Raw genomic sequence first — 72,089 nt, forward strand, 5'->3', positions numbered from 1 at the left:
GTTTTTGCAAGGTTCTGGGACATTAAAATGATAATAAAATATTTTTGAAAATATGCTAAGATTTTTGTTCCACGAAATGAAACATTAGTTTTATTGCTCACTATAATTTAAGGGGGTACTAATCTGCTTTCTGATGTCTAATTAGAAAAGGTTTTTGTCCTTTTTCTCTCAGTTTCTCCCTCCCCCTCCTTCCTGCCTTTCCTTATTCCTTCTTTCCTACCTTTCTTCCTTCTTTCCTTCCTTTCTCCTTTCCTTTCTCTCCTATCCATGTAAATGTTGTGGACAGAAATTTAGTCCTATCCTTGAGAACATTGCCGTTCTGGGTGTTATCACTTTGTAATGTTCAACGTTTAACACTAAACATGGGCCAACCAGTCTTTAGAAATCACTTGAGTAAGAGATCACTATATTAATTATTAATATTTAATAAGTGTTTTTGTTTGGCAAATGAGGAATGGACTCTTTTGAATGAACTTTGAAGAGTGTTTGAAAGAAAGAAAAAGGAAAAAAGAAAACACTGTCCAAGGTGCTGTAGTACAATTATTTCTTACTACATTTGCTAATTGGAGCATTATAGCTAGAGATCCTGTTATAAATTAGAAATATTCACAGAATTTAGAGCTGTCTTTTGCCAAAAGGTATTACACTGAAAATGTGATTAATTTATCTTCCGGGTTTTTGCGACTCATTCTTAATCTTGTGTGGTGTCGGCCAGCAATGCGCGACGGGGGTGGCGACACATTTCGTAATCTCTAAACGCATCGTACTGTTGAGTGGGTTCTTTCTATAAGATAAAACGTGCCTGGGTTGTTTCAGAGCTATTTTCTGGAAGGTACGCGTGTGTTGGGGGGGTGATCGGGTGGACAGAACTGAGCCTCTCCTGGGTCACGTGCCGTGGAGCCTCGGAGCTCTGGGCTCCCTCGGAAGGGGGTGCTGTGACCTTGTGCCTGCTGCACGTGGGTCTGCAAAGGCTCGTCACTGTTTTAAGGGAAAAAGCATATCCTTCCGTGTACCCTTTTCCCCAGCGGCTACTTTGTCTTTTTGCTGGTCTGTAGCTTTTGATGTTGAAAGTAGGATGGACAATATTCGCAAGGCCTAAGAACAGCCTCTGCCTTCTCTTTCACAGATAGAGAATTTCAGTTTTTGAATTTTAAGGGTCTTTTGGCTAGGAAGAGCTTTCCAGGGTGCAGGAGAGCAAATAAAGCTTCCCAACAGCTGGAGTGTCGGCTGCAGCTGAAATGCCTCAGCACATCCTCACCATTCCCAAGCTTTTCTGCTCCAAGCAAGTCCCAAATATTTGATCCATTTTAAAAAAAAGAATCCAAGTATATGTCAAATAAAATCATATCCAGCTCTCCAGTACATTGACTTCATTTAGTTTCTGGTTTCATAAGTGCTTTTTGATATTTAGAAAGCTTGTAATCCCTATTTTATAAACCTCTAAAAATCAGGGCATTGAATTTTGCTGTCAATAGGAGGAAGTAAATGTTAAAAATCAAATGCATTTAAAAACATATTAAAACAAATTCTAAAGTTGGCACAATGAATTTTTTATACACTAGATAAAATAAACTGTTTCCTTTGTTTTTTGACTGGATATCCTGTATATGTGTGCTTTTAAAATGAAAAAAAAAAAATTTATACCATAACTGCTTTATTTTAGAATTGCTTACACAGAGAAGTCAAGTCAATGTGCTCAAATTTCAATTCAAAAATGAATACAGTTTTTTTATATCAAAGGTGATTACATAAAACTATTATATACAATTTTTCATGTGTCAAACATCAGAAAATATTAATTCTCTAGTCCAAAATGGAATTATTGTCAACAAAATTCATTGTGTTATTTACACAGAAATAAAAATAATGAAAACACCAAGATATCACTTCACCATTAAAAAAAAAAAGAAATGTACAAGTAGTTTTGTAGATCAGAAAACTGGAAAATAGAAAAAAGTAACTTATTAGGCCTCCTGGCCTTCAGATGACAAGAATCTGGGCCTGCTCTGGAGTTATCTACTCTCCAATTCGGATCCAGCCCGCCCCGCTGTTTCTCCTAGTTCCCACCCAACGCCTGCCTGTCCATCGGGCCGCAGTTCCTAGGGGGACAGGCTCAGTCTGCTAGGTGCAATTGCACGTAGACCTGTGCCCCTCCTCAGTGGGTTTTCCAGCAGCTTTGGGAACAGCCCCTTGCTGATTTTTGTCAATTCTTTTGTTAGGAAGACTTATTCAGCTATTGTTTTAAATTTAACAGTTCCAGGGTCTGGTCCAGGGAGGGTGTGGGACAGCTCTTCTGGTCTAGGAGGAACTTTGGGGATTATGTACAATAGAATTGGAATTTTAAATCCAGAGCATACCTGACAAATTATCCACCCCCTCATTTTACAAAGGAAAAAATTGAGGCTCAGTGGATTAGGAAGTGACACCCCCAAACCACATTGAATCAAATAATTGGCATGTGTATAGTTTTTCTCAGTGGTTAAAACACAGATACTTAGAATATATCTTTCTAATCATTATGCATATGTAATGTAGTGGTGGCTTTCTCCCTGAAAATCTGTTATTAAATGGATGCTGAATCTTGTAATTAATGATATCTTAGCCCATAAAAGCTGAGAGTATGGGGCCCACACCAGTGTTATTTGCAAAAGTGAATCCAGTTCTTCACCAAGCTCGTTCATGATCATCCATCTTGACCAAGCTGTATTTGACTTAGGAATTGGTGGGAGCTATCAACTTAGAAAATGTAAGGAAAGCATTTATAAACTTAAGAAAAAGTATACAAACTATTGCAATAGAGCAGGAAAAGTCTTTGACATTTGTCAATATTCAGTAATGCCAAACCTTTTAATAAACTAGGAGTAGAATCAATTTTCCTTAAACTAATTGGGGGTCTACATAGAAAGCCTTCAGGAACTATCATTCTTAGTAAAAAAACTGGAAACATTACCTTTAAAATCAGAGATAAAATAAGGACACTGGCTATCACCAGTTCTATGCAATGCCTTGCTTAAAGTCTTACCTAGTGTATTAAGTCAAGAAAAGAAATAAAAGATTTAAGGATTGATAAGGAAACCATCTTTAAAAAATACTGTCAGAATCTGCAAGCCAATAGGATTATTTGTATAAAAACCTAACAGAATGCAGAGACAAATATTTATGCTAATAAGAGAGCTCCGCGATATGGCATGATCACAATCAACATCACAAATCAATGGCATTTTTATTCACCAGCAAAGTATACCGAAAATGTCACTTTCAAAGAGACCATTTACAATAGCAACAACAGCAACAAACCAGTGAATTTGTGTAGCTGCACGTGCCTACCCCACTGAACTCGGGTGTGGCCATGTGAGCACAGCCATGTGTGTGAAGACACCGTGAGAGGCTCTCAACCACCACTGCCACGGCCCAGGTCCCAGCTGGAACAGTGTCACCTGCCGGCCTTTGTATCACTAACGAGAGTGAGAAGTGAACGTTTGTTGTTTTAGGCCACTGAGATTTGGGAGTCGCCTGTTACTGCGGTGAAATGGATTCAGCCTTATCCTCACTAGTCTAGAGACCGATAGCCAAAGAGAGATGTTACGGTAAAAAAGAAAATCCTAAAATATGTGGTATTGTCTCAGTTGGTGGGAAGAAAGGAAACTATCGCTGAAGAGATGTGATCCCTGTTATGCTGAATATAGCACTTGGTAGCAGAGCCATCTGGGTAGGCAGGGATCAGGCTGTGTGAGTCCTGAGTGTGTGGCTGGAGAGACATCGATCATAAGCAGGATGGGGGACCATGTGTTGGTTGGTGTATTGGTTTCCTTGGGTGGCTTAAACAAGAGAAATGTATTCTCTCATGGTTCTGGAGGCCAGGAGTCCAAAATCAAAGGCCATCCTGCTTCTGAAGGGTCTAGGGGGTCCCTCTTCATCTCTGCCTAGCTCCTGGTGGCTGCCATCACTCCAGTCTCCACAGCCCTGTACTGGGCCTCTTCCCTGTCTGTCTGTCACACAGCATTCTTCTCTCGTGTGTCTCTGCCTCTCTTCTTATACGAACTCCAGTGACTGGGCTCAGGCTCACTCTAACCCACTATGACTTCATTTTAACTTGACTACATGTGTGAAGGTGCTATTTCCAAAGGAGATCACGTTCACAGATACTGAGAATCAAGACTTCAGCCTATCTTTCTCGGGGATGCAGTCCAGCCCATAGCAGTTGGTGTTGTCTGCATCTTGCCAAGTATCACAGGAAAAGGGCAAGTTCAGAAAGAAGTGGCTGATTTGAAAGCAGGAATCAGAGAGGGTAGAGAGCTCATTAGAAAAGATCATTGCTTCTCCGCCCTAAATAGTAAAGACTAAACTTGGAAATGCTTTGAACCACTAAGACTGTTTGTATCTCAGCCTTTCAGCCAAGATCAGTCAAGGGCAGGGTCATTATATCCACTGTGTAAAACTCGTGGTAGACTGTTGTGTGAGGGAACCACCAAGGCTACTCCAGTTAGCAACTCCTTTAGTGAGGACACAATGGCTCATGGAAGAGACTGGGGGTTGGATCTCCCAGCAAAGTCCAAGATACCAGCAGATAGGGCAACGAGAAAGGCACAAGAGCAAGAAGGTTGAGGAGTACAGCAAATCTGCAAAGAAGATCTACACAAAAGTTGAGGGTACAGTTTTGGCTCATGTAGCTGAGTGAAGCCAAATGGAGAAAGAGCTCACTAAGCTTCTGAACATTTTACTGCCAAAAGAACTACCTACCTTGGCTCAAAGAGGCTGTAATTTTAAGGAATTGAGAGGACCATGGGTCCCACCACATATAAACAAGAAAGGGATGGGGGCCCACATCAAATGGAGCCACAGAGGATAGTGGAGAAGTGAGAACCACCTGGGAGGAGGGGCCAAGTGCTGTGGAGGACAGTGGACCAGCGGCCACACCCAGGAGCAGAACCCGGATTCAGTGAAGAGACACTCTCCGCTTGGGGCCAGGGATCCATGCAACATCTGCTGGGGGTTTCAGAGTTGTTTTAGACCAGTTACTGCAGCAGGGTCCCATCTTCCCCTTGTCTTGGGTGGGATGGTTCATGTGGCTGCCTCAATCTGCTCTTCCACGGCAAACTGAATGGGTGCAGAGCACACAATGTGCACGTTCTCCATCATAGGTCTCTGGGCTGTGAGCGGCCTGATCTGGGCCTCATGAAGAAACTCCTGGGCATTGCTCAAAGATCCTGGACTTTGAACTAGACACAGAGACAGAAACCACCTTGGGACATGGGTCTGTGCTGAGTATAGGAAGGAGAGTAGATTAAATACTTGAGGACCAGAAATGTGAATCATGACAGTGAGTAGTGCTGACCGTCAAAATATTTCCCAACTGCATACACACCCAGAGTTAAGTGTTGCCCATGACTGGTGTTAGTCCGGGAAATGCAGTGGAATTGCATGGGCCACTTCCAGACAGCCTGTGTGTGATGCACAAAGCTCCTTTCTTTCCTGGTTCCACTGCAGCTAGCAATGATTGAGCTGGGTCTTCACTATCACTCTGAGTCACTCTGAGAGTGAAGGAGGAGAGGCCACAGCTAAAGCAAGGGGTAAACTTTTATCACCTTAAGTCCTGAGCTGTGTGTACGTTGGTTACCGCAGCATGATTTAACCTGTATTAAATAGTATAGTTTCTAGGAATAAAACAACAAACAATGTGAAGCTATGGCAGAAAACTACAGAACTCTGTTAAATGATGTTAAAACCACCTAAATAACTACCCATGGTCACCAAGCCTCCGTATTCCAATGATGTCAATTATACTCAATTAGCTCTATGGATTTAGTGAATTTCCAATTAATATCTCAACACAGACAGCTGAGGAAATTGACAAGTCTCAAGAATAGCCTAGATATTAATATTCCTACATAAAAAATAGAAATGGCAAAGGGCTGGAATAGCCCTACCAGATCTCAAGACTGAAGTGCTAGTCACGTTTCAATCTGGGGGCCACTGTGAATATTGTAAGAGAAGGAATTTACTCAATGAGTTAGGCCTTGTGCAACTGTGGGAACAGCTGAGGGATGTGTGGTTCAGAGCAGGAGCTGGAGATTTGGAGGAAGCACCGGAGCAAGTGAACAAGTCAGAGCCGGAGGAGGTGGGAAGCCAGCCACGTGCAGCGAGTGTGCTCCATGGTTGCCAGTGGGGTTGTTCATGGAAGCTGCCGATACACCTCGAGATCACTCCTGGACGTCCTCGGCTGAGCTGCCGTCTGCAGGGCTGAGCTTCAGGAAGAGGACACTAGGCAGTGCCACCACCTGTGTGTCCATCCATCATCACACCTGAGCAGATGTCCTGCAGGGGAAGTGGCTGCCTCTTCTGCCTTCCAAATCCTGTCAGATCCCTCCTCCGACAGCTCTACCTAGATACCGTGCAGAGCAATGGTTCTGGGAAATGTGGTTCCAGTTTAACCAAACCAACAACCACAACATTTCATTAAGTTAAAATAATTAAGTTAGGGGGAGAGATAGAAAAAGTCAAAAGAGTAGAGAACCCAGAAAGAGACCAGTGTATTCACGGAAGGTCACAGAGAAAGAAGTCCTTCTTAATAAAACATCCATGCCTTCTATTAACTCTTCACTGGAAAAACAGTAGAAAGTGAATACTGCACACAATAAAGAAGAGTTTATTCCAGACAGATTAAGGTCTATATGTCAAAGGCAAAATTTTACTAAGTTTTGAAGAAAATATAGGAGAATCTTTTTATGACATTAGGGAAGGAAAAATTTTCCTAAACAAAACACTGGAAGTGCTAACCATAAAAGAAAAGATTAATAAAATCAACTTAATTTTACTAATTTAATTTAAGAAGTTTTTCCTGTCAAAAGTTACCAAGAGGAAGGTAAAAGTTCAAGCCAGAAATTGGCAAAAGGTATTTGTAACAAAAGCAACCAACAAAAGATTAGTTATCTAAAATATATAAAGACTCACAAATCAATAAAAAATAAACCAAATGACAATAAAATGAGCAAAATATAGAGATGGTCATTTCACAAACAAGGAAATCCAAATGGCATAAAAAATATGAAAAGACCCTTAACTTCACTGAGATCTGTGAAAAGCAAATTAAGGCAACAATGAGATACCACTTCACACGGGCAAAATTTAGACTCTGACAAATATCTAGTGTTGGCAAGGGCATGGGTGGGTGGGAATTCTCACACCGTGCTGCTGGGAGTGGAAATTGGTACAACCACTTTGGAGAACGTTTTAGAATTAAATATGTGTATTCCCTACATTCTGGCAATTTCTAACTACATGCCTAAGAGAAATTCTTACATGTGTGCATCAAGAAACTTTTGCAAGAGTGTTCATAGAATTGCTTGCAAGGGTGAGCAACTGGGAGCAACCTAGATGCCCACTGGGGATGAAATGCACGTGTCAGCACAGTCGCACATCGGAATTTCATGCGGCTGAAGAGGTGATAGTAATGACATGCAGCATAGTGAATGACTCTGGGAAACATTTCTGAGTAAAAAAAAAGTGACTTGTATTAGCATATGTGGAGTATGATTGCTATGTAAGGATAAAAGTGTGCAATCTAAATTATATACATGTATACCCGTAAGTATTAGCTATTTGTGAAGTCAGTGATTGGTGTTAAGATAGAAAGGATTTTAAAAAGCTTAAGAACAGCAGCTGTCTCTGGAGGCAGTGTTAGTGGGGCAGGTGTGCAGTGGCACAGGGAAGTGGCACACAGTCAATGATACTGGAAATGCCCCAGCACGTAGGTTACGTGGTAAATTATGCATACTTTAGGCATAATGCCTTATGCATTGGTACATACACTTTGGTCGATAACTTACTAGTAACAATATTTTTAGATGCACAGCCTGTTGAAGGCATCATCTCTGGGAAGCTCTTGCTCTTGTGTGCTCAGGTCGAGCTGAGATGCCGTGACTGTGACTTCACCCTCAGGCTCCTGCACCCCGCCGGGGCCATGAAGAACGATGTCAGCTCATCTTCTTCAAGACATCTCCCAGCTCTCGAAACTCACCAGGATGTGTCCTGCGTTGTCCACCCAGCTGTTCTCTTCGACTAGACAGTCCCAGTCTCCTCAGCGGCTCCTCACCTGATGCGATTTTGAGTTTTCTCCATAACTGATTGTTTTCTGAACTTGTTCCATTTTGTCTCCATGCCTTTCCAAGGACAGAGCATAACACTGCTGGTGAAATCTGACTCCTTTAGATTGGAACAGCACCTTCACCTCCTCCTAATAACAGGACGTTCCCAACAATACAGACTAAGATTATGTTAATAATGGATAAGCCATCCTTGTGGTTCGTCTTAAGTAGGTTGTCATAAAAACCTAAAGGCTTTTTTACAAGTGTTGGTGCTAAGGCCCTTCCAATCTGCATATATGCAGTTGCATTTTACATCCTATATTTTATATTCACACCCCAAAATTTTATCTTTAAAACCTGTATGCCATTCCTCCACTCCGCAGGAATTTTGGAGACACAATTCTGCTATTCACAATAGTTGCTACAGTCCCACCTTTAAGCCATTATCCAGTTTGGCCAATGTTCTGCACATGGGTGTGGTCTTTACATTGTGCAATAATCCCCATGTTGTCCTGGCACCCAGCATTTAAGTGATTGGCTGTCTTAATCCACCCTTTGTCCTTCTAAAATTAAGATGAAAACACTATCTTCTGGCCTCAGCCACTATAGTTAAATGTTAACCTGCTTATGAAGAGATATGTACTTTTGTGTCTATTCCAGCACTTCCAAGAGTATCTGAGGAACACCATGAGATACCATCAACAAAAGATTTTGTAGTCAAATTATTGGGGAATACCCAGACTATGTCTCTTTTAAACACTCTATATTAATTTGTAAAAGATCTCTGGGAACCTCTACATTTAAACAACAACAACAAAAATCCACACAAAGAAAATTATCTTCTTTAATATGTATGACCTGGGTCCCCAATCTTACTTGATTACATGTAGAAGACAGAACTGGTACTCTCTGCCCTTCAGAGAGTGTTCTTCTGCTGCCATGCCCGTCTTTTGTATCCTGTAATTCTGCAGGGAGTATCCCATATCTGGCTTTCCCGCTCTAAACAACTGAATCTTGATTCTGAGTGAGTAGAGCCTCTCGATCTAGGTTCTATTTTCTCACCGTGGAACATCAATTACCCAAGTCCTTGCAACCTCCAGGTGGCATAGGGAAGTGAATATTGCCACACATAAAATTACTCCTAAGGGACGACCACTCATTAAAGTACCATCCACTCCCATGTGCATCCCCACAGAACCTCTCCGCTCCTGTTATGACAACACGTGTTTTATCATCAGACACAATGCAAACACAAAGCATACTGATCAGAAAACAGTGGAAAATCCTGAAGAAGATGGGGAATTTTTTGAGGTCAGTGATGTTTCCAAAGTATCACTGGCCAATGGTGATCTGGGCAGAGGTGAACTGACCAGGAAGAAATCGGCATGCAGGGGTCAACCCGGTGAGTGCCTCCAAAGTGAGATGTGACCAGGACAAGAGGAGCCCTGGGGAAGCTGAGGAGGAACTTCTGTGCCACCGCAGGAGCAACGTCCTCTCCATCACAAGGCAAAATCCCACCTACTGGGTATCGTACCTGGCTGCTTTGTAATTTTGGCAGAAAATTGATACCAAAAGGTACATATTAATAATGGCTGGGTACTTTCTGGACAGACCTCGTATATAATTGACTTTGTTAGTCTAAGAATTAACCCATAGTTGCATTTATTACATATATTTTATCAAAATGCTATAAAATAAACCTTTTTTCTTAAAATAATGTTTCCTCTTATCAAGCTAAAAATTTCAAGTAAGGTGTTTTTGCAGGTTACTGTAAAGCTGTGGCCTCCATTTTATCAGGATCCAATGAGACTGTTCTGCAAGTGCTGCAGACCCACCGCTCACCTTCTGAGTAACAAAGCCGGGAGCTGGTTTTCAGTTGCCATGGACACCCAGGTCAAAGGTCACATAATCTGAGCATGCCCAGATGAACCAAGTCACCAACGTGGGCAGAACCTAAGCGCTCAGGCCAAGGAGCGGGGACTGAAATAAGAAGCAGAGACCACGTGGCAGGAGACAGGATCCAGGATCCAATCAGATGGAGCCCTGGTGTCACCCCATGCTGAGATCCAATCAGGGCATGCCTTCTGTATCACCCCACGGCAAGATCCAATCAGAGCTCGCCTCATCACCCTGTGTATATAAAACCCGACCCAGCCCCCAGCTGGGGAGATAGATCTGAGCGGCACCTCTTGGCTCTGTGCTTGTGCTGTGTGCATCGACCCCAGCACTAAGAGGCTCCTGTTCTCTGTCGGGGCTGGTTTCTCCCCAGAAAACACAGCCAGTAACCCTCAACCCGTGTGTGTACTTGAGCCTGACCCTCCGAGTCTTTCCTGGGTTGACTTGGGACCGTGCAGGTAGGTTTACACTTGTGGCTTCAGGACCTGTGGGAGGGAGGGGGTACAAATGGCCCTGCCCAAGTGGCTGCCGGACATCACGTTTCTTTGCCTCTCTCGGGGCACCTGGTCTGCAGGTCCCTGGTGGAGCGTTGCCTCTTGGGGGCAGCAGCCCGTTTTGTGGGAGAAGTCACTTCCTGCTTGGAGTAGAGCTGAAAAGGGCTCCCTGCTGGGGGAAATCTGGGCCTGACAGCACTTCCTCTGGGTTTGGATCATAATCCCAAAAGACAGTCCTGAACACCGTCATCCCGAATGTTGAAATCCCCAAAGGTCAAAGTCCCAAAAGTCTAAAAGCTCTAACATTTAAAATCCCCCAAAATCCAAATCATAATATAGTTGCATCATGCTAGGGAAGAAGTAACCTTGTTATTGTCTTTCTTCGGAAATTACATATAGTTTAAGGAGATGCATTTGGTGGGAAATTTGGATGAGTGGATTGACAGCATGATACAGCAACGACAAAAACTTTAGTTTAAAAATGTGTTGTTTGCTTGCATTGGCCTTCCTTCCGGCTGATGACATTCCAAGAGCTTAGAATGAACTAAAGCTGAGTTTGCCTGAAGAGGCTGGGGAAATTACTGACATGTTCAAAATAATTATGTGTCTGGTAGAAAAAGAAGACACTTAAGCAATGGTGTTGCTGTTTGATCACCAGTGTTGTTTCCACCAAATCTATGTATATGAGTGCATGTGAATGAATTTCCTGCTACTGAAAACAACATAGGCACATGGCACCGAAGATGGGAAAATGTGATAGGGAATGCTCATGTTAATGTCTAACAAATCATAGAAGAATTTCAAAAGAGCAGTGCCATGTGGAAAATAAATGTGAACATATTCTCTGAGGAGATTCATGTCCTAAGAGAAAAAAAGCAGCTATTCATCGTGATGCAAGACTTCAAAATACAGTTAGTGATCTTGAAAGTTGGCCCAGTTCCTAGGGACTGTCTCTGTGCAATTGCCCATAATCTATTTCTGTAATACACTTTTTCATATGTTGAATTTCTTTTTAGTTTTTTTCTTTTTCAGTTTTTTCACTATTTTGAATTGTCAGTATAATTTTTCTTTTTAAACCTCTTAGAATATGTAACAGACAGCATTATTTTTTTTTTACAGTTGACTATGCTATGTATTTCATCTTCACATTATTTCTAATACTGGAGGTATAAATTTTAGAGAGTTCTAATTCCTTTTATGCATTTTTTGCAAATTTGACTCCATGAAAATGCACTATCAGAATCTTGACTTTGTGTGTAAGCATTGTGTATGTATGTAAAAACATTGACACTTCCTCAATAAATGAAGAGATGTCCTTTTTGTACATCTGCATTTGTGAAAGATAAAATTTCTCAAGATCTTGGCTCTCTGGGTGACTGTATATGCAGTGGTGACCCATCGCAGTGTTTGATCAATCTCACCAAAAGGCTTAGGTTGTTCGCCACGGTATGTCAGATAACCGAGGTTATAAAGCTGGGTGCACACAATTACTAACCATTGTGATATGTGCTTATACATTTCTTTATTTGACCTACTTTTTTATGAATACAATTCGTCTGCTCATAACTGTTATGCCCATACAACTGCCGTTGTAAAAATGTAAATAAATATCTTTAAAGAACTTACATTTTTTTTCCAGAATTGTATTCTTCGGATTTTGGTCTTTTGGGATTTCAAATTTGGGATTTTAGTGTTTAAGATTATACCTTTAAGGATTATGATTGGCTCCCCATCCTGTGTAACACTTTTAAGATCCCCTCTGCAACAATAGCTTGGGATGTCACAGTTTAATGATTTCACTTCTGATAGAACATGGTGACAATTACATTGTTGATTGTATTCTTATAAGGACCCAGTTTGACCACAAGGAGCAGTATATGGTGTGTATAAATCAAGGCTGGCTTTGTTTTCAGCTATAGCTGCTGTTGTTAAACGCTGTAGATGCCATTGGTGCTTTCAGGTACTCTCGGTACTGGGAACTGTATGGACAGGGCGGGGCGAGATGCCGTGAGCATGTCTGGTCAGGCTGGACGGGCAGGAGGACTGAACGAGTGAAGATGGTTTGGGCAGATACCAGTGCCTGGCTTAATTCACAGCAGGTGAGTTTGGGTGGGTGGAGAAGGCAGGTGCCCTGACATAGACTCAGAAGTTACTACAGCTTCTTCCTTAACTTCTTTTCCCCTCAGTAATGCCCAACGATAGCACCTTCCCACAGCACATTCCACGTCTCCTCACTTCTTCCAGTTCCTATTTAAGGCAATTATTGCTTCAACAAAGGAGTCCAATCATGCTACAGGAAGGGTTTGTGTCCCTGTGTGTGGTAAGAGTGCCCCGCTTAGGATCACATGTGGTCTGCATCTCACTGACCCACTCACTGACTATGGGCACAGATGACTGACCACGTCCTGGCAGATGTTGCCAAGACGATGTGCATCATCCCACTGGCACATGATGGGGTTGGCTTGCATCCTCATCAACACACCCCAGAAACCCACCCTGATCTTTTCATGTGACATTTTGTTATTAATAGGTCTGCCAAGGGTCCATCTAGTCATAGCCGTTGATGGAGTTCCATTTCAGGTGATCATCTCAGGGACAAAAGTTGCTACCAAAAATGTACAAAATGGTTTTGGACCTGCCATTTAAAATCTGATCTCATTAGTCCCTAAGTCACTTAGGCATTGGTCATTAGTCACTTGAGTGCTGGCTGGTCTAAGCTGTTTCCTCAAGGACCTTATTTTGTACATTTCACTGGCATCCAGCACAGGGCCAAGCACATAGTAAGTTTTTAGTAAATGTTTGTTGATTGAACTTTTAGTTTTGAACTTTTTCCAGTGTAGGAGATTATTGATATAATACTGTGTTTCCAAATGCTGGTGAGCTTACTAATAAGAGGAGCACTAGCTAGCACTTGTGAGCAATTGCTGTGTACCAAGCATTGTGCTGACTACCTTGTGTACAATATCTCACTAAATTCTCACAACAATCATATGAGTTAGACTCTATTATTATCCTCGTTTTACAAAGGAAAAAATTGAGACCGTAAATAGCATAACTGGATCGCACAGTATGCAAACATATTTGGGTCTAGTTTCAAAGATCATGCTTTAATGTCACATTCTTCTGTCATATATATCCAAACATGATGTGGACACATTTTCAGTATCTCAAGCACTGGTTACAATAACGCCCTGACAGTGGGCAGCACTTGGCATTTGAGAAAGTGTTTTAGGCATGTTGTCTCTTTTATTAATAATTAGAACTTATCCTGTGAGATAGGAAATACTGTCCCCACTTTATAAAGGAGGAAACTGGAGGGCAGTGAATTACTCAAGGTCACATTGCCAGGTGATTGTGAGACCTGTTCCTTGTGTACCAAGTCTAGTATCTTTTTAAGATTCCATTGTTCAGTCAGAAGTGGAAGCAACAACCTAAAGTGTTAAGAGACTAAGTCATAGCCAGGTTTATAAATGCATGTGCATTATGAGTACAAGACAAACACACACACACACACACACACACACACACACACATACAGACACATACACACACACATAAACAACACATGCAAACATATACATACATACACACATGCAAACACATATACACATACACATGTATACATACACATAACACACATACAGATACACACAAACGTGCCTGCACATACACACATAAACACAACACATACACACAGAAACAAAGACATACACATAAGCACACCTATACACATATACATACACTTACATACACATACACACAACACACAGACATGCAAAAAGACACTTACACACATATAAACACAACACATACACACAAACATATATACACACAAACATATATACACACAAACATACACATAGAAACACATATAGATATACACACAAGCACACATATACACACAAACAGGTACAGATGCACACACACATACACATAAACTTATACACAAATACGTACATAAACTCATGTATACACACACACACACACACACACGTACAAACACCCTCCCCAGCAATGCTCCATGAAAGTGCAAATTGGGTGCTAATGAGCAGTTACCTGTCAAGACTGGTGTAAATTCTTTCAATTATGCAGGTAAAATAATTCATATTTTAAAAAAGGCAGAATTGTATAGTGCACTAAGTGTCTAAAAAGTTTTTTACATCAGTAAAATTTGATCATTGTTTTTAACACGATAGAGAGGTTTTATTTATTTTCCTTTAGAACAGTGGCCATGTGTTTGTGCTGTGGACCACTCATCAGAATGAGATTCCAACTTAACACAGACAAGAACAAAATCGCCTTTATGTTCACCAACAGAAGGAAGAACAAGGGTTTTAAAGTCACATTAAAAGTACTGTTTTGGGGTGTGAAACTTGTTAGCATTAGTGGGGCAGATTCAGATCTGCGCACTAAAGTTTCCACAATTTGAAGGTCCTCTTCAGGAAAAGAATAGAAAGTTAGACAGACACAAGTAGATACAAAAGTGAGTATTCATTTAGAATGAGAAAAGACATTGCAGCAATTTCCAAATTTTAAAACACTGATATTAATAAATACCTCTGACATCATGAGATCCGAGGAAAAAAATGCGTGACATGCCTGGTGCTCCTCTCTGTCACCTTTTCCTCCACTGTCGGGTGCCCACTCTAACATTTTCTGCAGGAAGAAAACAAATATAAACCAGTCTTTACCATTTCAGGTTGATCAGAACTTATTTTTAATGATTTATCATTTAGAAAACTTTCTTTGGGTTTTACCACTAGCTTTTGGAATTTCCCCTAATTTTCTTAAAGATTATTAGTAAATTCGGGGAGAACATCTACCAAGTTTCTTTCATGTAGGAGCTGTAAGATTTCAGGTAATTTTAAGTTTTCCTACCCTGGGAAGAATCCCAGCTATTCCTTGAATAGCTGACACACATCACACCATCTGTCATCAGTGCACCAAGGGATTTATTGTGGATCTCCCAGGAATATCCTGCCAATCTAAGTGATGTGGATCCCCGATGCAGCCTCACTGTGGCCCTGCCCCAGACGCGCCAGTGGTTCCCCATCCCCAGCTGGCACAGGGGAAGTGACATGGGGCAGGGGCCTGGGTGGGAAAAGACAGAATGCTATCGGTTGTGGCTGCTGCACCTTTCTTTTGTGAGTTGTAGATGCCCATGACTGTGTGCACACAGCCTTGGCCAGGACAAACACATGAGCTCAAGCTTCATCAGTGCAGCCTCGTGGTAAACCTGCCCCGGAGCTTTGGTGACGCCATGCCCACAACGTCCTCCGAGCAGTGTGGCTGCTGCACCCCACTCCTTAACACTTCCTGTTGTCTCAGACCTAATACCTGTAGTGTTTCCCACGATCTCCTTCAATGTGGAAGCACGAATTTGATTCACACACACGCTCCTACAGTGGTAAGAAGAATGACAGAGAAGTTAAAGAATGGAACGTAAAAAAGGGATTATTTTCCTCTGCTGTGAGCATATCAGAAATGGAGGACAAAGGAGAGAGGAAAGCACAGCAGGTTGTGCCCTGTGCTCTGTTCCTCTGCCTCTTGCCTGAGAATTTAGGGTACATAAAGTGCCTTAGATTTAGAGAGTGTTGACTCTAGAGGTGAAGTTCACCTGTTGCTTTTCTGCAAAATGCAAAGCAGTTCTTTTACACTATTAACAGGCAAATAGGTATAAATTCATAATCACTCACAACTGTAAATAAATCCAGAAGCGACTGCTTCATCAACATTAGAAAGCAAGGTAGAGTCTACAGAAAGTGCATCGAATGGCTGTCCCTTATGACAGCGCATTTTACAAATTCATAGAGCATATTCTACCTAGTCCCTGAGGAGTAGTAGACTAGGACATAAGACTAGTTTTGCAGGAACCGTGCGAAATTAAAAGACAACGAAAGGAAACACAATTCTGACGCAGGTCATCTGATGTGCACGCAGGTGCAGACACACACTCAGCAAGTCCTATTTAGAGCAGGGTTAGCTTTCATGGTCCTGGTGCAGTCTTCACTCTTTGTTCCAAGACAAACGAAGTAGGCCTGCCATACCCAATGATTTTACTTATGCTGGAGTCTCAGCAATAGATTACAAAATCTACCAGATGTTTTAGTGGAGCATAAACACTCAGGGACAATTGGAAATTTCACACTATAGAAAACAGGAGCTTGGGACGTCATAGGCCAAGGATCTGAAATTATAGAATTGTTGACCTTAAATGATTTGCCTAGCTTGCAGCTTCTCTGGCCTGGCAAGCTTGGAGAGTCGTGACAGCAGACCAGCCGAGTGGCTCCAAACCTTCCCCTGGTTTTCCCACTGACTTCCAGCGTGGAATCAGTGCACAGGTGCAGCGTTGAGAATGACAGCTTGTCGGCCCTGCATGCCTCTGAATAATGAGATTATATCTCATGACAGTGGTGAATTTGACTTTGACATTATGGAATATGAAGCAACCACGATAACAGGAATAGTGAAAAAAAAAAGAAAAGAAAGAGATGCAAAAAGTAATGGTCATTTATATTAATTTCACCATATAAATGGAGGCTTGGGGTAAGAAAAATTGCATCAGAAATGATCGTTCTAAGCATAAAACAATGATTAATACTGCAGTCATTGGAGAAGAAGGCATGCAGAAAAACACCATGCACATTTCAGGAGACTATTTTCCTCATATAAAGCTTATTCTTATAATATTACTGCATTTCAAAAAATACAATTTTAGAAAAAAAATGAACTATAGCTCTTTGCAGTGATAGGCGACAGGTCAGAAAAGCATTTCAGAATAATTTTACACCTTTTAACCTTAAAAAATACTTTGCTGACAATTGAGAAAGGGCCTTAAAAGAAGCTCTGATAGGCATTCGCACAGCGGGGTGGCCATGCCCCATCACAGCTGAGCTTCTGCATAATGTCTCTGTAACGGGAGTGCGCTGCGCTCACAAAGGCTGAGTAGCAGCTCTGAGAGAGTAATCCTTGGCAAGAGCCGCTATTAGTCATGACACTGAAAGTTTGTTACATAAAACTCTTGGGAAGACATAAAGGAGGTAAACTGTTTAAAATTTTGATTTGAGCTGGGAAGTAACGACTTTGTCATAGGATTTTGTCTGCATTTAAATATATATTTAGTATTCTCTGTTTTTCATTTCTGCTCATGCTTGGACAGTCTTGTTAAATGAAAACTCTACACTGTTTAGTTAAATGAATGGCACTTCCCCAGATTCTATTGCTGAAAGTGGTAATTGTTAGGAAACTGTGGTAACAATTACTGGTGATAATTATGAATGCTAATACGATGGCTGATAGGTACACGTTTCCCAGTTGCAAATCTTGTTCAAATTTAGGGAAAACTCAACAGTATTTCACTATAAAAAAATGAAAAACCATCCATCAGGAAAAGATACATTCCTTAAATCCTCTTTTAATGCCTGTTATGAAAAGGGCAGACTCAGAGTCAGGGAAACTCGCCTCCTTCCGGAGCTGTAGTAAGAATGGAAGGGAAAAGGGAGACAATAGAATTTCCTGTGATTTTCAACAAAAATATTACCAAAGGACAAGACAGGGAAGAGGAGGTGGGAAGGACATGTTCCTAAGCAAGCTTGCTGTTTTTCCTCTGCCGAGAGACCAAATTAGTGATGTTTTTAGTTGTCCTGGGGGTTGCTGCAAGCTGTGATTTCATTAAGAACAACCATGTTCCTGTCTTAGGTGAGGTCACTTCCATCAGGACAGAGCTGACCTCAGGGCTGGATTTGACCAGCTACACATGGGGCCCGTTTTTGTTTTAGAGATATTCAGAGATGCAGTAAGCAGGTGGCCATGGTGTCTGGAGCCCACTCCAGTGGCTCTCTAGAAGGATGCAGAGAGGTGGTACCTCAATTGTTGCCCCTTTGTCCCTCCTTCCTCCCTCCCAGCCTTCCTCCTTCCTTCCTTTCTCGCTTCCTCTCTCCTTTTCTGTCATCTTTTTCCTTATTATTTTTAACTTTTTTTTTCCAGTTTGGATGGTAGTTTTTCTTTTCAGTCACACAAAAGACATTCCAAATTTTCTTGTTCTGGCTCCATGAGGTCAGGATTCTGGCAGTTGCTTTTGAGAAAGGACTGTGTCCCACCCCCAGATGCCCTTGACGGTGATGAACCTGCCCGAAGCACCACGGCATGCAGCCTCTGCATGCGATTAGGCTCACGCTGGAGAACTAGCAGGGAGCTTTTCTTTGGCAACTAATTCAACTTACAGAGGGTTTTGTAAATTTTAAGCACAGAGAAATGGGGTCCTGGCCTGGGAAGGAATTCACTATAGAGGGGGAAGAAGGAGCTACCACAGGATAGCTCCCGACTGGTGAGGGCGTTTCTGCAAGTAGCTGTTGGGAGGAAGGGCTTCTAATTTTCGTATGGTTTTGCCGCTAAGAGAAGAAAACTGGTGGATAAGATCTGGAATTTTACAAAATGGTAGGCAATCATTCTTTGTTATTTGTGTTATAATTTAATAAGTTGTTTTAGATTCAGGCAGTTGTTTACTCCTAAAATAATGCCCACCTCCAAAATATATATTTTGCACCTTAAAATTGCATTTTAATATTCCCTAAAGCTCAAAGTCTACAGGTTTTGGTCCAACAGACTAGCCTGTGGGCTGGTCCCCTGGGCTCTAGTGTCCTGGGCTGTAGAGGGGGGTCCACACTCCTCCCAGGGCTGCTATGAGGAGGTGAAGCCCCTTGCGTGTGGCAGCCCAGCTGTCTGGGGCCCCAGGAGACCCCAGTGTCCGCTCCTCACATTTGGGATTGAGACACAGTCAACAAAGTAACTGGCAATTTTTAACCATGTTGGAGACTCTGTGTCAGATGAAGCTCTGACTGCCAGGATTAATGACAATAACAAAAAGTCATGCAAATCCAGATTTCCACAAACAGTGTGTTGTCCACATCTGTTACTGCGGCAATTACTGTTTTTCAAGAAAAACCCATCCATTTTACTCACACTGTCAGGGAGCCCCAGATACAGGTGCATGCACACAAAACACGTGCACACAAACACATGCACACACACGGGTGCTCACACATATGCACCCTCACACAAACACACATGCTCATGCACACACACATCCCTGATAGGAAACTCTTTTCTGTTCTGCCAGAAGTCTCCATCTCACCTTTTCTTCATGGTGCACGTCGAGTCAGGAAACAGCAGCTGCACCTGTCAGTTCTTTGCTAACACCTTTATTTTCTAAAGAAATGAAAATGATGCTTTGCACTTGGTACCTATTCTCCAAGAATTCTCAAATGCTGGAAAATGCCAATTTTCTCTCACAGTATTCTTGTCTCGTGAATATGAGCATTAGGTAGTCCCCAAGTTATTAATGAAGACACAAAAGGAAAATCTTCTGTGACCAATCCTCTCTCCAGGCTAAGCCCTGAATCCTGACCAGTGACCAGAGAAGGAAAGGAAAACTCCAGTTTGTCCCAGTCTTCTGCTCGTCCTTCACTTCCAATGAGTTATACAATCACCCATCTCTCTCTGACACCTCCCACCATGCCAGAAGTAATGAGAGAATTGGCTCGACTTGTTTCTTAGTATAAAATGGAAGACTTAGGGTGCCCATACATTTTCATGGATCATTTTTATTTGCTAGTCATACAATTTTGACAGAATCACTTGGCTAAACAATTAACTTTAGGAGGTGAAGGGCCCATACCAAGATAATTGATCAATGGTTAATTGTGCTTCCTCACTGAGGATATTTTCAGTGATTTCCCCACCTATGGGCCTTCCTCCTCAACCCTGCCCGGAAATGGCTGGTGAACTGTGGTACTTTGAAAGTGACGCCATCACTGATAAGTTTTTGGTGTATATTTTTCTGTATTTTTTCCAATATTTTTAAAGGGCACCTATTACTTTTTGCTCCCAGTATTTTTAATTAAAAAATCATATCATAATACAAAAAAAGCGCCAGATTTTTTTTCTAAAAATCATTCGTCTTTCAAATCACTGTTGATCAAAAACATCCAGTGGCCGCCCATGACCTCGCAAGTTAAGCATAAACTTCTTCACTTGACATTTTCTCTCATCAGAAACGTCCTGTGCCACACTGTGTATTTTCCGTCCCCGTTTCTCGGCATGTACCACGCTTTCCCACCTGGAGTTCTGTGTTCCACCTGACGACACCTGCAGGACACCAGCACCCCATCAAGGTCCCTCCAGGCCCCAGTGGTCTCCGCCCTGCAGGACGCAGTGCAGCTGGTGTCCGCCCCAAGACTGGGGCTTCCGTTTTGAAGGACTTGTGCCAGCCCCGCTCATGTCGGCTACATGGAGTGATTTTGCAGGCTAGGGCTCCTTTCCTTAAGTGGATCATCAGTTCCTTGGCGCCTAGAAAAGGGCCCCGGCTTCATCTCCCCTCAGTGGAACCTTAGATGCCGTCCTTGAAATAAGCAAATTCATTGCATTAGCCTTGACATGAGGCTCCATGCACACGCTGGGAAGAGAACCTTCTGGCACAACTCACTCAGGGACATCAATGACTTGGCCACAGTGTCTTGAAGAACCAAAGAGCTCCTTGGGTTTCTGGGCTGGAGGAAGAACGTCCGAAGACCTGTGCTTCTGATACTGGAAGAAGATCCACTGTCATTACAAGTGTCCCTTTAGCGTTTTGTTCTTTTTTTCCAGTAATGAACCTGGAAATTGGGAAATTTACGCGTGGTTTGTCTAGATTTGAGTGTTAAATTCAAGAGGCCCTACCTTTAAAGAAAAGTACTTCTACTTGAAAAAAAGAGTTAAAAAACAATGATACTGGAAGCAAGGATCCAGAAATTAACTGGGGAATGGACCTATTAATGGGTTCTAGTAGGGCTGAGATGAAAATATCCTTCTTTCTTAGAACACTGCAAGAGAAACAGCAGGTGAGGAGGCTCTTCTTGTCCCTCTCCTGAAGGGGGACAAGCCCCGCCTGACATCCGCTGTCCCTTGCATTTTCCCACGAGCAGAGACGGTACAGCAACATCAGCAACAGCAGGGAAGTGGGCTGCATTTGGGACACCCAGTGCAGACGCCTAGGAAGGTCTGGGGCAGGCAGCAGGGGGGCCACAGTGTGCGAGGCACTTGCTCTTTTATCCTCACCATCCTCCTCCTCTGCCTTCAGGGATTGGTGCAGAACCCTAGAAGGGCCAGTGTGCGGTGTCCAGTGGATAGACACCTGCGTCTCGCAGTTATTTGAAAATGTTGTCAACATGCAGGAGATTGCAAGGAGGGGCTCCCTGAGAACCAGCTCCCAGCTCTCAGCTCTGGAGTAACTGGGCTTTATCGTTCACCTGATTCAGGAGCAATGCGATTAAGTTAAACTCTGTGGATGTTCACAAATGTGTTGTGAGGAGGGAGTTAGGCAGAGTGCTGTTCAGGGTGCCGCTTTGGGCGAGGTGGGCACATATTTGGGTCAGGTCTGTATTTGAGGAAGGATCCCAGGACCACAGGTGGATGAGTCAGACCTGGACCTCAGCCCTGGCTCTGCCACTTAGGAGGGTGCCTGTGGGCCCGTCCCCTGGGCTCTAGTGTCCTGGGCTGTAGAGGGGGGTCCACACCCATCCCAGGGCCGCTATAAGGAGGCAAAGCCCCTGCGTGCGGCCCCAACGGACCCCAGCGCCCACTCCTCAGTCACAGGATTCCCTTCCACGTCACTTCATCTAGAATCTGGGAGGAAAACTCCAGCAGGAACCACGGACAGATCCTTTCTCAACCCTTTATATGTCCCCATGGAGCTAAGGAAGAAACATTTGTGACTATTTCCCCCTGGAGCACAGAAGTGCCACCCTGTGGGGCCATGCTTACCCCAATAGCTCAGCAGTGGGACAGTCTGGCCACGGACACAAGGAGAGCGTGAGGGTGGCCCACCTCACTCCTTGTCCTTGTGGGGGTGGGGCAAGGCCTTTGAGGAGGGCCCGATTGAGTCCAGCCCATGGCGGCATGTTCTGAAGTCCCCAGCCATGGCCCAGGTGGGGAAGACTGGCAGGGGCGCTGCCTGTGGTGTTGGGCAAGTGTGGGGTGCTGGGGTGGTCTGGTGTAGCACAGGAGGGGGCCAGGGGGTGAGAATCAGTCTGTGGAACATTCCATTCGCAGGCCCTGGTGGGGCAAAGGCCGTGAGAGGGTGACACGCCCACACTGGCAGGGGTGGTGGCTGACGCAGGCGTAAGAGCTCTGTGTCAGCTTTGATCCGGACATTCAGTCAAAATCCTATTCTAATCAGTGCTACCTGCACGTATCTTGTGCTGCTACTGAGGAATGTGTTGCCACCTTTCCTCGGCCTGCCTGGTGAGGGCTAATTATTGGTAGGAAAATGTCACCCCCTTTCAAGCAACAGGATAAAAGCATTCTCAGTTTTCCCTGCACCAAATCCGCAGGAGCCGTGTGCCGAGAGAGAGGGCGATGGCCAGTTTAGGAAAGCGCCTCCAAGCTGCGCACACTCAGAGCTGAGGGACGTTTACACCCAAAGACAACTCAGCTCACCAGCCATTTCCTGTGCAGTTCTCTGGCTAATGACACGATGGCCAGTGAGGTGATTCCCACCCTGGGGTGGGGCGAGCTAGATGGCTGGGTGACTAGGGAGGAAGCCAGATCACACAGCCGTAGTGAGAAAACGTTACAGTCCAATTTCCACCCTTCAAAACTGCTTCTGAGGGCCCAGATTGGTGGCTCACGCTGCTAATCCTAGCACTCTGGGAGGCCAAGGTGGGAGGTAGCTTGAGATCAAGAGTTCAAGACTAGGCTGAGCAGGAGCGAGATCCCATCTCTACTAAAAATAGAAAAATTAGCCGGGCGTCAAGTGCCTGTAGTCCCAGCTACTTGAAGACTGAAGCAGGAGGATCGCTTGAGCCCAGGGGTTTGAGGTTGCTGTGAGCTATGATGATGCCATTGTCTTCCAGGTTCACCATGTTGCTGCAAGTAAAGGATTTCATTCTCTTTATGGCTGAACAGTATCCCATCATGTTTATAGACCACGTTTTTTTATCCACTCATCTGTTGCACAGTAAGGTGACTATAATTAACAATATTGGAGTGTATATTTTAAAATAACTAGAAGAGAAAATTTTGAATGTTCTCACCAGAAGGAAACAATAAATGACATGATGATAGATAAGCTACTTACCCTGACTTGATCATTATACAATCTGTACGTGGATGGAAACATGCTGTACCCCATCAATATGTGCATTTATGTGTCAATTAAAAATAAAATAAAACTTAAAAAAAGGAGGGATGGCAGGGGCAGTGGAGCACATGGCTACCCTGATTGAGCTGGGACATTGGGGTGCAGCCCAGGTTCCTCTGCAGACTCTGAGAGTGAAAGCTGGCTCCGTGCATCTGTAGCCAACATGGTGCGACTCTTACTGATTTTAACTGCAACATCCATTTATTCACTCAAGTGTTTATTCATTCATTCATTCAAAGAATGTATTATGTACTAATACACCAAACTTCACTTTTTGTGCAAGAACAATTCATCTTCTTGCCTGCAGACAAGATTGCTGCTAACCAGGCTAGAGATCCCATTCTTTGGAAATGTTTAACACCCATTTGTTAAACAAATATTTGCTAAAACTATACCAAGATCTCATTTTTCCTCTATCAGATAAAAATCCAAACATCTAAAACATACTCTGTTGATAACGCTGTCAAATGAAAACACCTCACACACTGCTAGCAGATGACAAGACAGTGCAAACACTAGGAACAAATTAGTTACGATCTTGGAAATCATATGTCCGGTTTCTAAGAAAGATACATGGGTTATTTTTGTAGCACTATTTGCAATAGCAAAAAAGCAAAAACAAACAAACAAACAAACAAAAACCCACCAAACCTGTAAACAACCCTAATATCCGTCCCTAAGGGCCTTGTTGAATAGACAGTGTTTGTTCACACCTGGGACACAGTGGCTGCTATGCAGGGTGAGAACCGCTGGGGAGTGTGTACAGTCCTACCATTTTCATTAAGAGGCTGCGCAGGTTTATCTCCCATATATAGATATATTTATCGCATATTAAAAGTACAATGGAAGAATTGGACTATAAAATAGAATTTAAGAATGGTTACTTGTAGGGGGATGGAGGAGGTAGGATAGAGAGGTCAGGCATAGAACGCAGACTTTTCTCAAAGAGTCTTGCTCTGCAGGCAGGGCTAGGACCGTGCACAGCCTCAAGGGGCCCCACTCCAGGGTCCAGCAGGTGCATTGCAGGCACGGAGAGCCCAGCCACTCCTCCTTAAGTGGGGCTGGAGCCCTGCTTGCCAAACCCGTCATTGGCTCTATACATTTGACTTTGGAGCTATGGAAATATTGCACATAATTATAAAACAAAATTAAATTTAAAATTTTATAAAATCAAAACAAAATGACCAGGTGCAGTGGCTCACGCCTGTAATCCTAGCACTCTGGGAGGCTGAGGCGGGTGGATTGTTTGAGCTCAGGAGTTCGAGACCAGCCTGAGCAAGAGCGAGACCCCATCTCTACTAAAAATAGAAAGAAATTATATGGACAGCTAAAAATATATATATAGAAAAAATTAGCCAGGCATGGTGGTGCATGCCTGTAGTCCCAGCTACTTGGGAGGCTGAGGCAGGAGGATTTCTTGAGCCCAGGAGTTTGAGGTTGCTGTGAGCTAGGCTGACACCACAGCACTCACTCTAGCCCGGGTAACAGAGTGAGACTCTGTCTCAAAAAAAAAAAAAAAGAAAAAGAAACAAATGAACATGCTTAGGTATTGAGGTAGTAACATAATCACACAGAGAGGATCTCTTCCAAGTGACTTTAAAACTCAGCAATTTAACTGTGGCACCCATATTGGGATATGTTCTAAGGATGAAAAGAATCTTAAACTGTGTTTTTAATAATCATGTTGGTGGTGGTGGTGTTGGTACTACACTTCCGAGGCTGTGAGTGTGTGTGTTAATGAGTCCTTTCCCTTCAGAGAGATATACTATTAATAATCTACTATAATATTTATGGCTGAAATAATATGGTGTATGAGACTTTTTTCAAAACAATCCAGGAGGATTTGGAACAGAATTGGGTAGGAGAATAGTTGCAGTGAGTGGCTATAAGGTAATAATTATTGATGTGGTCATGTCTGATTTTTCCAAATAAAAAGGAAAGAAATTTGTTGAGGGGCTAGCTGCCTGAGTGCTGACCAAGATGAAAGGCTTTTACTTCAGTCAGCATTTCTCTTTCTAGGCGCTCACATAACACAGACGCCTCTGCCTCACACCCACGGCCCCTCGTGCTGTCCTGTGGTGTCTCTGTTCCTCCCCGGCATCCTCGCCATAGAGCAGGCTCCCAAAGTCTCGGACTCCTGGCTCAGCCTGCCCATCAGCGCCCACCAGTGACCCCCTTGGGGGGCCAAGCACCTGCAGTGACACCCACCGTAACTGACACGGAATGAACTTACAGCATCACTTTCCATCAAGAAACTAACCACACACTGGCTGTGGCTCTACCAGGAGTTTAGCAGGACATCAAGCCCAAATGGACATAAAGCCAGGCAGGACATGCCCCGACAAAGGTTCTTTGCTTGACCAAACTTGAGTCAGTCTCCTGAACCTTCTCCTGGGCCCATCTGTGCACCTCCTTGTAAAACCCAGTTTTAGCAAAGCACCTGCTAAGTCACTTCAGCAAGAAGCCCCTTCCTCGGCATCTGAGCAGGTTGCTCATGCTCCACCACTCCAGAGGATGCGTGGACCCCCAGCCGTCTTTACCGAGAATCCTGGTGGATGGGTTTAGCCGGAATCCCCTTCCCCGATGTCTCCTCTTACTGATTTTTCACCCACGGCCCCCACCCCATCCTTGGCTCCACGTGCCCAGTGCTGTATTTGGGTTGAGCCCCGTCTTCCTCCCTCCCTGCACAATCCCATGGCAGTGTCCCTGAGTGAGCCTACCTGTGGTGCTTTAACGAGCGTCACAGAAGCCTTTTTTTCTCTAACACCTCCCGTGCACCCCACCACCACAGTGGGTAGCCTGGAGGAGCAGATGTGCTGAATTCAGATCACAGGAGAGGAGGTAAGCTCTGCACTGCTAGATGGGTACCTGTCGGAGGTGTCATCACCTGCCAGCACCATGAGGCTGCTTCAGACATGGGCGTTTTTTCTGGCTTCCTGCCTTAGTTCCCTCACAATGAAAAGGGGGGGCCCAGAATGCCACCCTGGAGCCAGACCCCATCCTGGACGAGGAAGTCAGGTGTCCTGTCCCCTCACTTTGCTGCCCTGCACTCCCGAGCACTCATAGATTACTCATGCTGTGTGCCAGTGGGATGGCCATCTCCTCCTCTGATATTCCAAGAACTTTTTAATCTCAAAATAAAGAGCGCTGGCTCTTTGGGAGGAATTCAGAGTGGAAAGTGGTGTGTGGGGAGTTTCTCCTCTGGCCAGAGCAGCCAAGGCCCTGCTGCGTGTCAGGTGTGGGGTCCTCCCCCAGAGGCTGCCTCTCTCTGGCGGGTCCTGGGAGTCGGCTAAGCGCGTCCCCGTGTTCTCAGATGAGCACCTCGCAGGCCCTTATTTACTAGTTTGCTTGATTAAAATGAGAAAGAAGAGTAGAAATGGCAACAGGCTGCCCTTCCCTCAGTCACACTTTCCAGTTTACAGAAGTGAGACTTCCCCGCTAGGAGCCCACATAAGGTGGGCAACCCGACACCACGGGGCTCATACTCCCCTAGAACTGAAATTTCCCAAAGATAAATGCTCGTGATCTCAAAATCAAACCTCATGTGCCCACGTTATGTATTCAGAGGAAGTATCGTGAATAACCACGTTGGAGAAGAGAAGCGTAAACTAATGTTTGCACTTTCAGGAGATGTGGGAGGTGTATGGGTTTCCTGCTGCTGCCACAACACACCGACCAGCTTCAACACAGAAGTTTCACATCACAATTCTGGGCAACACATGCCAGACCAAGGTGTCGGCAGGGCTGGCTCCCTCTGAGGCGCTGTGGGGGAATCTGTCCTCTCTTCTAGCTTGTGGTGGTCACCTGCAACCCTTGGCATTCTTTGGTTGTCACATGCATCACTCCAATCTCCACCTCCTTCATCACATAGTTTTCTCTCGTGTCCAAATTTCCCCCTTTAGTAAGGACACCGGTTACCTTGGATCAGGGCCCACCCTACTCCACTAGGCCCTCAGCTCAACTAGTCACATCCGCAACGACCCTGTTCCCAGGTGCGGGTGAGCCTCCTTATCTGCAGGTCCTGCAGCCATGAATTCAACCAACTGCAGACAGAAAATATTAACAACTACAGCAATAAAAATAACAATGCAACAATAAAAATAATACAAGTTTAAAAATCAAAACAGTATAACAACTATTTATATTGTATTAGGAATTATAAGTAATTGAGGTGGGATTCAAAGCATATGGGAGCATGTGTGTAGGTTATACACAAATGCTATGCATATGTCAAGGACTGGAGAATCTGCAGATCTTGCTATTTGAGGGGGGGTCCTGGAACCAATCCCCCAAGGATACCAGGGCATGAGCATACAGCCACATTCTGAGCTGCTGGGGTTTGGACTTGATGTATGAATTTTGGAGAGACATGATTCAACCTATATAAGGAGATTACGGTGGAAACACCATGAGGAAGTGCTGAGGGAAATGGCCGTGGGGTGCACTAGCTGTTCGAATGGGGCACACTGGACAAGGGCCTGTGAACTGGCATCTTCTGATTCCCGTGTACAGGGACACCCCTGGGCTCAGGCCATCACTGGGACATGTGCACCTTCATGGTAAGAATTCCTCCCCAGAACTTAAAATTTCTTCAAATGTGACCCAATAACACTTAAAAATCCATTTAACCATGACTTTCCTTTGAGTATTTTTAAAATACTTTTTGTTCATTTAAGATGACCCCAAATTTAACCCAGTCCTCTTTGCACAAACCAAACCCCAGAGACACAGAAAATGGGAGGGTTGAGGCGATTGTCTAAAGACGCTGGTGTGTCCTCCGCATCTGTCCTACCCCCTGTCCTCCCAGGCCTGCCTGATCCGCACCCCACACCTCCTCCTCTCTTCCCTGCTACCTTCTACCCGGTCCTGCTTGTTCTGCACTGACTCTGGGCAAGTTGGGTAGGTGGTAAAAACTAGAGGAATTTTCAACATGGGAAAAGCCCTTAAAATGAACAGTTCAGTTCATTTAAATTAAAAAAAATAATAGACAAAGGTATCAGTGGCTGTTAAACTCTGTTATCCACCTAAATACCACGCTTGGGACAAGCTGTGGGGATGACGGGCCTTTAAGAGGTGATGCTGTGGACCAGAGTATCTCCACTCTATCCATGGAAACTGGACATAAAACTAGATTAACTAGCAAGAGAACAAGGGATTTAATGCCTCTCTTGGTATGTTCTTCAACACACTTAATTACCCTTCAAATTCTTCCTTCACAGCCATTAGCCTATAAGCTGGATCTTGGGGCTTTGTTTATGCAGATTTCTGCTTTCTTTGAGAAGGCAGCTGGAGCCCTGTCCTCTATACAACCGCCAGCCTAAGGAATCGGCGGGCGAGATGCATGGCAACGTGCCTGCCTCACAGCAGAGAGAGTTCCACGAGAAACAGTGACACCTTCCTCGAGGGGCTGTGTCTTCCCTCTGGCATCGGTGCTGAAAAGAATGAAAACGTGCATCATTAATAAAAGATCTATCTAGTTTGTCCGATTTTATTACTTACCGTTTTTTTTCTATTTTTCTCTGTTTCTGCATTCAAAAACTGGTGTCCCTGTATAAGAGATAGCAGCCGTGAACACTGAAATTCTAATGGATTCCATTTAGAAAGATAAACGGCAAAAAAGTCAAGAAGCTTCTGCAGCACCATTGTAAGATAGGCTAGGAGGGTGGTTTTGGGCTTCATTCAGCATTTCTAGTCTTTTTAATAGTAAGCCTAAAAAATTACCTCCTGCATAAGAAATAGCGCTGATGAGACAATTATGCTTGCAACTTCTCCTGAGTTTGAAGAAGTATAAAAAAATTCAGTGTGGAGGAATACAATTCTTGAATCCTTTTTTTTTTTTTAAAAAAGGAAAAGTGTTAATGATGATATATTTGCAAAACCTTCCCAAAATAAGTTTTGTTAAAGAATAATATACTCCTGTACTTTATATTTTAAGTTTTGTAAAACAAGGCATAAACTTTTAAAGATTATTTTAGAGGTTTTCTGGAAAATATGTAAGATAATTGCCTTTCTCCTACATAAAACTGAGCTCACTGCCTTTTTCCTTTTGTGACAAATTGTAAGTAATGGAACAAAGCCTTAAATACTGTCATTGTAGATGACGAGTGTTTGGAAAAAGAACCTCGACCATGTATGGGGAATAATGTTTTTAGTTTTAAAACTATTTACCCACAGAAATTTTATTAAAACCTGCCTTTTTTTCCCCTTGTACAAAATAAAAGTGTGAATCGGGAAACTGCCAGACAAGTCCTACTCGTCAGGCAGACATCTGGAAGAAATCTCGGTGTCTTTTGTAACTCAATTTCTCTCTAAATTGTACCTGAAAGCAGACTAGCATTATGCTGTTTATTAGCAACACAAAGAGTACTCGCTGAAACAGAACTTGCCAGCCCTTGAAGTGCAGCCGACTTTCTTCTGGGAGCTCCATGAATCTTTTAACCATTCCTGGTCTGGAATTGCATGTTAATCACCCATTATCCACCTCGGCACCAGGGATGTGATTATCGTGCTCCGGAATCCAGGGGCCAAGACCGTTTTATTTTTGAAGTAAAGTGACTTATAGTTAATTTTTAAAAATATCTTTTGTTTTATGGGGAAAAAAAGGACATTTTGCTGTCAGAACACAGCATGGCTTTTTGTTGTCTTAAAGATGTGTATGAAATTATCTGAAGCTCCTATTTATTTATTAATTTGGGGCTTTTCATTTGGATCGTTCTGCCCGGACAGGGATGTTTTAAAATTGCTATCCCAAATAAATGAATGGAAACACCCAAATTAGTTATCTGAAGTCAGAACATGTTCTTAAAAAGTGGAAATGTCACAAAATAAATTCACATTGTGTTGCAGTTTCTCCTTTCTGAAAATCAGTATCTTTGTCGTTTCCCTCAGATTATTTTTGGGAATGCTTTTCATTATTCTATGAAACTTGACGAGCTTGTATGTTATGGCTCTTTGTCCGAGGGCTGGTTCGAGGCCTGAGAAACAAGCCGGCTCATCAGCACTCAACACATGCGAATTGGGAGGGGACCACTCTCCCCGGGAGGTGCACTCTCTAAAGTGGGATGAATATTTCATTAATGGCTTGTAATATTTTCTTGAAAATTTCTCTTACAAATAGAACGAATCTGCTGAACACATATCAACCCCAGCTGGAAGAGGATGTGCTTCATTACTTTGAAACAACAGGTCACTTTTCCACTACTATTCAGCTTTAACCTGAAACGATCCTTGCGCATTGTGCAGACTTGCTGCTGAGAAAATTCTCCCTTCCCGCTAGAGGTCCAGCTCTGCTTCCCCACTCTCAAAGCAGGGTCCAGCTCATAGCTGTTCTCTTCTCACACACACAGAAAAATAAGCATCTTTCTGTCCATAGGAAAAGCACCCTTCCTCCCCTTGTGTGATGATCCTGCAACGGGACCTATTGTCTTCGCGTGCACAGCACAAAGAGGTCACCGATGGGATCCGGTGGAGGTGTGCCAGGATGATGTCAGAATATTTGCTGCAGAAGAATGTCAGCTCTCCTCTGGCCAGGAGCAGGGCTGCCACTTCTGTGCTTGCTAACTCCTCCCCTACATTCTTCTGGTCCGGTTCCCACAGACAGACAGGGCGCGGGAGGTCAGAGTGGACGGAACAAAGGAGACCCCCTGCTGCTGGGCCTCGCTGTGCTGTCAGCACCGCTAATTCATGAGTTCACCTTTCATCTTGCAGATCCATTAGGGGTTAAAAAGAGACCCATTTTACAGCTGACAAGATTGAAGGGGCTAAGGAGGGAGGGGTGCAAAACACACTAAAATTTATAGTATTCAAACCACCTGCTAAAAATAGATCCGTGCAGGTTCTCTTTTCATTCCTCCCCACATAATGGGATATGTATTTCAGAGGCGGTATAAAAAACAGGCAATTCATGGCCAGGGGATATGCCATATCGTGTGCTTGGAGAAGGAGAGGAAAAACCGGTGGAAACAGAAAAGCAGCAAACAGAGCAACTCCCGCTCCTCGCTCCTTGGCAGGGCACAGGGTTTCCACCGCGCAGCCGCAAGCCTCGTGACCACTTGCGTTTCTGAGACATGTCACCCTGGAGCAGAAATGGATAACTTTATGAAATTACTAATGTGAAAATAGAGTATGTGTGGTGACATCACACCAGCGTGTGTGTATGTGCGTGTGTGTGTGTGTGTGTTTTATGTATAAATGTACATATGCAATGTTGATGGAAGGAAGAATAGCATAATAGGAACAAAGCAATATATGTCTTTTAAAGAGATTCTATTTGTAACAGGATTTTCCCTAGTGACTCCTAATTTGTCTGCTCTGAAACCAGCAAATGAGTTAATTTAATGTACGTTTTCACTGATGATGGACATTATGTCTCCCAAAATAATTCAATCTAATTTTCTTTTAATCAATAGGGCCATCACCTCCTGTAAGAAGGATTTTCTAAGTATTTTTAGGTGGTGTTTAAAAGGAAGTTGGAGGAGGCGTTCTCCCAGTTAAGTGACATTTGTAAAAGAGAGGAAGTTACAGGGCAAGTGTGTGCACATGTGTGCTTATGTGTATGTACCATTTTGTGTGTGCATGTGTTTATGTATGTGTACATGTGCATGCTTGTGTGTATGTGTGTATGCACTTATGTGTGTACTCATGCACTTATGTGATGTCTGTGCCCATGTGTGCATGTGTATGTGCTTGTGTGTGTGCATGTGTGGTGCTTGTGCATATCCTTTTGTGTGTGCATGTGTGTACATGGGCATGTATGCTTGTGTGTGCACTTGTGCCTACATGTGCATGCATTTGTGTGTGCGTGCTTGTGTACATGTGTGTGATTATGTGACCTTTTGGACACGTGTCTGTTTGCATGTGCATAATATGTTTGCTTGTGTGTGCATAACCCAGGGGAGTGTTTAGATCCTCCCATTCATGAGCAGATTTGGACTTGCACTTGGAGTGGGCATGTGGTGCTGTTTGGAAGCCCAGGTTCTTGGTGTCTTTAGCAGCTCCCTGCGGCTGCCTCAGGTGTGGCCGCATGAAGAGAACATTCCCAGGACCGAGCAGAGCTCTACTGCTCGTGGAAGGGCTTATTGATTATTGACTTGGAATTGGATCCACCTCATAGCCCCTCTTTAAATAATGCATTTCCAAAGAGCAGGCTGCACAGCTCTGGTGACCACTCCCCCTGAATGTCGGGGCCCCAACACCTGAGCCAGAGGATGTCACTTGTGCAAACCCTTTGTGTTCTGAGTGCTAACTCTTCAAGTTGTATATTACTTCTAACAAAACTACAAAGGTTAATAACTGAGCTTTCTTTTTTCTTGGCAGAAAAGTTGGGACAGGGAGGGCTCATAAGATGGATCTACTTGTTTTTTCTGGAAGCCAGTCATTTCTCTCAAATATAAGCACCCTTTAGCCATTTTTCTTTCCCAGACACCTTAGTTAAAATCCCTTCTGTAGGAACTGCCTCTGTGTCACTTTAGTTTCTCTGGACGGCCCACGCCTTGGGAGGCTGCAGGGAGAAGGGGTGAGGTGTGGGCTTTCCCGTGGGAATGCCCCTGTGTGTCAGGATGTCAGGTCAGAATGTGGCTGGGGGAGAAGGAGGAAGGCAGAGATACTGGGGACAAAAGCGCTGGGATAAATCACCATTCCCACACACGCTCTCCAGGGCCCCCGGGTCCAGGTGGGCCGGCCCAGGCTGGGGCCCTGCTAGCTCCTTTGTGCTGAAGCAAAGCTCCCTGCCCCGCAGCAAGGGTGTGGGCTGTGGCACCTTCCCCACACTGCCCCACCCCTTTGTAATCAAGGAAATCCTCAGTGGTTGCTTAGAGAGGCACATTTTCAGGGGTGAGTGCCCAGGTCTCAGATTTGGGAGCTGGAGAATGAAGATCAAAGGAACCCCTGTGGCGGGCGCCTCCCCCAAGTCAGCGGCCAGGGCCAGGCCCTGCCTCCCACATCCGCTGGCTGTCGAGGGTCCAAGGCCCGCCAGACACCAAGCTGGGGCTAGGAGGCAAAGGAGCTTCGTGTCCCTAAGCTGAAGGACCAGAGCCATCTCCAGAGCAGACAGACCGAGGGGCTGGGTGAGCGCAGGACAGAGGCAAGTGCTGCCTGTCCTTGGTCCCCTCCCTGCTCCAGCCCCCTCTGCTGTGAGGACGCCACGGCATGTCATGCCAGTGTGCTGAGACAGACGAGATGCCCGTCCTCTGCATCCTGAGGAATCGCGCTCGGGGAGCTGGTCTCCACCCCCGCCTTTGCCCCGTGCGAGGCACTGGGAGACAGCGCCCGCGGGTGCGGCCACATCTCAGGCTCAGGCCGGGTCAGGCGGCTACAGGTGGACTCCTCTGCTGAGACCCTTGCGGTGCTTGTGGCCCCTGAAGGACAGCCCCCAGCCCCTGGGCTCCTTCTCCTCCCCACAGACCTGCCCTCAGATCCTTCACGGTGGTGGTCTGACACTGTGTGGGTGGCACTCGTCCCCAGAAAGCACCTTATGGGCAACCACCAGATGAGAGGGCCACTGGCCATTGTGGGTCCAGGAGGGAGGGCGCGCTGGCTTGCGGGGGACTGTGCCACCTGGTCTTGCAGATGTGAAGAACCTGGTGCCACACAGATGGGCGTGGATTACCCCTTGGGTTCTCTAGGGAGGAGAACCCCCACAAGTCCCTCTTGTGGACACACACAGATGGTGGGCACAGTTTTCACTCTCGCAGGAAGGCGCCAGGCCTTGGTGTGGAGGTGGAAGAGAAAGTCCCTGGCTCCATGGTCAGTATGAGCATTGATTGGCATAGGTGCAACTGGCGTCCAAGGTCCCATGTGTCTTCTTGGCTGTGTGATCATGGATGAATCCCTGGATGGGGTTTGTTGCCTCATTTGCCGGTGGGATCCGATTGTCTACCTCCGGGCGATGGCAGTGAGCTAAGAGTGAATGCACAGGAAAGCGGGGAGCGCGCACATGCTGCGGGTGTTCCACGGACACGCATTTGGTTCTTTCACCTTCTCCTGGGGGAGTCGGCACACGGATGACAGGTAGGCATGAGGTGAAAGACAGCGTCAGATTCTTTCCTGGGAGTGTAGTTTCAGAGGGAGGATGAGATAGGACATGGCACTGGAGGCCTGGAAACTGGAGGGGACTTGGGAGGAAAATAGGATGAAAGCTGCCGGGGGCACCTAACAGCTCTGCCCAGGAGCGGTCCAGCAGCCATCACCAGCAGGCGGTCCATTTAGGACCCAGCCAGGTGACAGGATGTTAGTGCCTCATGTTTGTAAGGGGTGCGCATCTTTGTCTTCTCAACTTTTAAACCCCTAACAATTCTGAGATGTAGACGTGGTGGGTGAGTGTCTTTGCCCCCATTTTACAGATGGGGAAACTGAGGCCAAAGGGACCATGACTTACTACTACTAGTTAATGACCAAATAGAATGAGAACTAATTCCACCTTTTCCTGCTGGGCTACACTGTCATCTTCAATGCCAGATTCTTCCATCAACCCTAAGGGAATACACATTCCCCCTGGAATAAAAAGTAGTACAATGAGTTTTTATTGTATTATATTTAAGGTGAAATAAAGTTGAAATAATGTTGAAATAAAGTTGAGCGTGAATCAATTCTTTCAATGAGAGGCATTTAAAACACACTGGAGTGATGTAATACTTTAAAAAGCACCATGATGAATCTTTTGTAAAGCGGCAAATCCTTTTGACATATGAATCAACCCTTAATGTATCTTAATGTGTAGGTTTTGTTTTTTCAAATATCACCTCTTCTTAAAGCAGGGTCACACCTTTGATGGTCTGGAAGGGAAAGGATTTGACAGTGTGGCTCTTCCATTTACAGGCTTCGTACCTCACAACGTTGCAAATAAAATAAATCTTCAAAACCAAGAGCAAATAACGTTTGTAGCAAGTTTTCTCTCCGATTTCCTTTCTTGGCATTTCAATATGTTAATGGCTTGACCCATATGAGTAGTAAAATGAACGAAAAGTCACGTGAAGTGCCCGGGATGTGGCTGTCCTGAGCAGTGCACCTTCTGTCTTACTGTTAGTGGCAAATTGTTGATGACTTTTACAGTCCTGGAGACACACCTCACTGCAAACCTTTGCAAGGAATCAAGATAAAAGCCTGACCTGGGCTTTTATCCTGCAGCTTCCTGTCCCGGCTCTAGGTTGAAACTGCACAGCTAAGGGCCGTGAGCCAGGGCAGTGGCCGGAGCGGGGCCACGCGGTGGAGCCCAGCGCTGCCGCCTGCTTTGACGATCAGCGTCCAGCCCCATCCTGATCCTGCTCTGAGGGCCTCGAGCAAGCCGTTGGCACTTGCTGACTTAAACCAACTCAGTGCTTCTTTCCCAGGCTACCTGTTAGGATGCGACTGGAGAAAACCAGCAGATTTTTTGAGAACTCTCTTTTTTTAAAGCAACTTGGAAATTAATTTTGTTGGTTTGATACAATTGTTGGGATTTGTCAGATACCAGAGTGTTACATATTAGCCCGAGTCTTTGTCACAAACTCATTCTGCAATAAAAGGCGCACCGGGCGCCGAGGCAAGGGAAGGGAGAACTGTGAGGCTTGTTCTTCTTTTTAAGTTGGTAAGTGGCGTTAGGGTCCCGAAGTCCTTCCTGGGGTCTTCTAACCAGCTCTTTGCTTTTAAACAAACTTTGTCTTCTACTCTGATAACTGTCTTCTTGGTGTGAAGGTGAGATTAATGGGGCCCTGGGATTTTAGGAGTAAAGGGGTTTGGCTGAAACACCTCATTTTACAGGTGGAGAAGCCGAGGGCTAGAAAGGGGAATGGCATGAGTTTCTGAGCTGCCGGGTGAGGGAGAGAGAGAATGGAATCGGCCCTCAGACCCAGACTCACGGTATGCCCTCTCCTCTTGGCGAGCTCATGCTGGGACCACAGTGCCCAGAGAGGCTTTGATAGCAGCCAACAGCAGCCCAGCAATCAGCTCTGAATGTCCCCAACTACAAACTGAGGGGACATCACACTTACCCAGCTGGCTCTTTGATTTGACGTGAGCATCTTGAACTATGGCATTTATGACATTATCTGCTCGTGAGATTTCTCAGGAGGTTGGTAGACAGGCAGACAGACGGACAGGTACAGACGGAGACATGTAATTACCAAGGGTGGCCAAGAGGTAGCCAGGTCTGGGCTGTCCTCTGTGTCTTCCTGCCAGTGTGTCCAGCCCTCTCGCACCGGGACAGCCCAGAGCCTCCTGTGGGAGGGACACTGGGGAAGCCCCAGCCTCTGGCAGTGTGGGGAGCAGCCGGGGGCTCCCCTAGTGCTATGGTCTGAACGTGTGTGTCTCCCAAAGTTTGCATGTTGGAGCCTATGAGCCAATGTGGTGGCATTAAGAGGTGCAGCCTTCTGAGATGAGATTAAGTGAAGAGGGTGCCTTCCTCATGGGTGGGATTGGTGCTCTTATAAAAGAGGGGGCACCCTAGTGCCTTTCCCCGTCACCCCCCCACCATGTGAGGATGCAGGCACCATCCTGGCGGCAGAGACTGAGCCCTCACCAGACACCAGATCTGCTGGGGCCTTGATCTTGGACTTTTCAGCCTCCAGAACAGTAAGAAATAAATTCCTGTTTATGAGTTACCCATTCTAAGGTATTTTGTTATAGCATCACGAACGGACCAAGACTCCTAGTCTCCGTCAGGTTTTTTGGGGAGAGCTGAGCTGCCGACTCTGTCTCCAGGTGCCCCTTGACCAGCCTCTGCCTAAATCCTGCATGCGATCCCCCCAGGGCCTTGATGCAGAAAGAATGAGAATTTTTTTGAGAACCATGTGTGTTTTTCTGCTGAAATCAAGTCTACTAAGTTTAAAGTAGACTCTGTTCTAGTACAAATAGGTCACTTGCGTGCTTGGATTTCTTTCTCAAAAACACACTGCATGCTCTTTCAAAAAGCGCTCCCCTCCCGGTCTGTCTCTTTTTCTTTCTTTCTTCTGTGTCTCTCTCTTTCCACACGAGTGTACAGGCCATTCTCCGTGAATAATGATGCCTGGAGATATCTGGGCGCCGTTGTCAGGGAGCCGGGGCTGGGGCCGCGTCCGAGGTCGCTGAGCTGGCATGCTCTGGGCTCTAGACGACACCCTGACCAAACCCACTTCAGTTTTTATTCAGCCAAAGGGTTAACCAGATGAAGACTAGTTATTATTGAGAAGGTGTAGCCTAGAGTTCGAAATGGAACGTAATGAAACTCTTCTCCGTGCTCATAATGTATTTTATTTTATTTTATTGTACTCTAAGATCTCAAGCCAGGCAGTTACACAGTAAATTGTTCGGTTTATTGACATTTCCTTCATCAGCACCCTGACAGGAAAAAGACTACTTGATTCCCATTTGTTTTCCTTGCCAAAATAATGAAGACTGTGATGAATGTTTGTATTAAAACCCACCCCCCCTCTTTTTTGGAAGAGAAGAGCAAAAAAAAAAAAAAAATCAAGGGGGGACAGCAATCACTGTAATAGCAAGTGCAAAAAGTAAAGTGTATGAATAATGGATAGGATGGCAACAGGGACTCGGGGTTCTGAGAGAGCAGGAAGGGAGGAGGGAGGATGTAGGGAGGGAGGATGGAGGGAAGGAGGAGGGAGGGAAGGAGGAGGGAAGAGAAAGGAAGGAAGGAGGGGAGGGTTGGAGAGAGGAGGAAGGAAGAGAGGGAGGGAGGAGGAGAGAGGGGAGGGGAGGAGTTTGCATTGAATCCCAGTGGGGACCAGGCACTGTCCCCTCTCCTGGGGGAGGTGGGGTGGCTGTGAAAAGATGGGATGAATGAGAGGCCTGGTCACTTCACTTCCCGGAAGCAGGGAGCAGGCTGTGGAGAGGAGACGAGATCTAGGATAATGGGAAAGCAAATCAGAGAACTGGTTCAAATTCCTAAGGACGCTTCTACCACTGCCTCGTCAAATTAAGCTCAGAGTAGTGACCTGAGGTAAGACTTACAGGTGTTTTTATTTATTTATTTATTTATTTTTAATTTTTTTTTTTTTTTTTGAGACAGAGTCTCGCTCTGTCACCCAAGCTCGAGTGCAGTGGCATCATCACATCTCACTGCAACCTCGGATTCCCAGACTCAAATGATCCTCCTGCCTCAGCCTCCTGAGTAGCTGGGACTACAGGCATGTACCACCATGCCCGGCTAATTTTTCTAGTTTTGGTAGAGACAGGGTCTTGCTCTTGCTCAGGCTGGTCTCGAACTCCTGAGCTCAAGCAATCCTCCTGTCTTGGCTTCCCAGAGCGCTAGGATTACAGGCATGAGCCACTGAGCCCAGCCAGAATTATAGTTTTACTAACTGGAGTTTTTTTCATGTAGAGATTAAAAGTGCCTTTCTATGTTTTGAAAGATTTTTGTTTTTAGGGAGGAGAAATACTTTATGTTGAATTTTCTGGTTTTTTGTGAACTGCATCAGAGGTCTAGAGTCTTTACGTTTGTTAGTACAAGCATGAAAATTAGCGGCAGGCTCCCTAACACTTTTCTTGGGTCAGGGAGTGCCGTAGACAGCCTTATTAGCAGGGGCAGAAATGGAAGTCACCTCTTCCTGGCACCTAACAGCCCGGAAAATCAGAGCCAGCCAATCGCACAGCAATACCAAAGCCTGCAGGGGGTGGGGGGAAGGCCGGAGGGGGTTTCCATGCCGTAGGGTTTTAAAAAGCCACATAAGACCGAATTCTCCAGGAACCTGTTCTGATTCCTCCTGATTTTCGTTCCAGTGCAATAATATCCACTTAGGAAAAAATCTTGATGGAAAGCCAAGGACCCCCTGCTGGTTGCAAGGAACCAGAATGTGGCCTCTTCAGGCTGCGCCGGCCATGAGGCCAGAATGAGAGGGAGCCACGGTCCACCCTGGTTAGTCCCGCAGGGACAGTGAGACACTCTCAGAGACTCCAGTGTGAGATGTCTGTGGAGCCGGTGGATGCTCCGTCCAGGTGTCTCTGCCCTGTCTCTGCAAGAGTTTTGCTGCTTAACTTTCCTGGTCTAAGTCCCAGCTGGTTTATCCATGAGCTGAGGTAGTTCAGGTCACATTATCTGCTAGGAGTTATTAAGAAATCATAGGGATGCTTATGATTTAAAAGTTCAAGATCATTTGCCTGGACTTCATTTTGGTAATGTGATGGATTTGCTTTTCAGAACAAGTGCCAGTATGAAACACTTAACATGCCAGATAAAGTAAAGGAAAACAACCTCTTTTAATGAATGGCTAAGTTTGAGGAAAATTAAAACAATTTGCCAGAGTCAGAAACACAGTGTGGAGAGAAAGGCATTTGCCCCAAGGTATCTGCTGCTGGTGGTCCTGGGCTGACTTTCAGAGGGCCTCACACTCAAGGGAGATGGAGCCTGAGGGCCTGCCTGTGGCAGCCAGGGTGCCAAGGCGTAGAGCCAGGACACAGACACAATCCCCTTATCAGAGAAATGGAAACCTCTTCCCACGGAGGGTGACTGCAGGATTCGTGCCAGCCCAGCCTTGACTCTGGGCGCAGCACAGGAAAACTCTTCCCTGCATCTTCCCCAAGAATTTTAGCCATAAGCCTGTACTCATGTGATTTGAGGCCCAAATGTACACCAAATATGTGATTTTTAAGAAAAATAAAATTTAAAGAGTCCCAGAGTTGGTAGTACTGCCAAGTGTCTGGAAGAAACAAAATAAAATTCTCTTTGAAGAAACCCTCTGTAAGTCAATGCCTCAAAGAACTACTACAGATAAAGTGCCAAAACACATGTGCTCATAATCAAAATCAGTAGACAAATGGGAAAACAAGACAAAGACATGAGGCAAAAAAAAAAAAAAAAAGCAAATTGAACAAACTATAGTTTGTTCTTCTGTGAAGAACTGAAAATATAGAAATTATGACATATAGAACGAAAAATAAGCATGTTTAACAGGTTGAAGGAAATAGAAGAGAGTATTGAAAGTATGAGAAAACAAAAAGAAACTATCAAAATTGACCAGGAGGATTTCAAAACTACTCAAAACTTGTAGAGTTTTTGGATATATATTGGAAATTAAACTCAACAGAAAGGTTAAGCAGTATATTTGACACAATCCAAGAGAAAATTGAGGAGCTGGAAGATAAAGTTGAAGAAATTACTAAGATGCAGTAGTGAGAGAAAAAAAGAGAAGAATATAAAAGAAAAATTAAAAGATATTAAGGATAAAGTGAGGAAGATCAACATACATCTGGTAAGAATTACAGAACAGTTATAGAAATAAGTGAAGAAAGATTGAGAATTTCTCAGAGTAGACAAAATAGATCCATCCTAAGAGCTAGGCTTCCCCTGAAATTTCAGCCAGCATAAATAAAAACAATTCCATCACACCTCACATTACTATTAAACTGTAGAATACCAAAGATAACTAGAAAATCTTAAAAGCAACCATAAAAAAACCCAACACAATATCTTCAAAATCATGATAATTAATTAGAATCTAATTTCTCAGTAGCAAATAAGGAAAATAGAAGGCAGTACATAATATCTTCAAAGTGCTGAAGGAAAATATTATCAATGCATAATTCAATACTTAGAAAAAAATCAGAAAATCCAAGCAGACAAAAAATTTTTAAAAATTTCTACTGGTAGACTGTCCTTGTAGGAAATTTGATAAAGATGCTCTTCAGTAAGAGGAAAAAATCCCAAAAGAAAGGTCTGAGATATATGAAGGAATAGTGAGCAAATAAAATAATAAACATGTAAGGTCATCCACAAAAGTGCTGTTTAATTTATGGCTTAAAAAATCAAGAAAGAACCAAAGAATGGATAGCAGTATATAAACCAGAAGGAGGGACATCAGAGTTTCATGGTCTACATTTCCCGTGTTACTCAGGAAGAGTTTAAAGATATTGATTAGCTTCAGACTTTGTTAAATTAGATATCCATGTAAAAATCTCTAGAGTAAGCACAAAAATTGACTACCTAATGTCCAAATTCATAAAACATTAAATGAATGGAAGAAAATCCTAATTATTTTTAAAAAGGCAAAAAAAAAGACAAAAAAATTACAATATAGTTTACAAATCCAAATATATATGTAATTAAATAAATGGACTGTAGTCCCCATTTCAAAGCAAAGATTGTCAAACTGATTAAAAACAAAATAACCCAACTATATGCTGTTTACAAAAAGCATACAATTGAATACATTTGGCAATAAAAAGGGACTACCTACTGATGCGTGGAGCAGCATGGATTATGCTAAGTGAAAAGGCTATGTGCTGCATGGTCCATTCACTTGGGAAAGGCAACACCACAGAGACAGAAGACAGATGAGCAGTCACCAGGGGCTCAGGGTGTGGGTAGATAAGAGGGTAACTACAAAGGGCCTGGGGGAGGTTTTAGGGGGTTAGGAAATTGTTATATATCTTAATTATGGTGGTTGTTTCAAGAAAACATTCACTGAAAAAGCGGTTCTAATTTTACAAAGAGAGAACACCATTTCTAACTTATTTTATAAAAATAAGAAAAGGACATTAGTGGAAAAACCAGTGAAACCTGAACAAAGCCTGTGGTTTAGTTAATAGCATTGTGCCAGGGTTAATTTCTTACTGTTGTTAAACATGTCATCATTATATTAGATGCTAACATCCGGGAAGCTTGTTGAGGGATATACAGGAACTCTGTGCTATCTTTGCAATTCTTTTGTAAATCTAAAAGTATTTCAAATCAAAAAGTTTAAAATATTAGTCATGTTTATATACACTAATGATGAATATACAGAAAAAAAAATATATGCCATTTAAATGGCTCATCCCAAAACAAAATTCCTAATTATAAATCTAACAAAACAAAATGTGAACAGGATCTGTATGCTGAAAACTACAAAATTCTGTTGAAATAAATCAAGAAGACTTAAATAAAGAAAGAGATATACCATGTTCATGAATTAGAAGACTCAATATAGCAAAAATATCAACTCTTCCAAAATTGATCTATAGATTTAATGGAATTCTAATAAAAATCCAAGATGAATTTTTTATAGATATAGAAAACCTGATTTTAAAATTTATATGGAAAATCAAAAAAAATAGCCAAATCATTTTTGAATTTTAAGATGGTATAAAGATGTAGTAATGAAGACAGCATGGTATCACCGAAGTGATACACACCAGAGTGTCTAAAAATAGACTCACACAACTGTGACCATTTGCTTTTTCACAAAGTTGCAAAGACAGTTCAATGGAGAAAAGATAGTCTTTTCAACAAATTATGTTGGAAAAATTGTGAAACCACATGCAAAAATTAAATAAGTAAATAAAAAGAACCTTGACCTATTCCTCACATCTTATGCAAAAATAAACCAAATTAGACCTTGGCACTAAATGTAAAACATGAAACTATGACTCTTTTAGAAGAATACATAGGAGAAATTTTTTGTGACCTAAGATTAGGCAAAGACTTGGTAGATATGACTATAAAACCATACTTTATAAAAAAATTCATTAATTGGACTTAACCGAAAGTAAAAACTTATTCTCTATAAGAAATACTGTTAAGAAGATCCAAAGCTAACCTACAGACTGAAAGAAAATATGTGTGAGTCACACATCCAATGAAGGACTGGTATGAAGTCTATATAAAGAACACTTAAATTAAGACCCAACAGTAGGAAATAAACAATCCAGGATAAAAATGGGTCACAGATACACATGGCACCAAAGAGACTCTATGGGAAGCACCTTAGCACATAAAAAGATGTTCAATGTCTTTTCCTTTTGGAAATGCAATTTAAAACCACTACAAGATACCACTATACAGCTTGAGAATGCCTTAAATGAAATATTCTGACAATAGTAAGTGCTGACAAGATTGAGGAGCAACTGGAGAACTCACACATTGCTGATGGAAATGAAAAATGCTACCCACACTCTGGAAACCTGTTTGGTAGTTTCTGATACAGTCGATCATGTACTTACCATGTGACGAGGCAATCTCGCTCCTCAGTATTCACCCTACAGCTGTGGGTCTCAATCAGGACAACTCTACTCCCAGAGGACATTTATCAGTGTCTGGAGACATTGTGGTTGTCACAACTGGGTGCTGGCATCTAGTGCTTAAAGGCCAGAGATGCTACTCAACAGTCTGCACAGAATAGCCCCAAACAGTTTTGTCCCTAACCTTAACCCTAGCCCTTCCCCTAGCTCAAAATACCAAGAGTGCTGAGGTTGAAAAGCCCTGCCCTAGAGAAATGAAAACTTATCTTCACAAAAAAACCTGTACAGGAATGTTTATAGCAAGTTTACTCATAATGGTAAAAGTGGGAAATAACCTAAATGTACTTCAAAGAGAATAGATAAACAAATTGCAGGACATCCACAGACTACAGCGCTACTCAGCACTAGAAAGTAGCCAGCCTTTATGAAACCCTGTAAGGGGGGAGGAATCTCAGACATCATAACAAGAGGTCTTGAAAGGTTACATGATGAAAGATTCATTGCGTAGTACATTTCAGAAAGACAAAACTACAACGAGAGAACAGATTAGCGGTTGCCAGGCGTTAGGTGTAGGAGAAGGTGCTACTACAAAGGAATGGCACAGAGAGTGTTTTGGGGAGAGGGAAGTATTGGGGCTCCAATCATGATGATGGCTGTGCGAATCTGTACTCATGTTAGTCTGTGTTAGTATTCAGAGAACTGTATGTCCCCAAAGTCAATGGTACTGTCTTTTAATTTTAAAGTAATATTAAGAAGTCATTAAAATGAAAAATAAATCCCATAAGCTAGGGGAAAAATCTGCAACACAAAGGATTTTTTTTGAAATATATAAAGAAGTCCTGTGAATCAGAAACAAGAAACAAACAATGCAATAGAAATGAACAAAAGACATGAACAAATATTTCACAGAAGACATGAATAGAAACATAAATAGCAAAAAAAAAAAAGAAAGAAAGAAAGAAAAAAGGTACTCAACCTCCTTAGTAGTAAGAAAAATACAAATTAATGTTATAGTGAGATAATAATTCATATGCACCCGATTGGCAAAATTACACAGTCTGACAATAGACAGTGTGAGGATGCAGAATAGCTGGAATTCTCAGAAACTTCTGTCACAGAATTAAGTGGTAAAAGAATCTTTTGAAAACCACTTCTACTGTGTTGAATTATGTCCCTGCAAAAAGATACGTCTGTATTCTAAGTCCTGGAAACTGTGAATGTGACCTTATTTGGAGAAAAGGTCTTTGCAGATGAATTAAGTTGAAGATCTTGAGATGACATCATCCTGGATTTGGGGTCCACCCTAATCCGGTGACTACTATCCTCACAAGGACAAGACACACAGAGACACGGGGGAGGAGGCTATGGGAAGATGAGGCCACAGGAGGAGTGATGCAGCCACCAGCCCAGGAACACCAGGAGCCACCAGGAGCAGGGAAGGATTCTCCTCTGGAGGCCCCAGAGGGACTGCAGTCCTGCTGACACCTTCCTTTCAGCCTGTTGCCTCCAGAACCATGAAATAATAAATTTCTACTGTTCTGAGCTACCTGGTTTGTGACAATTTGTTATGGCAGCCCTGGGAAACATCTACTAATGCTGAAAATTTTTGCATTCCCTGTGTCCCAGAGATTCTAACCACAGGTAAAGTCCTTTTTTTTTTTTTCACTGTATCCCACTGTAAGGCTACATTTCACATTACAATTCAGTACCAAGATTTACATAACAGGAACAAAAGTGCTCCTGCTTCTTCAGGGATGCTCTCTCATATGTTCCATTTTATTGTGTTCTCTTCTGCTCTACTCTGTAGTTTTTTCATTAAAAGATAAAGTTCTGGTTGCATTTCACAAGATTGATTTCTTAATCCACTCAGGGTCACAGGTCGCAGTTTGAAAATACTGTCCCAAAAAACTCTTGCATGTGTGTGCACCAGGATCTGAAATTCAGGGATGTGTGTAATGACAACGTTTACGACATAAACCGGTGGAAGCAATACCGTGTCTGTCAGTGGGAGAACGGAAACGTACGCTGCATATGGTAATGAATGAAAATGGCACGTGGAAACTGAGTGGAAATGAATGAGGTACAGTACTGGAGCCAACATGAATAAATCTCAAAGCATAATCGTGAGTGAACAAAAGGAAGTTGTGGAAGAGCACACACATAGCGGTCTATTTACATAAAGGTCAAACAGAAGGAAAATGAAATTGGTGACACAAACATATGGGGAGACTAGGTTTAAAAGGCCAGGGAATGGTATGGGGTTGGTGCTGCGTCCTGGGGAGGGAGGGTGTGATTGCAGCAGGCACAGGAAGCGTCTGCGATGGTCCACGTCCATTTGTCGTGCTCCCTGACTCCTGCCACGGTGGCCGTGCCTTGCACAGTATTTGCATGTTGGGCGGACTGCGTACCTCACCTGCATCCTCTCCTTTCTCCCTTATCCGTGACCCTGGCTTCTCTTGGAGCAGCAACTGCCGCAGCTCCAAATACTCCAGCTCCAAGGCAGGAGTGTGCTCCCTCTAGAACACATTTGCTAAAGTGAAGTCTGTTGACAGAGCCCCAGGTTCAGCCTGTGCATTCCTCGCTCACTCACTCACTGACTCAGAGTCCCCTCGGCCCAGCACAGGTACAGCCAGCACTGCTGGGTCTGGGCCCTGCCCTAGGGCAGGTAGGAGGAGCAAGGAACAGAGAAGGCAGGATCATTGCCGTCTGACCTGACAAAATGATGGTCCTGTGTTGATGTTATTTAGTACTGTCCACGTGGAATTTTCATACAGTTAAAATGTGTTTTAATTCTGTGGATGCAATATAGACATTATTTCTGCATTTTCTTAATAACTGGAAACTTCAAAAACACAAAAATATCTTTGAGGGTAACAGCTTCCAGAATTCATTTTGCTATTCCAGCTTTTTTTCCCTTATTGGTCTCTGCCTCTGCGTGTTCTCCCCACTGTGTGTGTGTGTGTGTGTGTGTGTGTGTGTGTATGTGTGTGTGTGTGTGTTGTGTATGTAGCAACCACAGCCACTGCTCCTGTTACAGTTGGACTAGGGCTTTCAAGCCAGAGCAGAAATGAAAGATGGCCATCTTTCTAGGACTAATCTTCTCTGGCTTTCACACTACCCAGCTAAGAATACGGTTTTGTATAAACCTAGAAAAATTATACGCACTGGGTTTCCCTCTTCCAGCCTGCAATGATCTGAGTCTTGGGTACCTAAAGATTGGGAAGGAACATGCCCAGTGCCTGCCCTTTCTGAGGAGTGGAGAGCCTGCCCACCTACTTGTCGAAGATTGTGCCTAAACTCAGAATAAAGTCTACCTCTTGGCCGGGTATCAGAGCCCTTCACAAGTGGGACCTCTCCCCCCAACCCCTCTTCCTTGCACTTTGCACCCCAGCCCTGCAAAAACTCCCTGTGAGTCAGCAACCAGCTCAAAGCTCTATGAAATGCATGCTAAGCCAAGGACAAGCTGGTATTTATGTAACTGCACTTGGTTAGTATTTGTGGAACAATGCTTCTCGGCCAAGCACTGTGCTGGGCCCCCTGAGGAAGAAGACACTGCAGGAAAACATTCAGTTAATATTGACCAAAGGAACCAAAAACTTGTCACAGAGGAGGTGACAATAAAATCGATATCCTGTATCTGTTCAGCATTTCAGACTATAAAATGGTGCTGGCATCCTTGTCCCATTTTACAAACGAAGAAATTAAAATCCAGAGACCTAAAGAGATTTTCCTGAACAAATACAGATGGTCCCCAACTTATGATAGTTCAACTTACCATTTTCCAACTTTACTATGGTCCAAAAGTGACATACATTCTCCAAGAAACCGCACTTCAGGTACCCATACAGCCATTCTGGTTTTCACCTTCAGCACAGAATTCAATCAATGGGACTGAGATATTCAACACTTTATTATCAAACAGGCTTTGTGGTAGAGGACTCTCCCCAGCTGCAGGCTAACATAAGTGTCCCGGGGGTGTTTAAGGCAGGCTAGGCTAACCTGTGACGTGCAGTGAGTTAGGTGTACTGAACGCATTTTCATCTTATGATATTTTCAACTTACGATGGGTTTATTGGGACGTACCCCACAGCAAGTTGAGGGAAATGTGGGGAGTCAGGTACCGACACTGTGGCTCCACACCTCCCAAAGCTCCTTTCTCTGTTCTGCAGATGACGCCTTGATCCAATCCACTGGACGCCCCGTGGAAACACCCCTACCCAACGTGCCTCACAGACACGCAGCATTTTAAGTGCTGGGACGTACCAGAGGACAAGGCAGACAAGGGTGGTGACATAAAGTGAGGCGCCTGAGAACTGAGGAGGTCTTGCTGCTGGTTTGCCAGTGGAGGCTCTGAGGACAGGCCTGTGGCCTGACATTCTCAACAGGGACGCCAGAGATTTGCTTGTGCATGGTCACTCGCGTCCTCCTGAGACTCTGACAGTGATTGTGACGTGCGGCTGGGGCTGAGGCCGTCTCCTCTGGCAGGCTGGAGCCTGAGTCCTGCCTGTCCCCGCAGGTGTTCCTGCATCATTAAGAAGAAGATAGATTCCGCCTGCACCTTGCTCCCCATCTGTGGGGCACCTCCGTCTCTTCCTGAGAATCTGATTTGAGTGGCAGCTCTTCCCTTTGTGAAGTCCTGCTGGGTGCTCTCCAGCACCCCGATACGTTCCAGGTGTGTATAAATCAATCGCGTGATGATTCTTCCCAACGTTTACGAAAGGTTTTCCCAGGTGCAGATACGTAAACCTTTCGTTCTTTGACACTGTGGCATATGCCTCAGCCATGGTCATCAAATGTTTTCTTTGAAGTGAAGCAGTATGGAATTATTGTTTTCTACTTTTGATTTCCATTAAAAGGTAGTGAGAACCCTTCTAGTATTATTCTTAGCCATAAATAAAAAAAGTTCCAAGGACCAACGGTTACAGAAAGCCCTCAATAATGTTTGTTGTTTTCTATTCCTGATTCTTTACCAAATGTCTTGATTTTGAACACAAAGTTAACTTCTTTATGTCTCTTATTTCAAATGGATGAAAGTATCCAAAAAAGTGCTCTATGAGCCCAGCCTAAGAGCTGTTATGAAAGTTCAAATGTGCCCATGAACTAATATCTGTTTAATCGGCCCATGGCTGTCTGTGTGGAGATTTATCACCATTGCCTAAGGGATGTTTGTTAAACAAATCTTTAAATTTCCAATCTCAGACCCAGCTTCCAACGAGGCAGAATGCAGCCCAGAGGAAAAACACAGACAGAGATGGAAAATACTTCCTCTGAGTTATCCTGACAATATTTCAAAAGTAGCCAAATTTGCATGGTATATTTACTGATTCAGAAAGTATCCTTGCAGGGCTCTTCAGAGATATGAGCGTTTATTAGTAGGTGTCCGGCTGGAAATAGCAGAAAGTCCGGCAGTGGTGGAAGTAGTAAGGCCCCTTAATTCATTCACACATCAAACATCTCGGGGGGCTGCCCTGGACAGTCTGACCCAAGCGCCTTCTCTCCTCCCACTCTGTCACTCTCCATGTATTGACACCTCTTCCACTCCCCCTCCCAAACCTGTATTTACAATATTTGGTGCATACGTTCTACAAATTCATTTAAAAAATTAGAAAAAAATGTTACTTCCCCTCCCAAACCTATATTTACAATATTTGGAGCATACATTCTACAAATTCATTTAAAAAATTAGAAAAAAATGTTCCACTCCCCCTCCCAAACCTGTATTTACAATATTTGGTGCATACATTCTACAAATTCATTTAAAAAATTAGAAAAAAATGTTACCTATAATTTCCTCATCCAAGGATTACCAGTGTCGATGTGTTTGTCTATGACCCTTCAATTGTTTTCTCTTTGTGCACACAAACACACCATATATTCACAAGAACTGGTTCCTACATCCTATTGGGAGCCTATGTGTAGCCTGATTTTGTCCCCTAATAAATTATCATAAACGTATTTTCTTGCAAATAATACGACTATGGTATCATATTTCATTGTATGGATATAATATATTTTTACATTTATCATCCCTTATTTTTAAATTTTTATTTTCTTTCTTCATTTTTGCTCTTAAAATAACTCTGATAAATATCCACGTAAATATATTCTTGTGCTTGCCTTTTCAGCCTTAACTTTGTTGACTCACAGTCATAAGATCACTTCCTCAGCTCAAAACAGCAGCATCTCCAGCAGAAAGGTAGGAGACGGTGAGAAAGGGAAGCTTTCTCTGTGTGAAGATCTATCCTTTCATCTGGGAATAAAATATTTTCCAGAACATTCCCTGGCCAACTTTCTCTTGTACGTCACAGCAATGACTGGGCCTCCATGCACATATGACCAGCCGCTGGCAGAGTGGAAAGGACATCCTAGGTGTGGTTTGCTCCTGGACTTGAGGCAGGAGCTTGTCCTCTCTGAGATCAGAGAATGTCCACCCACCCCCGGAACAAACTGAGCCTCTGACAGCAAGAAACACGCAGGAGAAAGGGTTTCCGGCAGGTGACAAGCAGCGTCTGACAACGGTGTGCTGCACTGCGGGCTTGAAGTGTCTTTCTCTTCACTTAGCGACTTTCACTTAAAGAAAACACCGTACTTGGCTGGGTGAGGTGGCTCACGCCTGTAATCCTAGCACTCTGGGAGGCCGAGGCGGGCGGATCCTTTGAGCTCAGGAGTTCGAGACCAGCCTGAGCAAGAGCGAGACACCGTCTCTACTAAATATAGAAAGAAATTATACGGACAGCTAAAAATATATATAGAAAAATTAGCCGGGCATGGGGGCGCATGCCTGTAGTCCCAGCTACTTGGGAGGCTGAGGCAGGAGGATTGCCTGAGCCCAGGAGTCTGAGATTGCTGTGAGCTAGGCTGACACCACGGCACTCTAGCCTGGGCAACAGAGTGAGACTCTGTCTCAAAAAAAAAAAAAAAAAAGAAAACACCGTACCAAGTTTGAATTGCATTAAAGATCCTTCTCCTCTCTCGTAGTCTAAATAGCAACGAGAGTCCCAGATATGGCACTGTTCTCCGGCATGAGCAGCCAGCTACCTGGCAGCAGGTTGATTACACTGGGTCACTTCCTTGATGGAAGGGACAGTGCTTTGTTATTACTGGAACAGATTTGCCTTCCCTGTACACCATGCTCTGCCAGCACTGTCCCCTGTAGACTTACAGAGCACCCTGCTGCCTTCAGGCCATTCACTCAGTTGCTTCTGACCAAGGCGCTCATGCAGAGCAGAGCAGGGTGGCAATGGGCTGGTGGAATCCCTGGTCTTCCCTGGTCTTGGTTGCTGCTGCTCAATGGAAGTGAGAAAGAGTATGTCTGGAATACAAGAGGTCCTTTAGAGTGTCTCTCGTACTATGGCACCCTGTGATTAAAGTCAATGGAAAATACGGCAGTCCCGTTCAGGCAGGACAGCTGATACCGGAGTCCCCAGAAATGTCTAGGTCATGTCACCAGGTAAAGAACCTCCCCAGCCCAGGTGCTGGCCAAGGGACATGTGTTGCAGAGATTTAAGAGCACCATGTATGCCCACATGACCAGTTGCAGAAACCAGGACTATAATTTTCATGAGTGTTTCTCTCCTATGTATCCTGGAGGGTATCAAAGAGAAGAGTGAACCTCACCCAGACTTTTCATCTCTCTAGAGAAAGAGTTAGCCTGTTTTCAGTTATATGCAGCATAGTTGTATCATGTTAGGCAGACGTTTGACTGTGCCACCATCTTTATTTGGAGACAAACATGGTTTAAGGGGATGTGTAGGGCGCCAACGTCAGAGAAAGGACTGTGGTGTTCAGTGTTACGTGCCCACTTAGCGAGGCTGCCGTGCTCAGTTATTCAGTGCTGCTGGGAAAGTATTTAGCAAGTGAGATGAACACCCACATTACAATGTGCAAAGGACAACCTTGTGGGGTGGGGGAGGAGAATGAGCCATCCGTTAGAAAGGCTGTAAGAGCGGAAACTAGGTTTCCCTGAGGACTGCCCACAGATTTGGACTGGCCAACCAGATCCTGCAATGGTGCAAGCCCACTTCTTCAATAAATCTCTCTCTCTATACACACACACATACACACACACACATATATTTCTCCAGTGGAACCTGACTCATACAGATGTTACCAATGGCATATAACTCAGTAAGTAGATTTCCCATCATTTCTCTGTCCTTCCATCCAAGGCCAAATGTATTCACATCAAACTTTTGAAGTGTTTTTATGTAAAAAACAGTGCCATATCAGAATTAATCATTTTTATTTATATAAATGAATAAAATAGAGATAAAATAAAATTTCAGGATCCAATACAGCACCCTAAATTTTGGGTTAATTTAAAACCCCACATTTTCAGGGTTTGCCATGGCCTTGTGGCATGCACCATGTTGGACCCCTGGTCCCAAGGGTGCAGTAGGATGTCCTCCTGCCTCACCAGTGAGCAGCCGGCCCTGTCCCTGGGTTTAAAGGGGGGAAATCACCCCAACATCAGAGGAGCTTCTGCAGCCCAGTTCAGCCAGAGGTCTGATCACAGGTGTCTTGCTAACTAGGAGGGACGGGATTACTCACTCCCAGCTGGGGAAAGTCTGCCTGAGGGACAGCAGGCTCTCAGTAGAAGGCAGCCCTCCCCAGGAGCAGTTGCTGTAGTACCAACACCTCAGGGGCCATGGATGGAAGAAATCTTTGTTTAGAATTCACAGATCCTGCAAGACTTTCTTTATCAAATTTCTGTTCAAAGCATCTGGATAGCTATTTTAGTCCATTTGTACTGCTATAACAAGATACCACAGACTGGGTAATTTATAAACAATAGAAACTTATTTCTCACAGTTCTGGAGGCTGGGAAGTTCCAGATCAAGAAACCAACAGGTCAGGTGTCTGTGAGAGCCCAGTCTCTGCTTCCAGGAGGGCACCTCGAACACTGTGTCCTCACGTGGTAGAAGGGACAGAAGGGCAAGAGGCAGCCACACTGGCTCCCACCAGCCCTGGTGTGAGGTCACCAGTCCTGTTCACCAGGGCCACACCCGCATGGTATACTCACTTCCTGAAGGCCCCACCTCTTAATACTGTTGCATTGGAGGTTAAGTTTCAACATAAATTTTGAAGGATACACAAACATTCAAATCATAGCAGAAACTTAGGAAAAAATATTACAACTTGATCTCAGAGCTCAAAAACCCAAGCTACTTCTCATAATTATTAATGTAATAATAATACTCAATATTTTTCCATGTCATAATGGTTTACAAAGCACTTTCGTACAATCTCACTTAATTTTCACAAATACTAAAATGGAGAATTACACTCCTGTTCATTGTGTTAGATATCTATTGCTACCATTTCTGCGGGTAGGGAATTGAGACAAAGTACAGTGCCGATGGTTTGTCTCCACTCCATGTCTGGCCTCAGCTGGAAGACATGAGGGCGAGGCTGGGCCTATCTGAAGCCTCATCTACCCTCAGGTCTGCTGGGTGATGGCAGCTGTCAGCTAGGGCCGTAGCTGGGCTATCACTGGAAAATTGCCTGTGGCCTCCCCTTGTGGTCAAGGCTTCCTCACAACATGGCGGCTGGGTTCCAGAGGTGAACATCCAGGGAGAGAAGGGGAGAGAGAGAGAGAGAGAGAGCGCGCACGTGCACGCGCGCACACATGCCAGGCAGACGTCCATACAATTTATGACCCAGATCAGAAGTCACTGGCTTGCACTTCAATGAAGGGAAGGTAACGTAGACCCCACTGCAGTGGGAAGAGTGTCACATTGTAGAAGAGCAGGTGGTTTGGCATAAATACACTGGTATAGCTATCAATAGAAAATATGACCTGTCACATTTATAAACAAGAAAAATTAAGCTTTTAATGTGAAGGGACTTGCCCAACGTCACATAGATGACAAGTATCAGGACAAGACTCAGATTTTCCGACACTGAGACCATTGGTCACCTGGCTATTCCAAGGCTGCCAAGTGACTCTCTGCCTCCCCAGAGCACATCCTACATTCGCCTCTCACATCACAGTCTGTATTCCCATTGTTGTCATCTCTCCACATCATCATTACTGGTTGTTTCTGTTGTTTAGTTGAAAAGCAACCAGTCTGAAGCTGGAGCCAGTTAGATTGGGTTTTTTAGTGCGGAGACTTAAAGCATGACTGTGGAGCCGGCACATCTGGGTTCAAATCCTGGCTCTATCACTTGTGGTTGAATGATATTGAGCAAATTGTTTGAGCTCTCATAGTTCAGGTTCATAACTGAAAACTGGGAAAAATCCCATGAGGTTATTGTGAAAATTAAATATGTTAATATTAATATTAATAAATGCAAAGTCTCCCAAGCAGTGCCTGGTACCTGGTAGGCAGCGTTATGCTTGTGATTATGACTGTGACCCTTATACTCTCCCTCTGCTCATACCTTGACCCACTCCCAGTGGCTTCTCCACACCTGTGTGTCATAACCAGCCTACAAGTTTCCAGCTACTGATCTGCGATTTTGACAGCCCAAGCATACCATCTTTAATTTGATATTTTAAGGGCTATCAAGTGATAGCCCCCCTGGTGGGCCGTGAGCCTTGGGGTACAGCACTTAGGAGAAGATGTGTCACCTCCTGCGACAAAAAGCTGATGCTGGGGTCTTTGGCTGGGGCTAAGTGACCCAGGCTGGGGTCCTTTCTGTGTCCTGAATGCAGCAGGTGAGAAAGATGCTCTGAGCTCCATCACCCCTGGTAGCCCACTCGGGCCCCAGACAGAAAGGCACACGCGTCTAAGGGGCTGCACTTCACCCGGTGCTGCCGATTCTACTCCAGTGACGGGGTTTCTGGGGCTCAGCTTCAGCCGGGCCGGCATCCCTGATGGTTGCCAGTCACGGGAGTTAATGAGACAATTGTCTGGAAAGGCCAAATCTACCAGCTCAGGAGGCGGATCCATGCAGTTGCATCAGCCACCAGGTGTCAACATGTCTGTAACTTGTTGGCTGATTTTGTTTTTCCTTCTTTGTCTTTGTGCTGCGTGTCTGGGATCTGGTCTGTGAGGAAGCTTACCCACTGACCACAGCAAGGGAAGACAACCAAGTGAAAACAGACCCGTCAAGAGAGCTTATCCTGGTCTCATGGTGGTTAAAACAGACAAAGAAAGAGATAGACAGATAATAAATAAATAAAATAAACTTCCCCAAGGGACTCTGCCAATTGATTGAAATATTGCACCAGCACCCGTGCACACCAGACGCCGCATTTGGTTCTGTTGGGTGTGTTGTGGGCTGAGTCGTCTCCCAATTCACACGTGGAAGCCCCAATTCCCTGAATCTCAAAATGTGACCGTGTGTGGAGATAGGGTCCTTAAAGAGGTCATGGAGGTAAAATGAAGTTTTGTGGGTGGGCTCTCTCCCAACACGACTGGCGTCCTTATAAAAGGAGGATTTTAGGACACAGACACACACAGAGGGATGAGGGTGTGAAAACAGGGAGCCGGTGACCATCTGCAAGCCACCGAGAGGCCTCAGAAGGACCCAGCCCTGCAGACACCTTGATCTTGGACTTCGAGGCCCCAGAACTGTGAGAAAATAAGCGTCTGTCGTTTAAGCCTGTTATGGCAGCCCAAGCAGACTGATGTAGGTTTTAACAAAGTCTTTTTTAAAAATAAAAACATTTTAAGCAGAGGCCTTTTCATAAACCATTACACAACCACTCAAACTATATGGTTTATTTTTCAAAATTCCGTTCAGAATTGAGTAAATTGCTGGCTCCCTAATGGTCTGCACCTGGGCGTCATGCACCCATGCACTTACATGCCTACACCACACACATAATGCACATAACACACAGAATGCACTTACATACATACACCACATGGAATGCACAGTCACATACATACACAACACTCACATGTACACGTATACATATCAACACATACACACATGTGTACACGCATGCACACATCCACATACACACTAACATGCACATATTCACACACACAAACATGCATATGAACACATCCACACACCAAACACACATACACATGCACAAAATGCACACATATACACATACTCATACACATATATACATACACACACAATACACCTACATACATACTCATATACACATACACAAACAGCTCACATACATATCCACACATCACACACATACATACACACATGTATACACACACACATATCCACACACATCCATATGTCACTCACATACACACACACTCTCCACATCCGTCACAACCTGTACATCACATCCTTCATAGCAATTTCTTTGTTTCTTCCATGTTCCCTCTGAGGTTCTTGTTAACCTTGTACTCTGTGAATGAGGGAGCTTTTCAGAAATCAGCTTTCTGGGGGTCTAATTGATGTGCAGACACGTAAATGTTGACCAAGTACCGTGTGATGGTGTCAACGTGTGCACTCCCTGCCTCTCAGCTCCTCCCACACGCACCACGCACCCCCAGCCCCACACAATCACCATCTGCCCTCTGTTAAGACAGTTTGGTTTGCATTTTATAGAGTTTTGTACAAATGGGATCATAGAGTGTATCCTCCTTTCTGTGTGGCTTTTTGTGCCGTGTGGAATAACTATGTTAAGATTTGTTGGTGTTACTGCATGCATCAGTGGCTTGCTCCCTTGCATTGCTGCAAAGTAGCCTGTTGTGTGGACGTACCACAATGTGCTCCTCCACACATCTGGCATGGCTGCTGGGCTGTTTCCAGTTTTGGCTATTGCAAATGAACCGCTGTGAACACGTGTGCACAAACTCTAGTGCGGAAACGTGCTTCCTTTATCCTGGATGTAAATCTTAGCAGGGAGTGGCTGGACCGTGTGGTAGGTGCATGTCTGACTTTTTCAGAAACTACCAAACTGTGTCTCCAAAGTGGTTGTGCCTTTGACCGTCCTCCAGCTGTGGGTGGCCTTTCCTGCCCCTCCACAGCCGGGCCAGCACCACGGGGTCAGGTGTGGGTTTTCAATCTTAACTTTCAAAATCTGGTTTTATCTTTGATAAATCATACCTGGATAGCAGGGGCCCAGGTCCAGGTCTGAGGAGGCCATGCCGCCGCCTGTCCACTCTCTCTCACGGCATCCGAGGGGCCAGCTGCAGGACAGACTGGAGGCAGGAGGCAGGCTCATTCCCAACTGCCTGGTCCCGTGGGCTTTATATATTAGGTTTCCTAAAAGCTTTTGCTCAAAGGAAGTGCAGTAAAAACGTTTGAAAGCCCAGCTTCTCTCAGACCAGGGCTGAGAGCATGAAGCACTCACCTGCGTGGCTCACACAGTTCTGGTCTCTGCATCTGCCCTTCTCCAGCCACCGAAGGCGGCACTCAGGAGGGAGGGGGTGCAGCCTGGCTGTGCAGTCCTCCCATCCCAGGAGCTCACCTGGGGAAGGAACCCACCAGGCCCACCTCCCACCCCAGGCTGAGGTCCCTGCCTACATCTTTCCTGGGCTTGGGGATCTCCAGGGACCATGAGCTGGCACATCCCCAACGGGAGCCCCGCCTCAGCGACTCTGGTTGGACATGTGCTCCCTGGCATAGGCAGCAGTCCTCCCTCCTGCTCCCCATCCTCCCCGCCGGGACACCCGTCTGGCTCCTCACGTCTGCTCCTCACCTCCTCGAGGTCACATTCCACCTGTGTGTCCCTAGACTTGGGGCTTCGCAGGATTGACTAAGCCTGCTGCTTGTTTCTGTGTGTTGACTTGCTCAGACTTGGGCTCTGGGAAAGGACTCGGAGGGGGAACTAAAAGTCGTGAGCAAAGCCCGGAAACACGCACAGCAGCCAGGTGCAGAAGGAGTTAAGCTATTCAGCGTATTCCTTTGGGGAGGGCTTAAGCAGAAGTAGGAAAATACCTTAAGTACCAAACTGTCAGACAATGAATGGGTCTGGAATAATGTGAAAATTACTGCCAACTGTCTGAGAGACTGGGTGGTTTTTTGTTGCTATGAGTGGTGAGTTTTTCCTCCACAGAGCAGGATACTAAGTGGATATTATTCCTGGGAACTTAAACAACTGGTTAAAGCAGGTCTGAGCAGAGACAGCAGTTGGCCCTGTCCGCACACACCTGCCCGCCCATGGGGCTGCGAGGAATCCGACACTCTCGGCCTGACTCTGAGGCTGTCTCCAGGGGGACTTGGGGGACCAGTTCCTGGGCTTTGCCCTGGGACAGGCGGCAGGCACACAGATGTCATCTCTGTGCACAGGCGGCCATTCATTTCCTGTGGACAAGAGTCTTGCTCAGATGATGGGCTCTGACCCCTTCTCTTTTCAGTGGCTGAATGATCTAACCTGCTCTACACAGATGGACAGCATTGTCCTTGTCGGAAGGAACAATGAGAATGAAGACATGGCAGGTGGACTCCAAGACACACCAGGGCCTGGACTTGAGAAGGGGCCAGGGAACTTCTGCTGATTCCAAATTCTCTTGTCTCATCACATTTCCTTTTCTTTATCCCATACCCCAATTTAACCTCTCCCTCTTGAATTTAGCATCACCTCTAAGAGACTGTGATGCTCTTTTAAAATGAAATACTTTTTTTCCTGCCTCTGCTACTACACAGCAAAACAAGAAGCAAAGCAGAAAAAATAATTATCATCCCCAGAGCATTGGCCACTTTGGAAAAATAAATTCCTTTCTCCTGGCAGAAGGAAAAGTGACAAGACACGCTGTTGCAAGGGTTCCCGGAGGTGCTGGGCAGGGCGGGTGCCTCTCCAGGATTAGAGAGGGGACATAGCTCAATTCCGTCTGAACCAATGATCTCACCCAAGTCCCTCACTTTTCCTGGATGCTCTAAGAAGGGCACGATGTTGTCCTAGGCCGGGTGGCCCAAGCAGTCTTCTAGTCCACGAGCCCCCGACTGGATGACAGGTGAAGAAGGCATTTCTTTTGAGACTGGGAGCCTGGACAGCTCTGCAGGACCAACACCTCGATGTCCCCAAGCTGCAGAGGACTTGCCTGTGTCTTCCTCCCCCGCCTGTACTGCTGGCAGGGGGGCTGGACCAAGTTCCACAGTGACGGTCCCTGTCAGTGATCTCGTCCTAACCGCACTTAAATAACCCTTGTACTCAACAAAGAAAAGGTTCCCCAAATAGAAACTCATCTAAAGCATAGATGTGTGTGGATAACCACGGCCAGTAATCACTGGTGTTTGCATTCCTGGTTTTCTTTGAAAATCTAATTCTTTTTTTTAAAATTTGCCACACTGAGAGCCCCAGTAAAGAATAAACACAAATTGTAAATTTATAAAGAAAATGTGCAAATGGGCGTAAGCAAAATAGAAGGACGTCCTTTAGGGCAGTAACCACTAATTCAGAGATTTTCAAGCACGCTGGGTCACCATCAACAGTAAGAAACACTGTGGCTACTTCAGTAGACGCATACATACGCACACAGATAGCTGAAATAAAACTTACCTTTACTGTGAAATTTTTATTCTATTCTGTTTTATTAAAAAATGCTGCTCACATCCCATCAGATTGTTAGCATCATTCTATAATGAATGCCAGCGCGCAGCTTGCTTTTCAAACACTGAATTAGTTGCAGAAGGTACACACGTAACGTTTAGAACTCACGCATGCACAAGCGTAACACACACACACACACACGCACACACATCGACCCACTTATCTACAAAGCCCACGGCCACGCCCAGCACGACGCTATTGCACATGTGAGCAAACGGGGTGCTTTTATTCTCCTACGTTAATTTTACTTTTCTCTCGGCTCTACTTATTTTTCGAGAGATAGGTTCTTAGCAGTTGTAACTGACTTAACTAAACCCAGGGTGTTCATTCGGCACCAAGAGGCACAACTTCCTTGGCTTTGGGCAGTGTTAGTATGCACCTGCCGACACGCACGTTCCACCTTACGGGATCGTGTTGCAGGGACAAGTCAGTGCACTGATTCCGGTTGGGAAGGAAATAAAGGTGAGGAAGAAGTTTCCTACAAATTAGCACAATATGAGCGTGAGCTTGTGATTTTCAAAAAATATAAAGCAATCAGGAAATGCCATTCAAGCCTATCATCAATTCTGGCCGTTTGTTCACACTAGGTCCCAGCCCACTCCACAGAGGCTGTAGGGATACAAAGTCCACCCAGTGATGAACGCTGGAGGCAGGGGGACAGCACGGACAGGATGGGGTGGGGAGGAGAAGTGGGGGGGACAAGGAGCTATAGCGTCGGCCGCTCCCCTCCCTGCTGTGACGCTGGTCCCTTTCCTTGTTTGACCAAATCTGCGTGTGCCTCGGCCACTGAAGCCATCCAGGAGGCAGAGGCGGAGGCAGGAGGCGAGGAGAACTCCAGTCGGAGGATGTGGAAAACCAACACACGGTCGGAATGGGGTGGGGGTGGGGTGGGCGGGGGGCGGTGCTTGCGCTCTGCAGAAATGGGGTGGAAATTCTCAAATTCTCGGACAGACTCAGAAGGTCAACCTGCAGGTGGTGATCCGAGCTGGGTGAGGCAGGGCACCGGCGTTTTCATGAAAAGCCTGTGAATCCATCTTGCTTTTTAAACCATGTTCATTTATAACTTTAACAAAATTAAACCATTTTTAAAAATAAACAAGTGAGCCTTGGCCTACCTGTGAAAAGGCAACCAGCTCACAACCCCATGGGCTTCCCTTTGGGAGGTTTCCAGCAGGGGTGGTCGACTGGGACCAACTCATTTATTCCACAGACAGTTACTGAGCACTTGCTGTGTACCAGGCACTAATTCAGATAGGAGCTGGGGCCCAGCTGTGAGCAAAAGTCCACAGAAGATGCACAATCGGCCAGGAAGACAGACACGAGCCCAGGAATCACAAGCATACTAACATCAGGGGTTTGAGGACCCCTGCCCAGCGGGCTTGGAGTGAGGGTGTCCCTCGGCTGAGACTTGGGGGAAGACGTCGTCCCCAACCCTTCCCTGGGAGGGGCTAGGGATGCTACCCGTGGTGGGTACAGTGACACCGCCACTGCCTAAGGGGCGGCAGTGCCTGCTGCTGGTCAGGGCAGGTGTGGGAACAAAGGTCTACACAACTCACAACCCTGCACCCTTGGCCACAGCCTCTCCCCCGTGGAGGCCTAACAGCTGCTACCCATAACACGACATCAAAATGTCAAATCAAGAGAATAAAGTAGTATTTTCTCTCCAGAGGCAATACAGTGAATGCCGAAGAGTGGGGGCTTTGCCACTCATGCTGTGTGACCCTAGGCAAGTGTCTTAGCTTCTCTGTGCCTCAATGTCCTCATCTATAAAATGAGGGTTTAAAAAATCCTAGCTTATAGGATTGGCAAGAGACTTAAATGAGTTCATGTATGTGAAGTGCTCTGAATTGGGCCTTCTAATAAAGGTGAGAGACTGCTATTCTGTTTTACAACGTAACCCACATAAATCAGGTGAGTCAAGGACCCCAACCCTTACAGAAGATGAGACACACAGGATAGATGAGCTAACCTATTTGTGGATACTCTTATCTTTTTTTTTTTGAGACAGAGTCTGGCTCTGTTGCCCGGGCTAGAGTGTCATGACATCAGCCTAGCTCACAGCAACCTCAAACTCCTGGGCTTAAGTGATCCTCCTGCCTCAGCCTCCTGAGTAGCTGGGACTACAGGCATGTGCCACCATGCCTGGGTAATTTTTTCTGTATATATTTTTAGTTGTCCATGTAATTTCTTTCTATTTTTAGTAGAGACGGGGTCTCACTCTTGCTCAGGCTGGTCTCGAACTCCTGAGCTCAGAAGATCCACCCGCCTTGGCCTCCAAGAGTGCTAGGATTACAGGCATGAGCCACCACGCCGGGCTGAGACTCTTATCTTGATATTCAGCCATGGGGTTTGAGTGGGGACCAGGCTGAGCACTGGGGCCAAGCAACGCAAGGTCACTAACCCCAGGGCAGCAGCCCAGCTGCTGAGTTGTGAGGGACAGACACCCCGGTCCTAGCTCCCTGGTTCTCCACCCTCTCTTCCCCACACCCAGTACCCTGCTGTCCACCACTTCCCCAGCTGCCAACACCTGGACATCGCACTACCTTCCTCCTCCTCTTCTCTTGCTTTCTCCAAAAACATCTCCATTGTGGTGAAGGAGGAAATGCGTGAGTGGCCCCTGGTGAGGAGGAATGAGGGACCAAGAGGGAACAGTCTCTCCACGTCCTCACCTCTTTCCTTCCAAAGCCTGCGTTTTCGATGCTTGTGACTAGATTTTGAGTCGATGTGCAGAAGTGACAATTATCAGTTAAAAGGGAGACCAGTGTATGAAAGTAGAGAGTCCTAGCCAAAGCAAGCTCATCACGTGGAGTGTTCAGCTTTCTCTCTCAAAGCAGCTTTCCTTTGGCTGTTGGCCCAGGAAGTTATTTATAATCCAATAAAAATTAAAAGGACTTGTGGGGAGGATTTACTTACAGAATGGCTTGGCTCTTGCATTCAATTCGTTGCTAATGTTAATTCCTGTTCATTCTAAAAATTCTGAATATTGAGCCTTTCCCTCTACAGAGAACTTAGCAAGTTAACAGCTAAGACGGGGCCTTGCGTTTGATTCAGCATTGTGCATCCCAGGCTGGCACAGTGTCCAGTACGTGGTACGAACCAGCAAACATTTACTGGGTGATAATGACACAAAAAGTAAGAAGAAAGCTGGACGGTGTGGCTGTTACCGCAGGGAAGGTGCGTTGTGCTTCTGTATGAACAGAATGCACCGAACCCACAGGTTTCTAATGGAAGGAAAACTTGGTAGATGATGAGATGTGGGGTTTGTGTGTGGCCCTTACGTCAAACATGCCATCCTCAGCTGCTCCTTCAGCTGGATGCATTTGCATGTTCATTCATTCATTCATACTATACTTTATATCCTAAATGACTTAAATACCTTGCAAACACATATGAAACAAGACTAAAAAATGTATATAATTGACAACTAGAATGTGCCAGAAACTTGACCCTCCAGTAAGCTGGTGCGAGGACTGTTCATAAGACGAAACCGGGGCAGCTGCTTCACCTTTTCCACACCATGGTGCACAGCAAATGCAAAAGCTACACTGCACACAGGGCGGCAGATGCAGCCACTCATGGCTGTGGATGTGACCCACTCCTGGTGACACGGAGGCTGGCTCAAGAGACCAATATGCTGCCAGCACCCGGACTATAGAGCGGTGTGTCCTCAACTAAACCCCCAGGATGGTACAAACACGAATTCCCTGCAGCTTGTAACCCTCAGCTCAGAGAGTCACAAACTGAGAGCTCAAAACAACAGGAATTTATGCTCTCACGGCCTGGAGGCCAGAAGTCCAGAATGCAGGTGTGGGCAGGGCCGCACCCCTCTGAGGTTCTGGGGCAGGGGGCTTCCTGCCCTTCCAGCCTCAGACAGCTACAGCCGTCCTTGGTGTTCATTGGCTTGTGACTGCACCGCTCCAACCTCTGCCTCTGTCCTCATGTGACCTTCATCTTTCTGCATCTTTGTCTTCTTCTCCGGACACCAGTCCTGCTGGATTAGGGCCCACCCTACTTAACTCAATTACATCTGCCGTGACTCTATTTCCACAGAGGTCACATGCACAAGTGCTGGGGCTTAGGAGCTCAGCCTAGATGTGTTTCCCTGGTGAAGAAATCCAACCCATAGCATAGACCAGTGAAATGCGCAAAGGCAAAGCTGAGGAAATCAGCCCTGTGAAGGCTCAAAGTCATGTAGTTCATACACGAGGACTCTAACATGTGGCTCCATCGTCACGCACACCCTGTGCTACTGACCTGGGCCACTAGGGCTGAGGCACAGCCTCCAGCCATCATTGTGGGGAGGCCAGTGGCAGGGAAGCAGGAAGAACATCCTTCTGTGAGACTCAGGATGCTCCAAAGGTTCTGCTCTGGGTCTGTCCAACTCACCAGCAAACAGGTGCTTGAGCCCCAGACTTCTGTGCCAAGGAGCTGTGCACATAGTGCTGTCCCAGGAACACCAGTACTTTAGCATCAGAGTCATACCTCCCAAGTGACATTTAGCTCCCAGAAAAGGCAACAACTACAAAAACAGCAACACAATCCCTTTGTTGGATCATTTGTCTGAAATTTTAAAATCAGTCTCTCCATGGTGTGGCCAACCTTCCTCACTTCTTTACTTTTAACCCCCCCCCCCACATACATAATTTGGGTTATATTGGCATAGTTTTTTCAGTTTCATATTGCATCTATTTAATATTAGTGCAGCTGCCTTACACACTCCACTCCTCTGGGACAAACAGTCGGTTCTTAGACTCTGGGGTCCTCCTCAGTGACTGCACTGCCCTGCTCAAAGAGGCTCAAGGGGAAGTTTTCCCAATGCTGCTGAATGAGGAGGAGTCATAGTAACTCACCAGAGGTAGGTCTGAAAATCCCGGCCCATCTGTGCCAAGCATCAGGCCCTGTGGCTAACTCAGTGTGTTCAGATGCCCACATTGCAAAGGTTTCCTGGAACTTTCCATCTTATTTCTTCTGCCCTAGAGATCTAGTTAACTTTTTTTGCCACACTTTTCCCAAGACACAGATAGATTTTTGAACTGTTGGTCAGAACTATGATGCATGTGTGGATTTGTCTCCACTTTGCCTTAATTATGACATGGTAGCAAAAAACAGAGTGGTATTTGGCAACAGTAGGGACTAACACCTGCTATTAATATTGTCCTAAGTGCTTCCCATCACTCTCTCATTCTTGCCCATCATTTTCTTCTGTCTTCAGCTTTCTAATGTGTTTATTTGGCCATCTGTTTGCCATTCCCTTTTATCTAACTATCCCAATGGGTAGGGTGGCTCATGTATTTGCAGAGTCCATATTGCAGTAGCAACTTGCTCTCAACTCTACTTAAAGGCTCAGAATTGTGGAGGTACCTGGGAAAAAAACAGAGAAGAAAATGGTTTCCTAGCACATATGCACCCTTGCAGAGGCAGCCTGTTGGCGAGAAGTTGTAGAGAGCAGTGAATTTAAAAACTCTCCTATTTTGTCCTAAGTCTGCAGCACAAGGCTCAGTGGGCCTTGTCTTCGGTGAGAAAACTTCCAACACTCTTGTAAAATTCCAACAGTATTAGATGTACCTCCCCCAAAAGACTGAAATACATTTCCATTTTAAAGAAAATGTATTCCTTGAAACATCCGATTGCTGTGATCGGAGGGTGAGCTCCAGCTGTTACCATCAATTCTAAGCCCCTCTTTTCCTCCGAGTTGGTGGATGCATTTTGTGTAATTATCCTGCTTGTTTTTCTGTTTTAACGATTTCCCGGTAGCTCCTTGGGTATTTTTTCTTGGTTAATTGCTTGCCTGGCATCTCGCTTCTCCACGGCGTCAGGGGGTGGTGTGCTCCCAGAGGATGTGCCGCAGCCACCTTCCAGGCTCAGGGTGGGGAGACATTCCTCAGGACAGGAGGCAGGGCCTCGCTTGGTGGCCCCGCGGATCTTGGCTTCTGCCTCTGAACAGGATGGCGGTGCATCCTCGGCGGCTGGCTTTGCCCGCACCCTCCCCCGGGTCAGCCCTTGCACATCTGCACCAGGACACGCTGCTTGCCACCATCCCTCGGGCTGGGATACCACAGCCACACTGACCTGAAATGAACCCCGTGTGGAGGCAACGAAAATAAACACGCGGGAAAGCGTCAGGCAGCTCCGCGCCTTCTTACGCAACGAAATCAGCTATCTCTGGAGCTTCTCGTCAGTCCAAATTACAGATTTGCGGGTGCGCTCCTTGGGCTCCGCGCCAGCTTCTGCCTCGTTCCCTCCACCCTCCGCCGCGGTGCGGGTGAGCTGCCTCTGCGGTGGGTGAGCAGGTCCGGTGCGGGTGAGGTCCCTGCTCCGTCCAGCAGTCGGAACCGACCAACCTGCAGTAAAGCCTGCGATGCTCAGCAAAGGCCAGCACACTGGCTGGTTCAGGTTGGCCAAGGAAATAAACATTTTCCCACAGGGCCTTACTATGGGCTAAACGGGAGGGCTGCAAATTTGACGGAGTCCTCTGGCTGGTGTTTGGAGCAGGATGTGCAACCTAGACCGCTCTGCAGTCCTGACAGAAGGGCTGAAACTTGGTCTTGCATTCAAGTAATGTAAATGTCCCTTGAAAGGCAGAGTTGAACTGTGTCCCCCAAAAAGGTATGTTGAGGTCCTGACATTCAATACCTTAGAATGTGTGACCTTATTTGGAAATAAGGTCTTTGCAGACATAATTAGGGAAGCTAAGATGAGGGTGTAATGGGGCAGGGAGACATGTGGGCACGGACACACCCGGGATCGCAGTGTGCAGGTGAAGGCAGAGAGCGGGTCGAGGCTTCTACACGCCCAGGAGCACAGAGATGGCCACAAGTCATGGGTGCTGGGGAGAGGCTGGAGTGGCCGCAGAGGGACCTCGCCCGGCCGATGCCCTGGTCTTGGACTTGGGGCCTCCAAAGCCACGATAGAACACATTTCTGTGGCTTTAAGCTGCTTGGAATCTGTGGGCAGCTCAGGAAACTGATACAGACAGAACGCGCTAAGCAAACAGAACAAGACGACAAATGTCTTCATTCGGTTTGGGGGCAGTAGACTTGTCATTCACTCACTTCTCCACAACCACACTCCTCCTTTGCCCGGACCCCTTTGCAAGCCTGCTCGAAGCCCTGAGCTGACCTGCTGCCTCTCTCCCCACCTGAGCTCACACCGAGCCTGTCTCAGGTGGGCTGTGGCCTCTGGTCTCTGTGAGCAGATTCTCTCAGGATCCTTCACCGTTGCTGGCTGACGCCCCACGCCTTGGCCTGGCAGCCCACCTTCCCTGGGGCCTTTCCCAGGGTGGAGCTATGCCCCTGGCCCTGGCCTCACACTCGGGATGGTGTCCCCCACATGCGGTGCCCCCAGGCCGCCTCTTTCTCTGCCCACATTGGTCCCCCAGCCTGGAGGAATGTTGTTCCCGACTCCTCTGCCCTGCAAGCTCTTTCCACCCTCCCAGCTCAGCTCAGGTCCTGCTTCTGCAGAAAGATTGCTTCAGTCTCCCAAGTCAGAATGTACGCTCCTGATCAGAACTTTCCAGAAGGAAAGTAGCACTTGTGAGGAAGCTGGGTCGCTGGCAGAGCACAGTGCACAACTGGCGCAGAGGCCCTGGGAGTGCCTGCTCCCTCGGCGGCTGTGACTGGTGACACGTGGGCACAGCGTGGCTGCAGCTGGGTCTGTGGGAGCTCTGAGGAGCCCGGTGTTGTCTTTCTCTTCCTTTCTCCCACCTTGAACACGGACGTGACGTCCCCCGTCCGTTGACCTCCTCCAGTCGCCAGCTCATCCTCACTCTGACCGCTGCAGGACGCTGCAGAGGCTGCCGACCCCGTGCACAGACCCAGGGACCCCAGGACGCGCTGCAGAAGACGCCCGATGCCTCTGGTTGCTGCGTCACAAGCCAATTCCTCAGAATTCTTTTCCTTTTATTCTTAAAGGTCGTCTAAAGGTCCAGGTTTACGTGCAGGCCTCTTCTTTCCTTTTGCGTGCGGTGGGAAAACACCACCAGCCACGTGTGATTGGAGCGCAGGCCGCAGCGCCAGCGCCCGACTGGAGCGCGCACGACCTCGTTTTAGCGCCTTCTGGGGCAAATAACGGCAAGACACGAAGCAGCCGGGAGGCTCGGTGCAGCCAGCCTGACGGCCCCCTCCGCGCTCTCTGTGCACCCCCCTCCCTGCGTTCTCGGGCACAGATTACCTCATGAAACCGCAGAGGAGTTGACAAAAGTTACCATAAAAAATACAAAAAGGAAGATAAAGAAAAAGAAAAGTTTACTACTTCCCAAAGTTGGTTGGTGAAAAGTCTAAAGGGCGCATCATATCAGGCTCCGGGGTGGAAGCAACAGAGGTTTACCCAGGTTATTTCGGGGTGTGGACTGGGGGCTGCTGCTGCTGGGACCTCAGTGTGGGGGGTCCAAGATGGGGCAAGAAGGGTGGGGGCTGCGGTCACTACAGGCAGGAGCCCTGGCTGGGGGGGTGTTGTGGGGGGGTCAGGCCTGGCTGGGGGTGCTGTGGGGGTGTCTGACCTGGCCGGGGGTGCTGTGGGGGGGTCAGGCCTGGCTGGGGGTGCTGTGGGGGTCAGGCCTGGCTGGGAGGGTGCTGTGGGGGGGGGGGGTCAGACCTGGCTGGGGGTGCTGTAGAGGATCAGGCCTGGCTGGGGGTGCTGTGGGGGGTCAGTCCTGGCTGGGGGTGCTGTGGGGGGTCAGGCCTGGCTGGGGGTGCTGTGGGGGGAGTCAGACCTGGCTGGGGGTGCTGTGGGGGTCAGGCCTGGCTGGGAGGGTGCTGTGGGGGAGTCAGACCTGGATAGGGGTGCTGTCGGGGATGAGGCCTGGCTGGGGGTGCTGTGGGGGGGTCTGGGCAGGTGCCTGGGCTCCAGTCCCAGCCCTGCACACACAGGATGGGCAGGTGTGTGGCCGTGCAGTCTGCATCTCCCATCTGTGCAAGGGGGCGGTCTGGATGAGCTTTCTGAGACGCTATTGGCCCAGAGCCGGGCTGGACACACCCCCACACACCCGTTCTCAGCGCCTCGGAGACCTGCTTCTGCAGCTGCCCGAAGGCTCCTCCTTGCTTCCTCCGTGTGTCCTCCCCCCACTCCTCGGCTTCTCCCTTCATCAGAGTCTGTTTTTCCTCACGGGGATCACAGGTCACCAGCCATGGCCTCTTCCCAGCCTGGCAGCCAAACCTCTTTCTTCCAGCTGTCCCCGTTGTCTGGGCCTCTCACAGGGAAACCCCTGAGCAGAGGGCCTAGGTGGCACCTCCTGGGAAACCGTCCCATGATGGGTTGACTCTGGGTGAGAGGCCATCGATGACATTGGGTGACAATGTCCGCACAACTGCTTGGTCCCGTGTGTGGCAGCGAGCAGGAAACTGCTCCTGGAGGGGGCCGGTGACCTGTTTTCTGAGCCTCAGCCTGTCAGGTCCATTGCGACTTTGCTAAACCAAACATATTTGAATTTAGTCAACTCAATAAACAAACTGGGTGAGTAATTATTCAGATTAGCACCTTGTTTTTAAATGGCTGCCTTGCACATTTGGGGTAGTGGAATTAAACTACTTCTCTGGTGCAACTTTTCCAGCAAAACGATGCCCCGAGAGGGAGGCCGGAAGGGAGGAAGACAAGAGCGGGTTTCACGCAGCCCATGACCCTTCACGGACTAACATCCAAACAGGTGATAAACGCGGATCGGCAGGGACTTTGTTCCATCACTGCTGTTCTCCAGAAACCTGGCAAAGTCTCTAAAATCTATCAGACACTCAACAGAGGTTGGCTGAGTTAATTAATTAGTTAATTATTAACGCAGTGCATTATGAGGACAGAATGAGGGATAGTATAAATTCGCAGATGCACCCCTGACCTGCTGTTCACATGGTGGAGGTCAAACTCTCACATAGAAAACTCCTGAGTCACTTCCAAATAAATTATGGTGTGAGCATTTTACCATTCCTATTTACATGTGAGAACACAAAGAAAGAAAATGATGTATATTAATAATAGAGAAAGACTTGAGATTTAGAGACTGTAAATGCTTTTTCAGTCAGTGGATCATCTTAGAGGACTAATTTCAAATAATTGTACAAACGGTTCCCACTTCACCTGGCAACTAAAAGAGATTTTTCTCTCCTCACTCAATGAACTTTCCATGAACTTTCCACATGTTAGTTATTGAGTAAGATGCACTTGTGTGTTTTCTACGTCTGTGAGGTTTCCAAGAGGACCTTCATCCTTAGGTGGGTTTTTAAAAAAAATATGCTATTTTGTGCGTTGACTGCCAGCATCCTGGATCCTCAGGCGGTGCTCACATGGACGCAGAGACTTAGGGAAAGAAAATCTATCTCGTGCATAAAAATGGAGCTAGGCTTCCACAAATAGCCCAATTTTGAGAAAGCCCAAAAAAGAGAGAAACAGAGTCAGAGGCTGAGAGACAGAAATAGAAGGACAGAGATTGTCCTCAAACATCTCAACCTCCCACTCACATCTGCGCTTTCAGCATATTTTATAGTCCCCATTCATAACTAAGTTCATAATACTCAAGACTTTTTCAGCTACATAAATTAGTGACACATGACATCTAATTAAAGGAAAATTTATACATTTGCAGTTTTTCACATTGTATTCAAACAATGATCAGTCCAGAAGATGAATTGTTGACTGCACTTTGTAGTGAAGTTTTCCCCCATTTGGAGGGTGAGGGACTAGTTGTACTCATCTCTGTTAATACACATGCCGGGCAGTGGTGTCATGCAAACGTGCTACCAAGCTAGCGGGAAGAAGTGGGAAATCACTGACAAACACAAGCAGCTGTGAACATGTTTTATTTTGAGCATAAAAGACCCTCAACTTTTGATACTACTGTGTACATTTGTCCTGAAATCTACTGTGCAGGCTTTTCCTAGGAAAGGTTCAGAAAACGGTCACACCTGAGCATGTTCCGTAACTAGAGTGCCTTGGCCGCATGTCAAAGGCAGGCGACAGTGAGCAGCTTCCTCTTCTTCTCAAAAGAGTAAAAGAATATGTTCGTTTTCATTTTCTCCACAGGGAGCCTTTTTCTTCTCTTAAGGAGCCATACTAATCTATTTTTTATTCTGTGGACATTTTTCATAATAAAAACTATCATTCATGACACTGTGCTCGGTGCTAAGTGCTATACAGCCATCACCTGGCACATTTTCCATCTGCGAGGGAAACACCAGTATTAGGTTATTAAATATGAAATGTCCGATTTCCAATCAAAAGTGTAGTGTATTGTATCTCAAACAAGAAGTAATATAATTAATCAAAGTATGAGCCTAAACAATTGACACAGTTTTGGCATCTTAACAGTAGCTTGTTTATGCCAGTAGTGAAGAAGACTTGAGAACGAGTGGTGATGAAATAGCAAAAGGTGTTTTCCACAGCTTGTTGAGAATTGAATATTTTTCCTTGCAAGAAGTGGTCCAAAGCCTGGGAGAAGTGGTAGTCAGTTGATGCAAGGTCTGGTGAATACAGTGGATGACAGAGAGTTTCCAAGTCCAGCCTCTGTAGTTTGAGCAGCATTGTTTGTGTGACATGTGGTTGAGCGTTTTCTTGCAAGAGGATTGGCTTGTCTCTGTTGACCAATCTCAGCTGCTTAATCAGAAGCATCCTCATCATTTCACCAACTGATTGCAGTAGAATCCGCTGTAATTGACTGACCAGGTTTCATGAAACTGTAGTGGATAATACCAGTGCTGGACCACCAGACACAATTAGCTTTTTCTGATGAATATTTGTTTTTGGACTGTGTTTCAGCACTTCAACTGTATCCAAACATTGGGCTGAACCCTTGCAATTGTCAAAAAGAATCCATTTTTCATCACATAACAATACAGTGTAGAAATGGTTTGCCTTTATGTTACAACAGCAAAGAAAGGCAAGCTTTAAGACAATTCCTCTTCTGACACTCATTTAATTCATGTGGAACCCATCTATCCAGCCAATTTGTTTACCTTGTCAATTTGTTTCAAATGGTCCAATGTTGTTGGAATAGTAACATCAAACCTCACTGCTAATTCACTCTTAGGTTGAGATGGATTTGCTTCCACTATAGCTTTCAGCTCATCATTATCCACCTTAGTCTCAGGTCGCCCACGTGGCTGACTTTCAAGATTAAAATCACCAGAATAGAACTTCTCAAACCATCCAAGTATTGTGTGTTCATTAACCACATCCTTCCCGAACACTTCAATGATATTTCAAGCTGTCTGGTTGCATTGGTTCCACGACAGAACTCATATTGGAAAATAACACAAATTTTGGACTTATCCATGGTTTCACATAAATTGCTCTAAAAGAATTTGAAAGATAATCAAAAGCCAAAACGTGTGTTTGCAAGACTGACTATGTACCTTCACAGTAAACGTGTCAGAGTGAAATGTCAGAGGTATCAACTATTCAAGTATTAAACTTAGTACTTAAGGAAATCAGACATTTCATACTTAATAATCCAATATTATCCCCATTTTACAGATGATAAAAATGGAATTTTAGTAAACAAAAACACACGGAAAAGAAAACTTCAGGATTATAACATAATCTGTCTCTCCAGTCAGAATACAATCATCACCATTTCTTCATTTTTTTCCCCCATAACTCTTCCTAAAATCTGGAGGAGTTTTCTCCAGCAGGAGAAGAGGAAGGGCTCATAGCCCTCTTGTCTGGATGGGTTTACTGTGCTTGTGTTGTGATGTTGGAAACCCCAGCTCAATGTTCAGAGCTCTGGAAGTCCCAAGATGTCAAACCCACACCCAGTGACCAGAAAAGGCTTCTGAAGTCACTTGAGGTACGTCAGCACCAGGGACTTTTTGTGCTTCCTGAATCTCCTGTCCAGCTTTCTAAAGATGCCTTTCCAAGATTTGAAAACAATGCCCACACTGCCATGACCTGCCAGTTCTGCATTTGTCAAAGGGCTCTGTAAACCCAGCCCGGAACAAATCCTGAGAAGCGAGAATTTAGTGAAAGGCCACTTGCTTTAAAAGGTAAACGACTATCCCAAGTCAGAGCTTATTTTTACCAGTGCGAGCTCAGAATCTTCCTTTCACAAGTCAGATATAATTTTTCTTTTTTTTTAAAGACAGAATCTCTGCTCTGCTGCCCAGCGCCACAACACCCTGCTAATATATTTTTTTAAT

This window comes from Lemur catta, chromosome 13 (assembly GCF_020740605.2).
Source record: "Lemur catta isolate mLemCat1 chromosome 13, mLemCat1.pri, whole genome shotgun sequence".
NCBI lineage: Eukaryota > Metazoa > Chordata > Mammalia > Primates > Lemuridae > Lemur > Lemur catta.